Source organism: Styela clava, chromosome 5 (assembly GCF_964204865.1).
Source record: "Styela clava chromosome 5, kaStyClav1.hap1.2, whole genome shotgun sequence".
In the NCBI taxonomy this organism is placed as follows: Eukaryota; Metazoa; Chordata; class Ascidiacea; order Stolidobranchia; family Styelidae; genus Styela; species Styela clava.
In genome coordinates, this window is record NC_135254.1 from 21,870,427 (window position 1) to 21,942,515 (window position 72,089).

General features: G+C 35.0%; 1 protein-coding gene across 1 annotated transcript; it reads right to left on the reverse strand.

The window, feature by feature from the left end:
* Nucleotides 1-623: 623 nt before the first annotated feature.
* On the reverse strand, nt 624-37,304 carry LOC120344288 (DNA-directed RNA polymerase I subunit RPA1-like). Its single transcript, XM_039413424.2, has 34 exons — nt 37,149-37,304; nt 35,683-35,887; nt 28,477-28,626; nt 27,954-28,169; nt 19,852-20,083; nt 19,392-19,491; nt 18,138-18,204; nt 17,518-17,655; nt 16,633-16,819; nt 16,142-16,332; nt 13,177-13,350; nt 12,712-12,853; nt 12,262-12,427; nt 10,997-11,117; nt 10,325-10,471; nt 9,835-10,018; nt 8,866-8,994; nt 8,369-8,554; nt 7,996-8,158; nt 7,386-7,493; nt 6,473-6,638; nt 6,003-6,221; nt 5,420-5,646; nt 4,641-4,808; nt 4,269-4,398; nt 3,960-4,123; nt 3,525-3,669; nt 3,137-3,287; nt 2,765-2,809; nt 2,495-2,628; nt 2,146-2,340; nt 1,802-1,919; nt 1,494-1,658; nt 624-1,075 (listed from the first exon to the last, which is right to left on the reverse strand). The coding sequence occupies exons 1-34, from the start codon at nt 37,223-37,225 to the stop codon at nt 969-971; spliced, it is 5,217 nt and encodes a 1,738-aa protein (XP_039269358.2). The 5' UTR covers nt 37,226-37,304; the 3' UTR covers nt 624-968.
* Nucleotides 37,305-72,089: the final 34,785 nt, after the last annotated feature.

The following is a 72,089-nucleotide window of genomic DNA, read 5'->3' on the forward strand; positions in this document are numbered from 1 at the left end:
CAGTCCCATACTGATACTGCCTCAATTGATTTTAATTACTTGTACTGATGAATGTTTGATATAATCTGGATTCTAATTTGGCGAGTGGCTTGCTTGGTGTTTGTTTTTCGTTCCTATTCTGCAATTAGTTAGATTCATTGTTTTTATCAATTATTTTATATTCTTTTATGCTGATTAGGGAGTCAGGATTCTGCTTACTGCCGTTTTAAATGTTATGTAGACGCATTCGGCACAACACAATAACATGCAGACTGGTTTCCAGGTTGACATCCATCGTAAAATATTTGGGCTAGCTATCGATAATTCCATGGCATACAACAATCCACCAGGCATTAATCAAGTCAATTGATTCAAATTAACCAAATACTCCCTGTCTGTAGTCAAAAATCTCTTACTGATTAGGCTTCTGTGATCACAAACCGAAGCAAGCAGACCACGAACATTTGCATACTATCCAATAGCCGGGCTTAAAACCCAAGCACTGAAAATATATACATGAGTGACATGATGTGTAACAAAATTAGAATCTAGTTCTGGTGTGAATGAAATTGGTTCTAGGTTTCAATTTTTTTCACCCATGATTGTTATGCACAAAAAAATAAATTAGGCATAATCCAAGAGAATATCGTAAAGCAAAATTATTATATTGAACAAGAAATACATCACTGTTTTCAAAGTTTTAATGGATTGGCAGTAATCTTTTATTAATACCACACCACTGTACTGAAGTACACACCAGTGAACAGAGTCAAGAGAGAGAGTAATGAAAAAAGAATGATTTGTGGCACAAGTACAATAAATGAGCTACTTATTTTATAAAAAGCAAAGTGGATTGGCAGTGTTTGAACTTTGAATAAATAACCATGATTCAATTCACAAAAAATTGAAAAGCGAATATAACGGCCTTGGGTCAACATGTCCATCACAAAATAATAATGAAAAACAATCCTGATGAATACTAAACTAACTCAGAATCCCAGCAGTGGAATACGTAGATTGACACAACCAGTACCAGTTTTAACAATCTGTCCAGCTACGATTCTTGCAGAAGGTGATTGCAATGAATCCCATCGTCCTATAGTAAAAAACATTGCTAATTTTAGGTCAATTCCACAAGAAATTTCAAGTTGACAACTGGCCTCCCCACTACTTGACCACATCCAACGTATTCAAAACACAAATTTTACGGAAAGTAGTCCAAAAGGCTCAGGAAAGTGAACCAATCTTAGGTAAGTACAATTTTGTCACTAGTGAGGTAAATATGAACATTTTATCCTGATATAATAATATTATAAGGTCAGAATCATTGTCAGCGAAACAGTAAGTAAGACTATCAAGTAACTTTGTTGCGTTCCATAAATATGCCATATTATATCAGATGATCTCGACAAGTATATTCAATTATGTGATGCATTGTCTATCGTGAATAAAACTTGACCATGTTTTGTAATTTTTCCTCAGACAAAATAGACAAGGTAAAAAAAAACTCAAACCTGCTAATGCAGCATCTCTTAGAAAAGTAACTGTACTTTCATAAGTCATTTGTTGCAAGGGTGAAGCACAATTATCGATACCAGCTCGATTGAAACCATTGTATTTTCCCGAAAAACAAAGATAGTCAGCAACCAAGCTTAAATGTCGCTTGTTAACTTGAATACCTGAATGAAACAAGAAAAAAGAAATCTAATGCAGTTTTAGGAGAAAATGACATTGATATAGAATAAATTTATCATCGAAGTTATTGCATTCTCCAGTATAAGTTATACAATAAAACTACCATTGTCACAAGATCATGACTTACCATAGGCACCAAACACATTCGCAACTTCTGTTTGAATTACACGAACAGCAGCTTCAACTCCATATGTTACTTCAATCGAGTGAACACAGTTACATTGTAACCGTCTAAGGTCCAATATCTGTTAAGACAAATCAGAACATCATGTGTTAAGTGTTATCTATCTTTCCATGGTGAACACCTAGGGTTGATAAAATATATTGAAGCCTGATTTGCCCAAAAATCAAAGAAATGACAACACATAGATAAATTATAGATTTCAAAAATGTATACAATAGTACAGAATTGTTTTATTTCTACTACACACCAAATGAAATAAAAGCAGTAAACTCAAAATCATGACTTACATCCCCGTAATTAAAGAGTTTATAAAAGTTTATTCCTTCAGTGGCAATTCTCTTCTCCTCAGAATTCTGTGGATTTTGTTGGAGCACACAACGACTTATGCCACTGATCTTCCGAACATAACATGTCTTCGCTTCGTGCTCCACTATTGACACTATATTGAGTTGTGCAGCTTTCAGGGGCATATCAATGATTATCTAAGATTAAATATATAAGATTCACTTCCAGATGAATAATGCTCCACTATCTTCTATTTTAGATTCATTCTCGACTTGCTTAACTACTTGTTACGTAATGTGTCACATTGCACAATTTGTGAAAAATCTTAATAAGGTGATATGTATCACATACCTTGCACCATCCACTATTTTCAGCATCAAAACTATAATCCAGAACACAAACAGTTTGAACACTCATTTGTTTTACTTTTGATACTCTCTCCTGGTAATCTTGACAAACAGTTTTATCCAGAATACATTCCAAATCTGTATGAAATAGACACTTATCACAATACTTACAAAAACAACATGTTAATGGAATCACACAAAGTGCTCAACTCAAGAAGTATCACAGACAAATGAGACAATAAAGTGAACTTAAAACTGAAATAATTAGAATTACCCGAAAACTCTTGGGGTAATTCTTCCAGATCGACTTCTTGAGCATCTGAATAAGACAATGAACACGTTATATAAAAGCAAATAGAAAAAATAAAAAAATACATCTCAAATTAAATTACAACTCTTCTAAATTATGTTGGCTGCGACAATGTTAGTTTGCTTGGAAAATGAATGTATTAGAATGTATTAATTTTTTTGCGAGTTTTTGATCTTGAATTTCGTTTTTACAAAATTTCATTGAAAGTGCCCAATAGTAATGTGCAAGATTGCAATTACCAAAACTTAAAACTGCTCAATGCATGTTTCTCATTTAAAGCAACGAAATTTTATATTTTTGCTAGTACTAGATGAAATTTAACTGCATCGATTCAACCTGCTTCATCTTCCTCTTCTTCTTCTTCTTCTTCTTCAAAATCTTGTTTATTTTTTCCTTTCTTTGCATCATCTTGGTCAAAAGCTTCATCATCATCATCGTTGTCATCCTCATCATTTACTTTGTCTTTCGATTCAGGCTCAGTGGTTGGCTGAGAAAATAATCCGATATTTTTACAGGGTCATTAGCGGTTCATAAATAAGGTTACACTGGGAAAAATCTTTGTAAATATATTCAAATCGTCAAGCTTAAACATAATACTAAAATTTATGCTACCTAGAACGCATGTTTTAAACATTTTATTTATTGAAAAGTGCCATTTGCAGTAAATTGCAACTTTGTACTTCATACATTATTGCACTACACTATTTTATCATCTTGTAATAACCTCTTCTCCAATATCTTCATCCGGCTCAGCGTTAATAGAATCTTCATTGGAATTACTACGACCTTTTTTCTGACTGAAAACCATTTCCTCTTGTTCTCTGCGTTTAATTTGCTGATTTATGCTGCTTAAAAGAGCTGGAATAAATCTGAAAAGACATATAAACATCTAAAAACTATAGTTACACTGGTAAATTCAAGAAGTTTCTAAATTTGCATTATAATGAATATTCAGAATTAAAGTGGATATACAGTATGATGGGTTGGTGTAAACTCGCAATTATATCGAAAATGATCACTTTAAGCGGCTTAATCTTTGTATTGCAGGTCATTCAAAATATTGAATGAACATTCTTTCATATGTTTTGATTTGCCCGTTCTGATTATTTTTTTGAGTAGAAACAATCAAACAAAAAAGGGAGCATTACACTTCTCTTACGTTTTTTCTATGAAACCTAATATTGCGGGTCTTCTTATCGCAGTTTCTTTGGCAAATTGTTTTTCTGGTAGAAGTTCCAAAATAATTTTGCTCTGACGTGACCTATGACCAGCGGTTTTCGAATCAACATCCAAATGTTCTTGGACATGGATCTTGTTCAAAACCTAAATAAAAATATTTTAACTTGATTAATGAGGTCAGAAAAGTCAGCAAAATCAAAAAGGCTCTACACAGAAAAAGTAGATAATTATATGTAGAGATGTACTGCACTATTCCATCTTTGCACAAACACAAAAATAACATCCTCACCTGTTGCAGTTCTACACTGGACAGCATTTTTTGTAATTTTTTTGCATGTTTTTCTTTACCAGGTATAACAGGAACGATGACTTGTGGGGTTTTAATGTGTTTTGAAGCAGTCATTAATATTTCACGCAACCTGTTTTAATGAATTTACTGTGGATTATTGTACTTATCCAATACTGTATTATAATATATTGGAGAAAAGGGGGCACCTAGCATAATTCAAACAAATTTATCAGAAGTGGTAAAGAGATATTCACACACAAAAATGCATACTTGATGATATAAAGCCAATTGACAATTGGAATAATCAAAATTAACATGGTATTTGCAACTATATTTAGCATATGATGGTTGACAAATCAATTTATATTTTACCTTGGAATACCAAGTGTTACATTCATTTCACCTCTTCCAGCAAAATGGAAAGTATTCAGAGTCATCTGTGTAGATGGTTCTCCAATACTCTGAGCTGCTATCAAACCAACTGCTTCACCAGGTTGACAAAGTGACCGTTGATATTTGAGAGAAAGCATGGCTTTGACTCTAAAAAAGGTAATGATAAAATGGATATTCATCGATAGCAGGGTACATTACATTATGTTGTTGCTTGCTCATAGCCGTGTTTAAAGTCTATGCATGTAAACAGATTATATGAAATCGATAACTTTTTGTATCCAAAAGTTTCAGTAATCTAGGACGCTTTGCAAATAAGTTGTGTTTCACCAAGATGGCGCACAACCTGAACCCTAACCTGGTATGCATACTATTTTCAGGTTATGAGCCATCTTGGTGCACATACTTCTGGAGGTCCTACGAGACAACCCAGCACACATTGAATCATACCCTTGACTAGCTGAGAGAATGATTTCAAAAAAAAAAAAGATCCGCAGTCAGCAGTGACGTCAAATGAGCCCCTCATTCATCGGACTCAAACCCCAAGCACCCAACCCCAGTTTTGTAAAACTTGTTCAATTCCTGAAACTTACAATCATACACTAACAGAATTTAAGTCTTGACAGAATTAAATAAATTTACTCCATTTTTACAATAGTAATAAAAAAATTGGAGGATTCTGTTTTATGGAGTTACCCTGTACATATACTATTAAGTAATCTCACATTTCCAAATATATCATGCAAAAATCCATTACTCACTTCTCTAAAGTTGGCACTTTATTCTTTCTCTTCTTCTTTTCTGGTAAATTATCTGGATTTGTTTTCAAATATTCTTCAAGGTTTTTTCTGAAAGTTTCTGACATGGATCCATAGTTCATATCTGGTCTTATTATCGAAAAAATTGGATCTGGATTTTTAAAAATTTCAACTTTGTCTTCCAGCTGCTCTTTCTGCTCTGAAGTGAGATTTCTCCATTGTAGCATTATCTGAACAAGACAGTTTTCTGAGATAATACAAGAAAGGAAAACCAGTGATGACAGACTCAAGATATGGATGGTAGGTGAGTGCTAAAACAGTAGTTATATAGCTTACAGATGGGTGTTTAAAGTTCACAATAAAGCAGAATTATACAATAAAATCTATAATATTTATACCAAATATTGATTTTATCAGGTGAAAGGCAAATTGTTAATGGAATAGGAAATATAATCAAGCAGCGCCTCTATTTGAATGCATGAAACAAACAATGTTTCAACCAAGGTAAATTCAGGCACGATTAGTGAGCGTGTTAAGATGGACATAACAAATATGAAAATTAAAAATGAATAGAAGATGACTATACCTTGGATTTACTTAATTCAGGGTGTTCTAATGAATACTGCAAAAAAGGTGATTTTCTTGTGTCATCAACTCTTTCCCCTCTTTCTTTTCTGATTTTCTTTTCTGCCTTTTTCTTTCTTTTTATTTTTCTATTATATTTTCTCCACATTTTTTCCGCTTTAGTTGTGTCAATGCATGTTGATTCAATAGTTTCATATGATGGAAGTAACTTGCTCTCAGCCTGTGGATAAATATTCACCATGTAACGAAACCACTATATCATCAATGATTTCTGAAAGAAATGAATTTTTCTTGCTGCAGGTATACAATATACCGCAATTTAAATATGCCGGTTCTAAAAAGCATGAAATTTGAACCAATTATTATCTCATTGAAGGACTACCAGATGAAAACACCATAATATTAACAAAATAATAAGAAGAAAACAAGCCTTCTGAAAGTGTGTCTAAAACACCTTTCAACAAATAATACCTTGAAATTTTCTATTAAAAATTGATGTTGTTTTGTATTAAGGTACGATTGTTTTCCAATATCTAATCCATCTTCACCATAGAAAAATTGCATCACACTTCCATCACTGTCCCGTACAGTCAAATCATAAGCAAGAACTATTCCTTCCAAATGCTTGATCAAACATCTACAAGATATGAATCATTGATACATGATACAAAATATGGAAGGAATGTGAACCCTTATCTTAACAAGCCTATATAAACTTCGCTTTTTCTACAAATGACCACTTATGAATCTTATTTTCAATGAACTTCATTCAAAATTCAAATTATTCGAATAAACACAGGCCTTCAGTACAGAGATGTTTATACATTGAAATAGTACATTCATAAACGTCAGTTTCGTTTGTGAGCACAATCAGAGTAGACTTTTCCGACATGGCATTAACTTATGGATTGAAAAGGTCCACCAACTGCTGATCTTGTAGTGAAATCAATCCTCATACTACTCAGTATGAGGTAGTTCTCAGATTCCATTTGGGCTGTTAGTACATCAATAAATCTAAGTCCATTGTCTACCGCTTTAAATAGGGCAGGGAAGATTTCTCACATTGTTCTTAGCTTACCAGTGGTTGCTATTGACTATATGCCATTAATGTTGATGTTAGACTTTAATTGTACATTAGAATTGACTTGCTGAATTGTTGTTGTATTTCGTTGGGCCTAACTCTATTTTGTTCATAAAAATATGAAAAAAAATATTGGTATCAGCAGTCTATTTCAATTCACTTCTTCCATGACGAACATATTACTGGATTATTCATTATAAAATATTTTAACTTTACCTAGATATAAAATGGTAACAGCATTGAACAAGTATACACAACTATGCATGTTTGACCCAAAAATAATTAGATAGTAAAAGCACCTACCTTTGTAAATATCCAGATCTACTAGTTTTCACAGCAGTATCCACCAAGCCTTCTCTTCCCGCCATGCAATGATAAAAATATTCCTGAGGTCGAATTCCAGTCAAAAACCTATTCACCGAAACATATGAAAATAATATTAATCAATTCTGTTTTAATTTCATATAAAGAAGGAGATTTAATGTCTATTACCGATTTCATGTGGACAATGACAGTGTGTGCTTAGTTTGATTAGCTTGACAGTAAATAATGAACATGAATTATTAAAAATTTTAAAAAATGGCTTTGCTTTGAAAAGATGGAAGTACAATTCAATGAATTATAAAAGTTTTATATTACATATACACTGTACAAATGCCCCTTGTTTTTATTATTACCGCACTAATGTGTAGTTGCTATACTGCAGGCAACACACCTCACCATGTATAGAGTGAATATCCATTGTATTATTTTGCTGATGCATATGTATTTGTACTTTAAGTAAAATTGTTATAAAATATGTCAACTGATTATGTGTGCATTTGATATAGTTTTCAAACAATTATACGAATATTTCTGTTTTGACATTTTCGAAAATTGATCAGGTAAAAAAAGACAATAATCTAAATCTTACCTTTGAGAAATGAAACCTCCGGCTCGTAGTGTTATATTATATGGTCGAAAACTAGGAAGAGATCTTCCAGAGCACATCAGTGGTGGACGACGACCTTCTAATTCAATCTGTCCAAGCAAACATGATATCTGCATACAATTGACCGCACCACCCTTTGCACCAGCTAGAAAATTGCGAAAATTAATTCGAAATAGCCGATGGAGTTATAAGTAGCATAGGTAGAAATGAACTATTTCTATCTTTCAAAAAAAAATGTATTGCAATGCAATTATTAAGTCAGAACCACATTTAAATTCTATCAATTAATAAAGTTATAACACTTAGAAATATAACTACCATTTAATAATAGCATAATATTTAAGTAAGAACTTGCATAAAACCATGAGTTGTAAGTTGTTGTCAGGAAAAGTTTTATTTAGTCCATTCCCAGTACAATATTTTGCAATTCTATCATTCACATCATTGCTTGTTTTCTTGATTGCATGATCAAATACTGCGAGTCCATCTTCAACTTCAGTTATTTTTGAGATATGAGCATTCTGCATTTTTGATGCAATTGCTGAAAAAATAGATTAACAGACTCATAAAGGTTAAATGCTAAAAGTCGAGAACTAACAGATTTTTGATAAATTTGGATCACTATGAAATGTTCTGAATATTCAAGGAAGATTGCTTTATGCAAATTTGCCATTATGATGTGATAAAAGCTGATCAATGATTTAGAATTGCAAAACAAAAAAAAATTTATATCTTCAATCAACCTATTTTGCTATATGGTTCAGTTAATTTCATACAAATCCCAATCTCAAGAATATATTTTCATTTTATTATATTTTCAAATTATTTCACTATTACAAAATATAATCCCACCTTCAACATCATTTTCATCAGATAAACCAACAGCAGCAGCAAGATCACTCTGTCCACTGTTCAATGTTTTCTTTATAACTTTTTTTCTACCAGAATCTGCTGGAGCTGTTACGAGAATATCTTCCACACCTAATATCGATATAAAACTTATAAAGCCATAATATACCAACATCAATGAAGAATATGATGTTAGAATTAGTTCTAGGATAATTCGCCGCAGGAAAATTTGAGATAGGAAATTACACCGCAGAAAATTTCGACACATAGGAAAAATCGCCGCATGAAAAATCTCCGCAAGAGCATTTTGCTGTAAAACAAGTATTTGTGATATAAAAACAGTTAGGTTTTTGAAGTACCTTTTCATTTAGAAAAGAACCGTTATTTAAGAGCATACCATAACCCTATAAACCTATGGTAACTGTTTTTATCACAAATACTTGTTTTACAGCAAAATGTTCTTGCAGCATTTTTCATGCGGTGAAATATCCTGCGGCGAGATTTCATAGGACAATTTTTTCGGACACGATTGGAATTAAATTCACAACCAAACATGCACTAAGTTAGAAATGAACAAAACCAAATAGGGGCCTAACCCACTATTCCAAAATCATTCTGAAAACATTTCAATATAATATAACAGATACATTTATTAATTTATTGTAATCAATTTATCATTTAATCATTTATTAAGTCATATTCAACTGAAAAATATCAATGATATGAAGTAAAATTGTTCTGCTTGATTTCATATTTGTTACGGCTTTTAAATACTTGACCAAACATATTCTCATATAGAGTAAAATGTCTAGTGCCCATACAGAACATTATCTGCAAAAATGAAAATTGACTACATCAAATATATTCAATTTATTTATTCTGGACATTAGTGGCTTAGGTAAGTCCCCATAATCTAATCTAAAACAGAAATTCATAGAAAATTTTGAAGCATTTGTTATGCCTAACTCGAACCTAATGAAAATCCTCTATACTGCTGTAAAAATGCAGTGAATAATCTTGCGAGGCATGTTAATAATTCTCCACTGATTTTACATCCATAAAGCTCATACATTGCATGAACGAGTCCATATTCTGATGCGCCATAATGATTTTTATCCAACACTCCACAAAGAAGTTGACTTTCCCGGATAACAACCTAAAAATATATTTACTGGTATATTGTAGATACAAGACTAGAATGCAGAAATTACAGAATAGTTCAGAAATACAAACAAGAATCAGTGATTGTGGCTATTTTTATTTGAAACGAACAGTTGCCCTGGAATGAGTAAAATTCAGTAATCTTCACTGGAAAACAAGGAATAAACAAAATTTCAAGTCTTTTCTTATTAAGCAGAACAATTTATCCTCCAAGATCACTTTTGGCAATAAAATAGCCATAGTCTGTATAGTATTACATGCTAGGATAAACACAAAATAAGGGAAACTGGTTTAATCCAACCTCTGATTCACATAGTTCTTTTGGCTTTATGTAATGAGCTCTGGAATTCTCCTTTATCCAATCAGAATATCTAATCTTCGATGATCCTTGTAAATATAGCAATGGAGAACCAGTAGGCGTTATGTTGAGCAATATTGTACTGAAAATCTGAATACACAATAAAAAGAAATATTTACCATCCATACAACTTGGAGCAAAATGAAGGCAAAGTAAACATACAGGATACAGTGGTGAAATTTATTTGAACTAAGGTACTCCCATAGTGTGTGTATCAGGTTAGGGTTAGGCCATAATTTTTTTCTAATTTTCCTTATTTTAGTTATATTACAAGTTTGGGGATTGTCTGTGTTATCCAAGTGAATATACCCCCTGTTCATAGGTTTCAGTCCCTTTACACAACCTATTGTACAGTAGGCGAACAAAATTAGTTACCTCCATATTGGTACACACACTTCTAAAGAGGCTAAATGAATATAAAGGAGCATTCTTAATAAACCTAGATAGATCAATATTCTAGTTATTTTTTTGCAATTCACTTTAATACCCATCATTGGTCAGTTGCCCACAGTTTGGCTAACAACTGAACTAATATTATGAAAACAGTGAAAACATTCGATTATCTCTAACAGAGAAAATATTATATCATTATGAAACAACCAACAATCAACATACTTGCTTTCCTGTCCATAGTTTTTCGGGTTTCAAAATCGTTGGAGGTAGAAGTTTGATTTTTCTTGGAATATGCATTAATGCATTGTATGTAAGTTGATAGTATTGTTCTTTTGTAAAGTACCTATTTTAGTAAATCCATTGTTTAAATAAAGAAAGTTTTTGCAAGCTGACAAAATCGCAGGCTGAGAACAGAAGGGGCCTAAGTCACATTTTTGCAAAATTCACTTTTTTCAATATTTTGGGGTTTTGAGCCATGCTTTACAAGGTGGTGGTCTTGAAGTCCTGAATTTCTCAATAATAAAAATTTAAGCTGGACTTAGGCCTGTAGAAGTTAAGAACAGAATGGGCCTAAGTCCAGCTAAAATTTTTAATATTATGAAATTCAGAATTTCAAGACCACCACCTTGTAAAGCATGGCTCAAAACCCCAAAATACTGAAAAAAGATAGTCCCAAGTTCCAATATGATGGGCATGAACATCAAAAATGAAATGTCCGAAACTTACATCCCTAAAAATTTCTTCAGTGCAACCTAGGCCTAAGTCACCTTGTTTTACCTTGCATCCCATACAAAAAAATTCAGAATTTGTTGAGAACAGAATGGGCCAAAGTCCATTATGGGGTTAATAAAGCAGGAAGGAATTGAAGCTGAAGTGCCAAAAAATATTGATTACAAAGATATTCACATCCACATTAAAGTAACCAGAGCTCAGGTCTTTACTAAGTGTGAATATCTAGAAATTCAAAATTAAAAAAATTCCAAATTGTTTTTTGCGTTTTTCTCAAAACTCAAAATTGTGACTTAGGCCTGTTCTGTTCTCATCCGGCGAAATACTGTGAAATTATATTTTTGCATCCAAACTGTATCAAAATACGAATGCAATAATTCTGACATAGTGAATTTCTCAAATGAACTAGCCATATCAGTTTTTGTAACTTTGAACAATAATATTTCATTCAGTAATTCAAAAATGCCTATACCAAATTTTACTTCAAAAATTCCAGACTATAACTGAAAAAAGTAGGCATACCCTTCCCCTCTGTAAATTTGAGAGTGCTTGCAAAATGACTGGTAACTATTTTATTATTAAGAAATGGAATGTTCAAACTTTGAAGTCAACCATTAAAATTTATTATTGTCGATTAAACAGACATTTTGGTTAAAAAACAACAAAAAAGGACATTTAGACCTGGCTCGGTAGTTTATTGAAATTACTATATTTTCAAATATTCTTAACGTTTGACAAGCCCTAACCGCCATATTTACCTTCCTCTGATAGACATGTGAACACCAGCAACCATATGATCTTGGATCAATCCACTTAGAGGTTTCCCATCTTTGCCAGCAAGGTATTGAGAGTTGGTCGACATTAATTCGAAGGCTTCTGCTCTACATAGTTCGTTTTGAGGAAAATGTGCATTCATTTCATCACCTCAAATAAAAAAAAATATAAAGTATTGAATATTTCGAGCCCGCTATGCCAGTAGTAAATCATACCTTGTACTGGCAACAGTTCAGCTTGAACAGTTTTTAATGCTATGAGCTTGCTAATAGGCATGAAAAGCAGAAAAAAAAACATATTAGACCCATTTTCTCAAATGAAAAACCTAGTGAGAATTCGAAAATACCAGATCATTATATAACATATCTCCATCGGTGTCTCTGTCATTGATATCAATTGTTAGCAGTTGGCACTTCCAAAACAATCATAATTACCATCAAAATCTGCGTTGTAGGATTTACAATTAGCATAATGTAGCCTCAATGTTTTTTCCCCAGGCAATACACGAACTTTGTGAGCCATTATAGATCCTTTATGGAGAGTAGGTTGTCGATTCAATAGCATTACATCACCATTCTAAACATAGGATGAAAATATCATTTTCATGGTCCAAGTAGTAACTTTGAGAAGAGAGAAAAAGGGCTATAGATGGGTAAAATGAAAATATGAAGTGAAAAAAATAAAGTCTTGATACATTCGTGGGTGATGCATCCACAAATATAAATTCCTCATTCAACATAATCAAATGATGAAATTGATTTATTAGCTTACCGTAACTGAGACGAATGGGAAGATGGTGAACTAATTATTAGAATCTAAGCTGGAATATGTACTGCATTGAACAAATACACTATAATAAAAAACAAAACATATCTCAATAATTGACAAGAGATACTTACTTGCATATACCGCATCACAGTTTTAATTCCCTTCAATCCAGGTTTTCGCTTCTTTGTGTCACTTTGAGGAGCCATAAGTTGTTTTGCAATTGCGAGTCGTTGTCGAGGATTATCAGCTTTTAAAAGAATTTTTGACCCATCCTCCTGAACAACTATTGTTGCACCAGGGTAAGCCTAAAAATAATTATCAACTTCACCATGTTGTTTTTATGCTATAGTGTCTTGAGTAGCGATGTCACTTTTGGATTTACGAATCAGATCGATTTGCATCTTTTCCGAATCGATTCGAATCAGATTTACGCGATTTGGAAAAAGAGCGATTTACCAAAAAAACAAACATGAGCGCTTGTTAATCGTTGTTTTCGATGGCATCAAATCTGCTGAATACGTTTATGCGGCTCTCCAAATAACACCAAATTACGGGATGGAAATGAAAATGACTTGACTTTGTTACTGATCTGCCGTCATTAGTTTCAAGTTCAGCACAACACACTCTTTTTTGTATCACTTGAGATGATGTGTTGCATAATTTCCCCCTGACTGCAAGTTTAGTTTTCCACTGAATGGCCTAAGTTTCTATTATGCCCGAATTTAAATGGATCATATACCTGAAAATCCGTGACAATTTTGATGAACATTTTCAACAGCACACCTGCGCTGCGACTAAGTTATGGTACACCAGGCATGATTGGATAAAGAATCAGCTACAGACATCTAGATAATATTTAATTTTGATTAAAATTTAATTTAAACTTTGTTCTGAGTTAAATAATCATGTTTCTCATCCTAAAATATATATTTATTTTATTTGTGTTTGTCAGGCTTCCACTCGAGTGGCGGAAAACGAAATGAGATGAACATAATTTACATTTCTTTTTCCAGCTGTTCAATCAAAAGAAATGTATTTTCTTTTAATTTTGTTAACGCGATACAAGCGGGAATAAAACATTCCGGATTATTTCTAGCACACGTCATAACATGTGCCAGATTTTATACCCGATCAAGCATACTGTGCGAATGTCATCTTACTTTAGCTTCAGCGACCATGTTAGATCGAGATACAGTGTCGATCAATTATCGCTCGTCAGCGCCGCGTCTATTACTCACATTTGGACTTTCTGAATTACGAAATTAAAAATAGTCCACGATAATAAAAAAGCCAGAGTTTGCCAATAACGATGTGAGCCACAAAATATTCGTGTCCCTGATATTTATGAAAATTTTTATTCGCAGTCGTAATCGGTTGAACGATTATTTTTCTCAAAATTAATTTAATTTATTTGTGGTTAATTTTATCTCTTTAAGCATATTCTTGCGAGCATTTCCTATTCATAGTTATTCAGATGCGATTAGGATGTTTTTTGTCATATTACTCTATGCTACTAGCATAAATATTTGCAGCTTTTCTTCATGTATTTCCCCAACTCACAAATTATGTACAAAAAATAGTACTAATATATCAAATATAAAAAATTGGTACCGTAATAGGCCGGCCCTAATTCAAGAGGACAAGGACTAAAAAAACCACAGTCACATATACTGGTGTGGGACTAGGGAAAGCAGTGCTGTTACGATGTTTATGACATAACAGTACAATACAACTTTTCCCTGCTTATTTTCTCATATGAATTCCATCAAATTGCCTCAGTATTGATATTGCATGTGTAGAGCTCAAAGATACACAATTATAACTCAGTATTGTCAAGACTCACAGATAAATTGCAACAGCAAGTTTTTCATCTATGAAGATATTGGTGATATATGACCTACATATTTTTTATCATATTGGAAATGAGTGTGGCTCATTCCCTGAAAAAACCTTGCCATTCTTGCTATCTAGCATATTCCACTTTCAAGTTTTTTTCTTCTAGATTTGAGCTTTTTTGTGACTTTGGGCAAACATACGCATGCAATAAAAAAAAAAGCTTAATGGAATCAGATTCAAAAGATTCGACTTTCAAATATTTTAATTCGATATTCGATTAAAAAAAAAATGTAAACCCCCTATTACACAAATACCCAAGCAATGAATTAATGCTAAGGGGCCATTCCAAGCAAAAGTTGAATTCCATCAATTTTTCAAAATGTGTAGTGAAAGTAATTTTTTTTTATTTTTGATATCAAAAGACATTGGAATTTTATTGGACTGCATTCATTTCATCGAACAATTTAAAATTTCACCCAGGTTTTTGATGGGTAAAAAAAATTGCCTGAAATGTAGAAATTTTGGTATAATTGACATATTTTGTGATGATTCCTGACACAAAGTGTTTGATTGTGTGGTACAGTTATTTCATATGGAATTGACACACTGGATTTAAGTTAATAAAGTTTAAATGTTTGCAGTGCTGTAGGACATTTCTTCACCCATTTAACGATTTATTACCAGAATTTTGAGAGATGATAGAGGCCGCTATTCCGAAGTGGAAAAATGTCCTGTAGTGTCACGTCCTGTAGTGTCACATACAATATGCACATTATTGGCATGGATTTACAGTGTTACATTAAGTAACTTGAGCAACACATAGAGGGGTAGTTCAGCTACTGCACCAGAAAATACTATGGGCTCCTACTGTATCATCGCAAAAATTTACAGCACAACACAACGTACTGTTAGTGCATGGTGGATTTGCCGTCCTGTAGTGTCACGCTATATTTTACTACATTTTTTTATCTACTAAGTAAGTCTTGGGTGTAACTTTTGTGCAATTTTTTACATATTCAATAAAGCAACTGATTGGACAATGAAACAAAACATGTAGCTGAAAATGTGAAAATATATTGCATCCAACAAAATGCAAAATTTCTGGAATTGTCCTGTAGTGTCACTTGGAATAGCCCTAAGATGCCCATCTACAATCCTTTTAACATTAGACAAACAAGTGCATATATGATAGAAATTAAGTGAAAGCGAGTAATCCTCACTAGTAATCGAAAAAATAGAGTAAATAGTTTATTGTCTTACATCTGGTCCATTGATGACATGTTCCCGAAGTTGCCTGACATTCCATGGAGTGACTGGTGTGGGATAGGTTAGTTTGGAAGCAAAACATAAAGGGACTCCTATTTCGTGTGTAGCAATATAAGGATCCGGAGATATCACAGATCTTGCTGCATAATTAACTCTTTTTCCCATCATGTTTTTTCGAAAAAGTCCTGAATTTTTAATGAAAATAATAAATGAGGATAAAATTTAATAACTATTTCAAATAGAGGATATCCATAGAGATGGGCTGATAAAATACAACACTCCTTGACTCTTGCAATGATCATCTAGCAAGAGCATCTTAATAACAAAAAAACATCAGTTGGTCCCAACCAGAACCTACAAACTCAGTTTACCATTTTATTTTCCATTACATTTTAATTTATCTACTGAAACACGATATACCATGAAATCAAACACCATTCAGCAAACTTGATTGTAATGTTAAACACTGTCAAATAAAACTTGACCTGCTTTCTTTTCCAATTTTTGTTTGATTCCAGGACATTGCTCAGATGATGGCAATGAAGATCGACCCGATTCAGAATCGAATATCATATTAACATGCTGTTGCAAGCGATCCCAACAATTCTCCAGCTTTTCTGCTTTCGTTTTGCCTGGAATTGCTTTCAGCATGTCTAGACTTCTATCTGAAATCTTTGGAAATAACAAAGTTGATGAACTTTGCATTGGTATCTGATACCAACAGTCTGCTGACATCAATGAGCAAGCATATGATATGTGTTAGTATTGGGCAATATAAATCGTTGCCGGTTTGATTTCTCCAATAACAAAGGACATTGATTGTCTTATCGGATACAAGAACTTTAGGAAATATTCAGTCTTTTCAATGCATATTGTTAGTACAATGCATTTTTTATTTAAAAATTAGAATTTTAGGATCCTTCACAAATAATATTCAAATATCAAAAATCAAAGTTTGCTGCAAGCCTGCAACTGAGTAACTGTATAAACATATATTACCAGAGAAGTTGTAGTTATTGTTATCGATATGGTAGCTGAACAGAACAATACTGAAAGTGTGCTAGATTGATACTATCAGATTTGTTTCAGTGATTTTATTCTGAAATATACCAGCCATTGGCCCAATACTATGTTTGATGCGATCCACACTTATGTATGCCTCGCGACCAAAAACAGGGTCAAAACAGAGAATCTTGGCGGAGGGAATGTGGGCCATCAATTAAAAATGTGCACTCGAAATAGAAAAATCACAGCACAGTGTCAAAAAAGCTGTAAATTCGATCCCTAATCGGATCCTTGTGGATTAGAATATTTAGGATCAGGTAGGGTATTCTGAATTTTCCATCCCTACAAAATTGATTAAAATTAACCTTGACTTCTTCCACTGGTTCATCATTTCCCAGACTTCTGACATTTATTTTTTTATTTGAAACATCTTCTACAAGTCCAGGCTCTTCTTCATTTAAATTTACCATCAGCGTTCGAAGTAATATACAATCAAGTATGATCTAGGTGAGAAATAATGTAATAAACAGATGAATGATAGCAGTAGTTGGTGTCAGGTTCAACATGACTATGAGCATGTCCATGTTAGTACTCAGAAAATTTGGTACTCCGTAGTATGTGTACCAGGTTAGGGTCAGACCATAATTTTATTTCGATTTTTCCTTTTTTTAGTTCTATTACAAGTTCAGGGAGTGTCTGTGTTAGCCAAGTGAATACTCCCCTGCTCATAGGTTTCATGTCACTTTACCCAACTTAAAATTAGGCAAACCAAATTAATTATCTCCATATTGGTACAAATACTTCTGGAGCACCGGCGATTTTATACCTCTGCTAACTAAAAGGCCATTTCTATAAAAGTCATAAGAGTTATAGGACAGAATGGTTTATTGTTAACAGTATAGCATTATTATACATAAAGAAAATACGATAAATATTATCTTGTTTATTATTTAGAAGAAAAATCAAGAGAGCAAAATATATAAACCTTGGAATAAATTGCTGTCTGTGGATTTTCAAATTTTTTCCCATTCACGGCCATCACAGGTCGATATCTTAAAATACAGAAATACACTTATGAAGTAACACATCAAGTAAAATAAAGATATGATATTTTAAGCGTGCTGGCTGGTAAATGTGATGAATTTAAATATCTCTTCGATGTAAGGAAAAACGCTTAAAATTGAAAAATACCATAAACAATCAGATATGAATATTTTTGTTTTGTCTTTGCATTAATCGAACAAAGTTTGAAATATGCGACAGTACCTAGCCAGTGCAACTTAGTGAGAAAGATCTTTGGCCTGCGGCCCCTGTATGTTCATAGAACAGGGGTGGGCACACCGTGGCTCGCGAGACTTTTTGTGTGGCTCTTCTCGCCAACATAAATTGTTATCAAAATTTTAACTAAGAGAAAAACTTTAATGTAAACTTTTTAATTTATTAAAATTTGTAAACAAGTTTTCGTCAATGATTAAGACAAATTATGTTTTAGTATGAAAATCGCTGTAGCGTTGAATTTTGAATTTAAGTCAGTCAAGTTAGCAAATCTTTCGTCACAATGGTCTATGTTTATTGATGCGCCAGCGGTAATGCAGCTTGATTGCGGTTAGTTAGTCTAAGTTACTGTGCGATATGTCATCAATTAAGAAACGAAAGTACGAAGATAAAAGCAGAGTTGTCAATTCAGAATGGGAAGAAGAATACGCATTTACCAGTCAGGAGAATTAACCCTTGTGCTTAATCTGCCATAAGCTACTAAGTCAGAATAAAGTCAGCAATGTTAAATGGCACCATGGAACGAATCCAGAAAACTTCCTATGAGACTACCCTCGTAAATCAGCTATAAGAAAACACAAATTAAATGAGCTCATATTGTGCATATATTTGAGAATAGCTGCCATGTTTATCCATTTATTGTTAAAAGACTCTTGTGTGAATTTCTTTTCTGTTCATGGTATTTTAAATTTTTAATAAAAAGAAATTCACAAATTCTGCGGCTCTTTTAAAGTTCCGACTTGCAGCATGCCGCTCTTATACTAAAAAATTGTGCCCACTCCTGTCATAGAAGTTATGAATCATTGAATAAAAGAATTTGAAAGTAAAAAATTGGGTAGGCCTTGCTGAGCTAGCAAATTTGGGAACATTTCAAATTCCAGAATTTTTTTTTTAAATAGACGTCAGATTAAAAAAAATGAGAATACTCAATGGTAAATCAAAGCATCAGAAAACAACAACTCACTTGGAAGGGGGAACAGGTATAACAGTTAAAAAAAGTACATCTATAGCAGAAGATCTTTCAGGCGTCTTTAATAAATCACCGGATTCAGGATTTGTAAGATCTAAAGCAGATGTGCAACATTATGCAAAATAAAAACTTCTAGACCACTCAGTATAGGAATGCCTCCAGATATTTTTCGATACCACATTAGGTAAAACAATCAAAATAGCAAGAGAAACTTAAATCTAGTCAAAATTTATAAATGTATGTTACTTTGTAAACCTTTTATCAGATTATATGATTCATTTCAAATATATAATATGCAAGATTAAATCCACCAATAATACATTTATTTTTGGTTATATCATAAGATGGTATTAGGTTCTGCATATATAACACAAAATGAATGACTAGAAAAAAAAAAAGGTTCTTGATCAGCAGTTCAGTAAAGTAAATTGAAGAGTAACACGGAACTTTTTACCAGTAGCAGAATGCTTTTTATCAGAAAAGGAAGCATCATGAAAAGCTCCATAGATGTTTGCTAATAATTCTCTATCGTTATTCCATAATTCTGATATGTGTTCTCTCGCTACAATAGGAGTCATGTAGTACTGAGTTGTTTCCTTTGTTTTGTCTTTACTTGCAACAACAAATATTTTGCTATTTTCCGATCTGAATGCGGCACACACTGAAGCACATGCATCACATTTTTTCTAGGAAATATAATGAGAAACACATAATTTATCAGTGAACACCAGTGTTAACTCTAAGCGAATTATGAGTGCGAAAGTGCTTCGCAGTCGCAAAAAAAAGTGCGAAAGTGCTTTTGCCGATTTTAACAAGTTAGGTGCCCTAGCCTTTCATATAAATATAACCCATTTAAAACAGCATAGATACTCGAAAAAGCGCTACTCCGGTTAATATTATGAATTAAAGAGAAGCCTTTCCGTTAACGAGTTCCCTTTAAGCGAATTCATGTTTAATTAAAATAAGCGAATTCATCGGCAACGAAAGGACATCTGCTAACATCTGCGGCGGACAAAACTTTCATGCAATGTATCATGTGTCAGTTGCTTACTCGCGTGAACAAGAGGCTTTCACATTTGTTACTCCTTCCATCTAACAGACAACAATTGATACACGCAGGCTGGAAACCATATTAGTTACAGGGTGAATCATTTGTACAAATCCCGTGCAAAATAATCCCCCTGTTTTAGAAGATAGGTTGACCTACTTTCCTTTCAACTTTTTTTCTCCGAAATATTACACAATGTCACTTTGAAAATCCTCTGGTTTCGTGAGCTAAGCGTGACCTAATTTCTCATTTACATTTATATTATACTATTTCAGAGCTTACCGAAAGACAAGTAATTTTTAAATGTCGACATGCCTTGGTTTGCTTGCGAGTTAGTTTAAATCGGGCAGAAAACATCATATATTGGCAAAATGTTTAGTGATGCCATGTAATTTCAGCATTCATAAATAGCACTCTTTGTAATGCTGCTGACCTAGTATCAAATATTCGCATCACAACGCCACTTGCGAAGTTTCCATATATTTCAATTACACCAATAGGAACGATGACACCAAAGAGTTTTCTTTTGCGAAGGTACACGAAATATAACTAGGGTGAAATACCAATCCATTTGATAAATAATTTTTATTCGACCACATGAACGCTGATATCCTGAAAATTAATGTTGAAAGAGAAGTACGCATTCTCAGATATCGGACATCCAGTCGCGATATTCAATCGTTCATATGCACAAATCTCACATTAATATTAATTGCTACCCAAGTTTGTAAAGTTTAGAAACCAACAAACAGAAAATAACTTAGCCTAAAACACAATTAAAATTCAATCGGCAATAAATTGCCATATAAAACAAAAAAGATTTGGTCGCGAGAGTTACGTTAGATGACTGCAAAACGACGTTGTTTTTTAAGCAGAATGTAAAACAATCAAATTAAAAAATGGGAGTTACGACGCCCTTAATAACACATCGTGTGTATTAAACTTCCCTGGTAAGTACTTTGGCAAGTACTATTATTATTGTACTTATACACCTGTTGGAGTATTTCGGACAATTTCGAATTTAAAATAAATGAAAACCCGACATATAAATAAGACGCAAAAGTAAAAAGAACATTTTACATGAATATTTAAGAAAGACAACATGATCGTGCAATTCCGCCAAAACCTCGATGTTCGCAAGTGAGATGATAAATAAATACTTCCCTGTATTCGATCAATTATTAACTTTAGCATATCGTTGTTCTGCCAACAAACAGCCGGGTGCAAAATATTTCCGTCCTGTGATATGCTCGTAAATATTCTCGATATTAATATCATACCCTCGCGTATGTACTTTCTATTAGCTCTTTAGTGATCCCTTCCATCCTTGGCCAAGTCATGTTTCGAATATGTGAACATTTTATTCGACCATACATGGCCGGCGGGATGTTAAAATTGTAAACAAGAGAGAGGTAAAATCAATCGCGAATTTCGTTATAACGGCTCGTTTACGAATTGTTGCGCCTGTTATCGTCGAAAATGATTACATTTATTGTATTTTGAGCCATTTAAGCAGTAATAATTAGGGCATGACATCATCAAAATCGTCAAGTGAGATCTTGAAATTGCAAATTTCGTAAATAAAATTGTGAATTACTCGGTAACGAATTCAGCTTTAATGACCGTCGGGGTATTGTTTTGTTGAAAATTATTATTAATGTGAGAGCGCCAAAAACATACAGTCCATACCGATGCGACTGCAATTTATATGGCCGCAATTGGTGTGGCGCGTTTATTAATAGTGTAAAATAAATTAAACGAATATCAAATATAACCAAGCCTGTCAGCGTGTTTATTTTCTGTGGGCAAGAATCGTAAAATAACATCTTGAGACAAATTCACTTCTATTATAAAATCTTAATTTTCAGTTATTATCGTTATACAAATAACGTGTGGCAACTTTTTAATTTATCGTTGACCAAAAAACCGCCCCACACTCCTCCAAACGTGTGTCGAGCTTGAACGACAGGAACAGATTCATCGACGACTTTAATTAGGGAAAATATGTATTTTATTGGGAATGCAAAATAAATGTAACAAAACGTATTTTTTTGTGATATACCTTTGTATTTTCGGAAACGGGTTGCCGTGAAAGGTAAAATTTGATCTAAATTAATCGCAAAAATATTTTATTTTAAATGTAAAAAAACACATTTTCGCGATATAACTTTGTATTTTCGGAAACAGGTGTCGTGAAAAGTAAAATATGATCTAAATTAATCGCAAAAATGTATTATTTTAAATGTAACAAAACCCATTTTTCGCGATACAACTGTATTTTCAGATACCGGGTGTCATGAAGAGTAAAATATGATCTGAATTAACCGTAAATAATGTTTCATTCCAAATGTATCAAAACGCATTTTTTGCGATATAACTTTGTATTTTCGAAAACGGGGCGTCCTGAAAAGTATTAATCTAATGTTTTATCTATCGTCTAACTAACGCCTCGTACACATCATTTTCGGGGAGAACTCTAGCCCGCGAAACTTCATTTAATTTAAAATAGAGAATGTTTCACGCATTCCAAAACGGAAAATCACGAGTAAGTCGACAGGGATTCAACCCACCGGATTCAGTATTCTATATCCACCCCGTGTCAGAACTTTCCGAAGAATGGAACAAAGAACCCGTCAAACCGCCGCTGAAGAAGGGGGGTATTTTTTGCACTAATAATTAGGGCGTGACATTATCGAAATCGTCAAGAAACAGGTGAATTTGCAAATTCCATAAATAAAATTGTAAATTGCTGGGTAACATTTTAGCTATAATTATCGCGACAAAACACGTTGAAACTTGAGGGAATTAGTTACAATTAGCGCCTGACCTCTAAAAGGCACTCGAGCGCTCGAAAAAAAAGCACTCGAGCCCAATTTTTTTAGCATTAAGTCGCATACGCAAAATATCCTGTAAAAGAAGTGCTGTTCATTAACGTCATCTCGTCTTATGACCACGCAGAAATGCCTGTATTGCCAAATTATTAAATCACTATTTCAAATCAACATTCAGGATTGGCACAATTTCAGATTTGCGAAGTTTATCACCATAGAAAAACATGAGAAAGTTAATTAGCGTCTTAATAAATATCTGCATCACGGTATCGACAATAATATTACCATTCACATAAAATTGGGACGGTAAATTTACAAATCTTGATAGGTAATATTAAAGCCAACGCAAATGTTAATTTGATTCCTCAATGTCTTCAACAGCTGTTGCCGATGTGAACGAACGGGTAAACCCGAAATATAAAACTTCGATGTCAGCCGACCCGCAAGAATTCACATTTGTAAAAAAGAGAGGGCGGGAATATAGATTACCAAAACCTGGATATCGCCGCCAAAACGATCGGTGACAAGAACAATTAGCGATTACAACGGAATTAACCAGTAAAAACGCTTTGTTGCCGATTTTTTAATGTTTCCACCACGTTCCAAAAATATTTGTTATTCGGTACTCGTTAAAAATATCCGAGTAAAAAAAATATTGAATTTTGCCCACCCGTACTCGCATATCAATGAGAAATAGTTGTGTAAATATCGCAAAATTCCGGAAAATGCCACGTCCTTTCAACATTGTGATTACAATAAAATGGCACTTAATGGTATTTTGTGAATTTGGTGATTTTGCAAATCTGTGACATGCTGCTAAAAGTTTCGTCTGATTTGAAAATCGTGCACTTTGGTCACAATTCATCCAAAGTGACTATAACACTTTACTAACACTTTCATAGTCATTTTGAATTCATCGATATCATTGATAGTCACATGACCACTCTCGTTCAAAGAAAGGCACTGCGTAGAATTCCAACATCTGGTTTCTAAGACGAGGAAGCGTTTTTGCGGGAGAAGCGGAACCCGTGTGCTTGTATAATAATCATATTATAAACAAAAATTTTGCCGTTAATGCAAAAGCTTTATCTCCTATGTCTGCATCTAATAGGTTAGAATTCCGGTAAATATCATTATGATATGCAGAATTGAGTTAAAAAGTACTAGTATGTTACTTATTTGTCAACTTAATACTTGTTAATTAATATCTGTTAACTTTGAATTTTTATACCATTCAAAATCGGAAAAAAAATGCTATTTCTCTTCAAAATCGGAAAAAAGTGCTATTTCGCAGTCCCTAAAAAAAGTTGCGAAAGTGCTTCGCAATTTTCGCAAAAAAGTGCGCTAATAGTGAACACTGGTGAACACACAAACTAAATTTTTATATTTTAAAAAAGCGAATTGAGGTACCGAATTCGCTGTCATAACCAGAGCTGGGGAGTCGGAGCCGGAGCCATGGAGCTGTGACATTTTGATGGAGCCGGAGTTGGAGCTGAACTGGCAATGATAGGTGGAGCTGGAGCCAGAGCTGAAGCTACCAGAAATTTCAGTGGCTCCAGCTCCTGACAATGGATTTCTTTTTATTTTCTGATTTTTTAAAAATTCTTGGGGTTGAAAAAGGATTGTGTGCATTACTTATGTCGATTTTAATTCTATAGATTTTGGCGTTTCTAATCACTTATTAATAGAACTAAATGGTTGGCGGTCGCGGTACAGGGTCAAATATCAGATATCCAGGGATGGCCTATACCGAATGATTGACTATTTCAATATACATTATAAATTCAAATTGGCAGGATTCAGATGGCATGGCAGATGGTATAAATACAAATCAAATTAAATATTGGGCAGTTTTCCACACATTTTACGTCGTTAGATTGCCATAGTAATGATTTTATTATTTCGTAAGTCCACGAAACAGTGAATTACATTGAACAGAATTAAAACAATAAGGCAAAGCATTTTAAGTTTCGGTCATGGATGAAATCTTTAGCGCAATAGGAAATCATTTTCTAACATAGTGAATTTTTTTGAATATTATTATCAAAATTATTTGACAAAGCGCGGGAAAAAGTAAAAATTATTCTTCACTAACCTTCCCAATTAATCAACTTGTTTTTTTTCCGACTTACGAAAGAATATAACTTATTTACTATTTGACCTTTGCATTGTTATGTCCCATTTTGACATTCTGAGAAAATGGCCTTTAAAGTTTTTTTCCAGGGTTTATTTTTGATAGCGAATTTATCTTTGCATATCTGTATAAAATTTTTCGTTCAGTTTGGTTGTTGCATTTTTCTAGAATATTTTTCCTCTTTTCTTGCATTTATTTTTTTATTTTATCAACATTGTTTTGGACATAAGTCTCTTTTGCACTAAATTATTCTTTTTTATCTTTGCCGCTGGTGTGACTTAAGGCAACCTCATCATACTCATCGATTGCTTAAAACCTAGTAACACTATTTTATGAAGCATTCTATTATATAAATGATAACAATTGCATATGAGTAGCCAAAACGAACTGTATCAACTATTCTGAGCTCTCTCATTCCACAAGGTATCTTTTTTCCTATTGTCGTCATTGGTAAAAAGCGATTAGTTCTCCATTTAATTAATGAAACTTACTGCGTTACAGGAAGCTAATTAACTAGATAAAAAAATATGAACTATAAATATTTAATCTCACATATTGGTTAAAAAAATCTCAAATTCGACTGATATAAGTAGACTACATGACCCACAACAGATCTTACTAAGTATGTGCAGTCATGCATGAAGACTTATGTCCAGAATATATTTGAAATTTGTTATGGGGAGTTTAGAGCTTATGTCCGCTTTTGTAGACATAAGCTACTTTTGCATAAAAAAAAAAACAGCGAACCAAGACGTATGTCCGCTTTTTTAAGACATAAGTCAGTGTTGTACTCCAGCATAGGGACATAAGTTAAGGCTATCTTCCAAACCATACTGGGTCAAGCTCATGTGCATCTGAAAGAGCATAGTTTAAAACATCAGAAAATTGAAAAACTCAGAAAGTGAAAATCTCAAAAAGTGGACATAAGTTTTGCTCTACAGCAGCGATATAGTGTAAGATTTCAAATTCTTCATAATGGAAAAAGCACTTCTGCAAATGTAAGTGCTTTCGAACATCAATAAGATTTTTGAAGCAAAATCTTAACTCTGGAAAATGCACTTGCTCACAAGCTTCCAGAATGTCTTTTATAATTCAATTCTTTTATCACTGACACAACTTGCAGACATATCAAGCAAGCATTGTGGTATTTTCCATCCCACATCCAGTTGAAAATCTGATTGAATTTATCAGCTTTCTTTTTAAACTCATGTTTACAAAATAACTTACAAATAACTGCAGAGTGATTATTTACCAAATGTGAGGCACAGGAGGGTAATTACTAAATTTTCTGACATAGAGGCAGCATTTTTTCCTATACTGTTTAGACTGGTTGCAAAAAACACCAGACATGAATTATATATTGTTAGGCCGTAACATTAATATTTCATTATCAGTCATAGCCGATCGAGGCTAATAGAATCTGCATTTGATTTATAGTTTTATATGATGTCAAAATTGTTAGCATATATTCCTGACCAAAAACGATGGAAAGCCAGATAACAATTTAGACTGCCAAGCACATCATTCAACTAGTTGCCTTAGTTAGCCATAACAATAATCAATACAGTGACACTAGTGATGTAACAATATGTCAAAAGAGTTTTCTGGTTAATTTTATGACAAAACAACATAAAATGCGATTTTAAAATGTGACGTGAGCCATAGATAATAAGCGACAGGCCACATGTGGCCCGCGGGCCTGGGTTTGGACCACCCTGATTTAGAACAATAATTAATATATAGCGATTACATAAATTTCGGCAAATCAAATAAAAAAAATATTGCCAAAATCTTGACATTTCACTACAATGAGAGATGCCTGACTTGCATTAAATAAAATTCAGTCCTGACTCAGTAATATAGTGTGTGCTAGAGAATGCAGTACTGTATATACTCGCCGATAGGCCGCGCCACCGTATAGATCGCATTATTAGTTTTGTCTTAAAAAAGTTTAATTTAGAGTTGACTTGCACATAAGTCGCACTGAAAATCTAGGAATTTAAAAGGCCCTTTCCCTAGCTTTTCTGCATAGATAACTTTCAATTTTTTTTTGTAGGGCATATAATCAAAATATGTTTATCAACACCTGTGAGCGATAATAAGTGCATGTACACAAGGGCAGACCATACGATTTCCATGAATAACCAACTTGCTGTTCCGACTTGGTGGCGATTTGCACTTATGTCGAGCGGATTGGTCGCACCTATATTTAATTGCGACCGATCTGCGAGTATATACGGTAATTCAGTGTAATATTCTGTACTCAGTGTAGTATATAAGTTATCGATTTGATTACGGAGTTTTGTGTTTACCTAATTTTCTTCATTTCAGTTTCAGATAATATCGTTCTCTTACCAATGTGTAACAAAATCATTCAATAAAATATAAACAGTGAGGCCTTGCCTCTTTGCAGATGATAAGCATTTTATTTGCTGTATTGCAAATACAATGAATATCAAAAATTCAATGATTGACTAACAACTTGAGAACGAGCCTGTTTCAATTTGTAAGTTTGATATTTTGGGTAAGACAACATAACTAACCTTGCTATGTGTTTGTGTAAAAAAATCTTTGACAATATTTCTTCTGCATTCATTTGCATTTCTTGAAAAATAAGTCTGACCATGATTATTTGGTTTATTGTTATCTTCGCAGGCTGAAGAATCAATGCAGTCTGAAGAATACACTTTTTCCAACTCATCAGCGAGTGTTTCAAAGTCTACACCCTCTATTCCTTGTTCAATAAAATCTTGTGATGCCTGAATATTGCATATTGAACATAAAAATTATGGCAAATTGGAACTTATTGATAAGTAGTGGAAAATCAAAAGCTATGAAATATAATCTTGGTCTGACATCGATGGCAATATCAGCTTAGAAATGATTGAATATATACCGGTATCATATTTAACAAACAAATATATCAATTCTCATTTGTACTTTAGATTGTTTTTTGACGAAATATCATGAAAAAAAAAACACTTATAGCAGGCTTTACATAGCATGAACTATTGCGCCATGTTCAACTAGTTGGCACATCGGCTCTACATGAATCTAATAAATCACCTTATAAAAAGTTTCTTCCAGTTCATTAACAAGTTGAAGCATTCCTTTGTTGATAGCTCTCAATTTATAAATAAGGAGAAGTCGCTTTGATCTATCAACTAGGAATCGATGGCATTTCAAACACATTGCACGTAAGAGGTCAAGCAATGTCTGAAAAAAAGCAAGAGTATTTCACATATATTAAGGATACTAATTTTGCCAGTTATCATTTTATTTTATTACATATGCATACAGTGGCACAGCTAGTTTTTTTTTTTGGAGAGTCGAACTCTCCCCCCCCCCTCATGAAGTAAGCCATAAACGCCTTTACATTGATGTTTATTCTCTCTAAATTTGTGCCCTGATAACGATGATAATTATTTCATTTTTGTACTTGTACGGAATTGTGAATTCAGTGAGAGTTATTATACATTCATTGGCGGTGAGATTCTTAAGAAAAAAAACGAAGGAGTAAATCCGCAATCAAAATTTTTTGAATGAAAAGCGGAATATAGAATACTGAAAATAAAGCGTTTTTCTAGGCATTGATAATCTCAAAAATTTGTGGGCCTACGGCACACATTATGTTTAGTCGGCGTTTGCCTTTCTATCCATTACTTTAAATTGCCGTCGAAAATTTTTGTGTTAACATTATTATTGGGATATGCCATTTCTGCCATCCTGTTTCTATGCCATTTCTCTCTACCTGTATCATACATGTGTATGTTATTTTCTATTTAACTGATTGGAGTATTTGGTTGTATTAAGATCTTTGTTAACAGTTAGACTTACATTAGGTTAAATGTGTTATGCTTCATTCACAAACATTGGATTTATACAAAGACACTCAAGTTGGTAATCTGTAAAGAATCTGCTCATCAGACTTCCCAACATGGCGCTGCGACTAACAGATGCTACCAGCTGGAGTACTTTTTTCAAATATCTCGGCATCCCCGATGAGAGATCCGATGAATATGGAAATACATTTCATGCTAATGAGCTCACTGAGACTGAATTACCACAGCTGGACAAAAATACTCTTAAAAGTGATTTGGGTATAACAATCTTAGCACATCAAATTAAAATATTGAATCATTCTCAGCAAAACATATCCAACTCTTCTCAGCCCACCAAACTAAATCTGCCCGTAAAGTTACCTGAATTCTCGACTAGAATGTCTAGTTCTGATTTTCGCACTGCTTTATCCGTGTGGACAACATTCAAGAACCTTCAACCACATGCAAGTGTTCATGCCAATGATTTACTTTACTCTGCATGTGATCAGGCAGTTCAAAAAATCATCAACAACACATGTTCAGAGTTCAGAGACTTAACCGAAAAGGAATTCCTATCTAAAATCAGGAACATTGTCACACTAGAACTAAATCCTCTTACGCACAGAACAAAATTCATGGACATGCAGCAACATACTGGGGAAACAGTCACACAGTTTGTAGCCAGACTGCTTTCTGTGGCACACGACTGCGAACACATATGCCCAAGCGAAGCATGCAAGTTTGATCAAACCGACTGGCACGTTCGGGATCAGCTCATCAAGGGCATCTGCAACACAACCCTTTAGGCTGACATACTGTCCAAATGCGCAGACAAAAAGGCCCTCATTACCTTAGAGGAAGTTGTTAAGTATGCCACTGCTTACGAATCGGCTATTCGAAATCAAGAAACAATACACAGCCACACACAATCATATTCTGTTATCACACTTTGCCACACAAAGACAACGTCAAAAGAGAAGCCCTAGTAAGAAGTCATCTTCAGGACGTATTGCATGTAGGGGATGTGGCAGTCTTAATCATGGATCCACAGAAATGGACAGGAAGAATCGATGCCCAGCATGGGGAAAAACTTGTTCTCACTGTCGAAAGGATAATCATTACAAGAAAGTATGCTTCTCCGCAAAAAGCAATGCAATACAAGCACAGTCCATGACATCATCCGAGTCCCAGTCAGACTCAGATTCTGTGGATGAAAAAGCCAATCTGAGCGTAATTTCACTTTATATCGTTGGAGATCCACACTCCTCATTAGCTGAAATCAAAATTCAGATCTCTCATACTTCGTCTACAGCAAACAGCATCTGCTCCAAACCTGTGACAGCACTACCGGACAGTGGAGCATCAATATGTGTCGCTGAACATCCATATATTTCATATTTGCACATATCGAAGAGAGTTCTACAAAAATGTAACAAAAGCATTCGCATTGTAGGAGGTAGTACTATCAAAGCTTACTGCTATGCCAACGTAAACATAAATATTATTGGATATGGTAAACAAACAAAACAACTATACTTTACTGAACCTGGGATAAAGCTACGCCATCTATATTTAAGTAAAGATGCATGTATAGCATTGGACATCCTACCGAAGAGTTTTCCACTGCCATCACCTAATGCCAGCTCAATAAACTCTCTTACGAGCACAAGGTCTCCCACAAAACCCTTAATCACAAATCAACGGGTTCAATCACTACCGATCAGACCTATGTCTATTCCTTTTCCTCCAACTGAGGACAACATAACTAGACTGAAACAGTACATTTTGGATAGTTTCAAGGCTTCTGCCTTTGACCGATCTCCACCATTCCCCATAATGCAGGGACCACCTGCACACATCTACCTCAAACCGAAGGCTATCCCATATGCACGCCACACACCGATTCCAATACCCATACATATGGAGAAACCAGCAAAGCAAAAACTACTGGACGATGTCGAAAAAGGCATAGTAAAGCCCGTACCTCCAGGCATGATCACACCATGGTGTTCACCCATGGTCACACTCTTGAAGAAAAATGGATCTATCCGGCGAACTATTGATTTACAGAAATTGAACGCCCAGTGCATACGAGAAGCTCACTATAATCCATCTCCATTCAAAGCTGCCTGCAAAATTCCTCCTAACACGAAAAAGTCTATTTTGGACATCACTGATGGCTATCATAGCGTTCCACTAGATGAGGAAAGTCAACCACTGACTACGTTCATCACACCATGGGGAAGATTTATGAGCACGCGCCTTATTCAAGGTTTTAAATCTGCAGGAGATATTTTCAATCGCAACCTTGATCTTATTCTAGAAGAGTCAAACATTAAAAAAGTACAGCATGTAGTGGATGACCTATGCCTATATGAGAGTGACATTCAATCATCCTTCTATCAAGTTTGGGATTTTCTCACACTAAGCGTTCAAAAGGGGATAGTATTCAATCCTGATAAATTCAAATTCTGTCAGGATACCATCATATTTGCTGGCCTTAAAATAACCCCTGCTGGGATTGCACCTGCCCCAGCGCTTCTTGACTCCTTAAAAAACTTTCCACCTCCGACAAACATTCACGACGCTCAAAGTTGGCACGGCTTGGTAAACCAAATATCATGGGCTTACGCCATCTCCCCCATTATGCTCCCATTTCGCGACCTAATAAAAAAGGGATCCAAATTCATATGGGACGACACTCTTCAATCTATATTTGAGAAATCGAAACTTATCTCCCTATGTGAAGAAGGGATCAAATCATTTGATCTTCATCGACCATCTTTGATTCAATGCGACTGGAGCAAGGACGGCATTGGCTACCTACTTCTACAGAAATATTGTACCTGCGGTACAAATGAAGCCCCAAATTGTTGCCCTGATGGTTGGCATCTCGTATACGCCGGCTCTCGGCACACTTCACAAGCTGAAAGAAACTATGCACCCACCGAAGGCGAAGCGCTTGCGGTTGCTTGGAGCTTAGACCATGCCAAGTCTTTCATCCTCGGCTGCAAAGATCTCATTGTAGTAACCGACCACAAACCCCTCATCCCATTGTTCAGCAACCGACAACTATCTGACATCAGCAACCCACGCGTGCTGAGATTCAGATCAAAAGTTTCTCAATACGATTTCTCCATACACCACTGTTGTGGAAAATGGCACAGAGGGCCAGATGCCCTTTCAAGAAATCCAGTACTTTCTGCCTCTAATTCAACTGATGAAGACCTCTTTGCTGCTGAACTAGAGGACGACACCACTTGGTCTCTCATGCACGAGACAATACAAGCCTTAAATTGTTACATTGAAAACGAGAATGGACCTCTTACAAATCGGGCAATAACTATCGATAGGCTTCAAAACGCTTGTCAAACTGACAAATCACATCAGCTGTTACATGAAACTATTTCTTCTGGATTCCCATCCACAAGAAGTGCCACTTCACCAGAGGTTCGCTCCTATTGGGAACTACGTAACAGACTATCTTGTTTCGACAACAAGATCATTGTTTTAGATAACAAAAGATTCGTTATCCCTCGACAGCTCAGATCATCTGTGCTTCATACACTACACAGTGCCCACCAGGGCTGCACAAATATGGTCGCTAGGGCAAAAGTTTGTGTATACTGGCCGGGAATGAACAAATGCATTCTCAACTTCAAATCTTCTTGCTCCACTTGCTCCTATATTGCACCATCTCAAGTTCAAGAAACTATCATACCAACACCTCCACCCCAATGGCCTTTTCAACAAATCTGTGCTGACCTATTTTATCTAAATGGTAACGATTACTTAGCAATCACAGACAGATTCAGTGGATGGATTGAAATTGCCCACTTTCATCGATCACCTTCCACAAACCGCATCATTCCTGTTTTCGAACAACTTTTCACGCGCTTCGGCTGTGCTGAAGAACTCAGTACTGATGGTGGCCCTCAGTTTGCTTCAGAGGAATTCAAGAAATTTGGGGTGTGAAAGGTCGAATCTCGTCAGCACACTATCCCCAATCAAATGGGCAAGCTGAACTTGCCGTAAAAACAGCCAAACGACTCATCCGGGACAATTTACTGCCAGACGGTTCCCCAAAAAGTCGTTCATTCGGCAAAGCACTTCTTCAATATCGAAACACCCCTCTCCATGATATTGGACTCAGTCCAGCACAACTTTTGTTTTCTCGGCATCTGAAGGACTTCTTACCTATTCACCCATCAAACCTACGGCTCAATCCACTGTGGACACAAGCAGCCAAAGCTAGAGAAAAAACTCTTTCTCAGGAATATATTGACCTACAAACTGAATACAACAAACATGCACACGATCTACCATTCTTAGAAGAAGGAACAAACGTTTCAATCCAAAATCCCATCAACAAAAGATGGGACAGGTCAGGAAAAGTTGTGAAATGCTTCAAACACCGTAAATACTTGATTAGAATGGATGGATCTGGGAGAACAGTCACACGAAACCGGAGATTCCTCAAGCCTATTTCGTTCGAACCCCAAGCCACAATTCCCATATCACTCAACCTGCCACATTCTAGCCATATCTCCAGAGCTAACCACCCTCCAAATTCGGGGCCCCCACCTATTTGCCCTTTGTCAAACCAAACTAGTCCCTCAGCTATTTCCCGTCCAGCCACGCACCCACCAAGATTACCTCTGGCATTGAGACGCCTACAGCCTTACAACAAGCCAGGGCTGTCTGAATGAACATGACTATACTGACTGTTCTATGTGATAAAATAAGACATTTGATAATGAATACTGAACAATTTTTATTTCTTTGTTTATTGCTTGCTGTTCAAATGTTTCTTCACCTGTTGCTATTTCGTTATTTATTCACTCTGTCATTTTGTGATATTTTGAAAAACAAATATCTTTTTCCTTTACGAAGGGGAGATATTGGGATATGCGGCGGTGTGGCTCAACGGGCTAAGCGTTTGGAATACGCTCGCCACCGCACCTCTAATTACTCTGCGTGGGTTCGCAGGTTCGAATCCCATGCAGGGATGGTTATGTGCGAGAGGATTGCTGGACTCCTCGCCATCGTTGGGTGGTTCACGTAACCGCTGGTCGGTTACGGCTTCCTCCACCAACAAGTCCATGCTTCCGAGAACAAGCAATATAACTAATCCCATACCCGACTTGGAATGGTAACCGGACGAGAAGCCGTGGTTCGCCATATGGATAAGTCGTCTTATCGGCTTTCCTCTCCCCCGGGATAAATATGTAAATCCTATCCTATCCATTTCTCTCTACCTGTATCATACATGTGTATGTTATTTTCTATTTAACTGCTTGGAGTATTTGGTTGTATTAAGATCTTTGTTAACAGTTAGACTTACATTAGGTTAAATGTGTTATGCTTCATTCACAAACATTGGATTTATACAAAGACACTCAAGTTGGTAATCTGTAAAGAATCTGCTCATCAGACTTCTCAACAATTATTTATGGTTGGGAACGCGACTTTTTCCCGGTTTGTGATAATATATAAGATAATTAATCTTAATAAGTATGTTCGATCAAATTTTATTTTACTGAAATAAATTTTACGCGGAGTGGCAGCATTGCAATAGAGCGGAGTCCGTGTCACAAGTACATCTCAAGTTTGTCAAATGTGCAAAATAGCAGAAATACGGATCAAAATAATATATAATCGGGCAGTTTACCACTAATTTTTATGTCCGTGGATTGCCGTGGTATTTTAGAGTAGTCATTGTTTTGTCGACGCAATCGCAGGTTAAATTAAAGACAAAAAAATTATTATTAAAGCAAGACATTTTAAATATGCCAGTGTTAATCATGGATTAATTACTTTTCACGAGAGAAAAATCTTTTTCGTTGAAAAAATCGGCTCTTTTAACAAGAGGCGTAATCGCGGCGACTGTTCGACGTGAATTTCGAGGCCGTGAATTTGTATTTTTGATTTACTGGTATACTTTATACATATTTTCATTGTATGAAATTAAATTGTACTAAACAGGATTTTATATTAGATATCGAGATTTTACGAACGACGACAACGGGTACGCAAGATTGCAAAAATATGTATCAAAATTGAATACATCAGGCAGCTTACCTCATATTTTTATGTCCACAGATCGCTGTGGTATTTTAGTGTAGTAATGTATTTATTTTGACAAAAAAAGTCGCAACCGCGAGTTACGTTGGACACAATTAAATTAATATATAAGGACATTTTAGAAACTAGTAGTTGTCATGGATTGAATATTTTACGCGACAGAAAAATCATTATACGCTGGAAAGGCGCATTTTTTATTGAGCGCGTAATCACGGTGATAGTTACAGACGGCACAGAGAATTCCTGATTTCGAACCCAACCCCCTTTTGAAAATCCGGGCTACGCGCCTGTATGCATACAACCATTTGGATAACTTCTACGTAGTTTACAAAATTTATTATTCTTTATTTCATTTGACACAAGTTACCTTGAAAAATACTGGTTGGTAGATGGGTATAGGTAATTCAATATGTCCCAGATGGCCAGGACATCCACTCGATCCCAATCCACATGTTTTACAGTCATCAAGTCTGGTGGGTGGACCAAATACAGGATCATAGAGACCATTTTCTGTTGGATGTAGCAAGAAGTTCAAGCTTTGTGGGTTTGTGACTTCTTTCACGCTCAAAGCCCTAAAAATATTCATGTTTTCATAAACCAAAACTGATAATTAAATTAGATGCCTGTACTAAACAAAGAACGTGAACATTTCATATCTTTCTTGAAGACAAGAAAACTGATGTCAATCCTTATTATCTGTGGGTCATGTTGGTTGCCGGGCTGATGTAATCAACAGTCACGCACTAATCCCAATTTACCACACTTCACAATAAAATTACCGAACTTGCCTGTTACAGGATTTATTGTTAATGTATGGGTTTTGAAAATCTAAGATTTATTGCGAGGCGCAGTTCTTACCACTTCATTGCAGCTCCTGCCACGAACGAACTGCTGCAGCTCTTGCCAGGGTTTTATAGCGCTATTCAGTATTCAGTATTAACGGTATATTCACAAATTAATGTACCAGATTTTAATTGATCATGCGGAATTATATCTACTCAAACCCTAACCGCAAATCCATCAAAACTGTATTCATAAGAAAAACATTCCAACCCAATATTTGTTACCATACTGCCATAGGGGACAGCCCTGTCTTTACGGCCCACCTGCCGTGGTTATGGAAGCAAAATTTTTACCTGCCATTGGTTTTCAATTTGCTGCCGCTGTAACGACAGCTCGTCATTGGTTTGTGGCAGCTAAAAAGTCAGTCGCCATAGGTTTGGCCGTAGCGGCCATGGTATGGAAATACCGCCATGGTTTTGCGGCAGATGCAGACGACACAGAATACTTAAAACTGCACTTGTCTAATGCAGCAGTCAGAACAGTCAGCTATGCTTCATTCATATAAATGTATAAACTGCTGCGACGTGTGGAACATTACCTGACTACTGTACTACGCGTTCGGATCTCGTTCGCCATCGCATACCCTATGTGAATTTGCAGGTTCGAATCCTGTGGAGGAAAATTATGTGCATGGTTGCTGGACTTCTTCCCGCCATACTGCCATACAGCCATAGCGTGTATCCCGTACAGACTTAACCGCTGGTTAGGTATGGCTCCCTCTAATTATAAGTCCACACATCTAGAACAAATAAGGGGCTACATTATCCCACAAGTGACATGGACTGGTAACCAGACAAAAAGTTTTGGTGGTTCGCCATATGATAATTCTCATCGGCTTCACTTTCTCCATGCATGTAAAATGTTATTTCAGTATTATCAAAGGTATAAGGGTCATAAGAGGCAATTTTGATTAGTAGACTACCACAAATTGTGTGATACCAGTACCGGTAATAAGTTTCAGCTGAATTTAGGAATTCTTGAATAACATACCTTATTTCATCAGAACTATAGCATGTAAATTTCATTCCATCAAGAACCTTGGATGGTATTTCCCATCTGGAAACCATTGCCCAATTTCTGTATATCAAGATTTCCCACCTTTTTTCCGATTTCAGGATTTAGACTACCCACCCGTATTCTTTTCTCCTAATGCAGTAATGGAATATTACAGTATTATACCTATATACAGAATAAATACCTACAGATCTAAGACTTTAACAGTATACTGACTTATCCAATTGTCATACTTTACAGGTACGGCAATGACACTTCTTTTAACTATTACCGTACCGTCCTACTAATCATGACCAGTACGGTATCTCTTGCTACTGGCTGACTGGCTACAGCACCAACCCCAAACGCGGACACGTGCCCACCTCCCAAGATCATATTACTGTTTACATACTTTTTTTGTTTTTTTTTATTTGCCAATTGATCGAATTAATAGTTGATTAGTTCCCATCCAAATTTGATTTGATCCCATTCCCAGAAATAAACGTTTGCATAGAAAAATACCACTGTGAAGCTAGTAGCAATTTGACCTTTGTGGGCGGCGAAGCGGAAAGGTGAATATTGACAGCAGAAATAGAGGCGTGTCATAATCTACATCCGAAAAAATGTAGAAAAACGAAACTAGCATACGATCAATGGAAAGATACTAATCATTTAGGATAAATTACCATCTACAAAGTAAAAACTAACAATAATTACTCGATAAACAATGAAAAAAAAAAAAAAGAATGACATGAATTTTATATTACTTCCTTCGAAATAGCAGATGAGCAATTCCTAAATTAAAGATTTGATTATTTATTATTAAAGATGTCTATCTGAAGTTTTTCACACTATTCGAACCCAAGCCTTGTTTTTTTTAGAATCTAGGGTATTCTCGAAGCGAAAATGGCCTTATTTGGAAAAATTACTTATAGCGAAAAAAGCAGATTTAGCCAAATTTCAAAGCCTAGCAGCACACCCTTCCGCTCAAGAGGCATCCGATTTGATTATTTATTAATAAAAAGGTTTATCTAAAGTTTATCACAACACTCAAACCTAAGCCTTGTTTTTATTAGAAGCTAGGGTATTTTTGAAGTGAAAAAGGCCTATTTTAAAAAAATTACTCATAGCGAAAAGAGCTGATTTAGCCAAATTTTAAAGCCTAGCAGCACACCCTTCCGCCCAAGAGGCATCCGATTTGATTATTTATTATTAAAGATGTTTATCTGAAGTTTTTCACACAACTCGAACCTAAGCCTTGTTTTATAGGAATCTAGGATATTTTCGAAGCGGGAATGGCCTTATTTAGAAAAATTACGTTTAGCGAAAAAAGCTGATTTAGCCAAATTTCAAAGCCTAGCAGCACACTCTTCCGCCCAAGACGCATCCGATTTGATTATTTATTATTAAAGATGTTTATCTGAAGTTTTTCACACAACTCGAACCTAAGCCTTGTTTTAATTAGAATCTAGGGTATTTTCGAAGCGAAAATGGCCTTATTTAGAAAAATTACGTTTAGCGAAAAAAGCTGATTTAGTCAAATTTCAAAGCCTAGCAGCACACCCTTCCGCCCAAGAGGCAACCGATTTGATTATTTATTATTAAAGATGTTTATCTGAAGTTTTCCACACAACTCGAACCTAAGCCTTGTTTTTATTAGAATCTAGGGTATTCTCGAAGCGAAAATAGCCTTATTTAGAAAAATTACGTTTAGCGAAAAAAGCTGATTTAGCCAAATTTCGAAGCCTAGCAGCACACTCCTCCGCCCAAGACGCATCCGATTTGATTATTTATTATTAAAGATGTTTATCTGAAGTTTTTCACACAACTCGAACCTAAGCCTTGTTTTTATTAGAATCTAGGATATTTTCGAAGCGAAAATGGCCTTATTTAGAAAAATTACGTTTAGCGAAAAAAGCTGATTTAGTCAAATTTCAAAGCCTAGCAGCACACCCTTCCGACCAAGAGGCAACCGATTTGATTATTCAGTATTAAAGATGTTTATCTGAAGTTTTTCACACAACTCGAACCTAAGCCTTGTTTTTATTAGAATCTAGGGTATTCTCGTAGCGAAAATGGCCTTATTTAGAAAAATTACTCATAGCGAAAAATGCTGATTTAGTCAAATTTCAAAGCCTAGCAGCACACCCTTCCGCCCAAGAGGCAACCGAGCTGATTATTTATTATTAAAGATGTTTATCTGAAGTTTTTCACACAACTCGAACCTAAGCCTTGTTTTTATTAGAATCTAAGGTATTCTCGTAGCGAAAATGGCCCTATTTAGAAAAATTACTCATAGCGAAAAAGGCTGATTTAGTCAAATTTCAAAGCCTAGCAGCACACCTTTCCGCCCAAGAGGCAACCGATTTGATTGTTTATTATTAAAGATGTTTATCTGAAGTTTTTCACACAACTCGAACCTAATCCTTGTTTTTATAGGAATCTAGGGTATTTTCGAAGCGAAAATGGCCTTATTTAGAAAAATTACGTTTAGCGAAATAAACTGATTTAGTCAAATTTCAAAGCCTAGCAGCACACCCTTCCGCCCAAGAGGCAACCGATTTGATTATTTATTATTAAAGATGTTTATCTGAAGTTTTTCACACAACTCGAACCTAAGCCTTGTTTTTATTAGAATCTAGGGTATTCTCGTAGCGAAAATGGCCTTATTTAGAAAAATTACTCATAGCGAAAAATGCTGATTTAGACAAATTTCAAAGCCTAGCAGCACACCCTTCCGCCCAAGAGGCAACCGAGCTGATTATTTATTATTAAAGATGTTTATCTGAAGTTTTTCACACAACTCGAACCTAAGCCTTGGTTTTATTAGAATCTAAGGTATTCTCGTAGCGAAAATGGCCTTATTTAGAAAAATTACTCATAGCGAAAAAGGCTGATTTAGTCAAATTTCAAAGCCTAGCAGCACACCCTTCCGCCCAAGAGGCAACCGATTTGATCGTTTATTATTAAAGATGTTTATCTGAAGTTTTTCACACAACTCGAACCTAAGCCTTGTTTTTATTAGAATCTAGGGTATTCCCGTAGCGAAAATGGCCTTATTTAGAAAAATTACTCATAGCGAAAAAAGCTGATTTAGTCAAATTTCAAAGCCTAGTAGCACACCCTTCAGCCCAAGAATCAACCGATTTGATTATTTATTATTAAAGATGTTCATCTGAAGTTTTTCACACAACTCGAACCTAAGCCTTGTTTTTATTAGAATCTAGGGTATTCTCGTAGCGAAAATGGCCTTATTTAGAAAAATTACTCATAGCGAAAAATGCTGATTTAGTCAAATTTCAAAGCCTAGCAGCACACCCTTCCGCCCAAGAGGCAACCGAGCTGATTATTTATTATTAAAGATGTTTATCTGAAGTTTTTCACACAACTCGAACCTAAGCCTTGTTTTTATTAGAATCTAAGGTATTCTCGTAGCGAAAATGGCCTTATTTAGAAAAATTACTCATAGCGAAAAAGGCTGATTTAGTCAAATTTCAAAGCCTAGCAGCACACCCTTCCGCCCAAGAGGCAACCGATTTGATTGTTTATTATTAAAGATGTTTATCTGAAGTTTTTCACACAACTCGAACCTAAGCCTTGTTTTTATAGGAATCTAGGGTATTTTCGAAGCGAAAATGGCCTTATTTAGAAAAATTACGTTTAGCGAAATAAACTGATTTAGTCAAATTTCAAAGCCTAGCAGCACACCCTTCCGCCCAAGAGGCAACCGATTTGATTATTTATTATTAAAGATGTTTATCTGAAGTTTTTCACACAACTCGAACCTAAGCCTTTTTTTTATTAGAATCTAGGGTATTCTCGTAGCGAAAATGGCCTTATTTAGAAAAATTACTCATAGCGAAAAATGCTGATTTAGTCAAATTTCAAAGCCTAGCAGCACACCCTTCCGCCCAAGAGGCAACCGAGCTGATTATTTATTATTAAAGATGTTTATCTGAAGTTTTTCACACAACTCGAACCTAAGCCTTGTTTTTATTAGAATCTAAGGTATTCTCGTAGCGAAAATGGCCTTATTTAGAAAAATTACTCATAGCGAAAAAGGCTGATTTAGTCAAATTTCAAAGCCTAGCAGCACACCCTTCCGCCCAAGAGGCAACCGATTTGATCGTTTATTATTAAAGATGTTTATCTGAAGTTTTCACACAACTCTAACCTAAGTCTTGTTTTCAAAGGAATCTAGTGTATTTTCGAAGCGAAAATGGCCTTATTTAGAAAAATTACGTTTAGCGAAATAAGCTGATTTAGTCAAATTTCAAAGCCTAGCAGCACACCCTTCCGCCCAAGAGGCAACCGATTTGATTATTTATTATTAAAGATGTTTATCTGAAGTTTTTCACACAACTCGAACCTAAGCCTTGTTTTTATTAGAATCTAGGGTATTCTCGTAGCGAAAATGGCCTTATTTAGAAAAATTACTCATAGCGAAAAAAGCTGATTTAGTCAAATTTCAAAGCCTAGTAGCACACCCTTCAGCCCAAGAATCAACCGATTTGATTATTTATTATTAAAGATGTTCATCTGAAGTTTTTCACACAACTCGAACCTAAGCCTTGTTTTTATTAGAATCTAGGGTATTCTCGTAGCGAAAATGGCCTTATTTAGAAAAATTACTCATAGCGAAAAATGCTGATTTAGTCAAATTTCAAAGCCTAGCAGCACACCCTTCCGCCCAAGAGGCAACCGAGCTGATTATTTATTATTAAAGATGTTTATCTGAAGTTTTTCACACAACTCGAACCTAAGCCTTGTTTTTATTAGAATCTAAGGTATTCTCGTAGCGAAAATGGCCTTATTTAGAAAAATTACTCATAGCGAAAAAGGCTGATTTAGTCAAATTTCAAAGCCTAGCAGCACACCCTTCCGCCCAAGAGGCAACCGATTTGATTGTTTATTATTAAAGATGTTTTTCTGAAGTTTTCACACAACTCGAACCTAAGCCTTGTTTTTATAGGAATCTAGGGTATTTTCGAAGCGAAAATGGCCTTATTTAGAAAAATTACGTTTAGCGAAATAAACTGATTTAGTCAAATTTCAAAGCCTAGCAGCACACCCTTCCGCCCAAGAGGCAACCGATTTGATTATTTATTATTAAAGATGTTTATCTGAAGTTTTTCACACAACTCGAACCTAAGCCTTGTTTTTATTAGAATCTAGGGTATTCTCGTAGCGAAAATGGCCTTATTTAGAAAAATTACTCATAGCGAAAAATGCTGATTTAGTCAAATTTCAAAGCCTAGCAGCACACCCTTCCGCCCAAGAGGCAACCGAGCTGATTATTTATTAATAAAGCTGTTTATCTGAAGTTTTTCACACAACTCGAACCTAAGCCTTGTTTTTATTAGAATCTAAGGTATTCTCGTAGCGAAAATGGCCTTATTTAGAAAAATTACTCATAGCGAAAAAGGCTGATTTAGTCAAATTTCAAAGCCTAGCAGCACACCCTTCCGCCCAAGAGGCAACCGATTTGATTGTTTATTATTAAAGATGTTTATCTGAAGTTTTCACACAACTCGAACCTAAGCCTTGTTTTTATAGGAATCTAGTGTATTTTCGAAGCGAAAATGGCCTTATTTAGAAAAATTACGTTTAGCGAAATAAGCTGATTTAGTCAAATTTCAAAGCCTAGCAGCACACCCTTCCGCCCAAGAGGCAACCGATTTGATTATTTATTATTAAAGATGTTTATCTGAAGTTTTTCACACAACTCGAACCTAAGCCTTGATTTTATTAGAATCTAGGGTATTCTCGTAGCGAAAATGGCCTTATTTAGAAAAATTACTCATAGCGAAAAAAGCTGATTTAGTCAAATTTCAAAGCCTAGTAGCACACCCTTCAGCCCAAGAAGCAACCGATTTGATTATTTATTATTAAAGATGTTCATCTGAAGTTTTTCACACAACTCGAACCTAAGCCTTGTTTTTTTAGAATCTAGGGTATTCTCGAAGCGAAAATGGCCTTATTTAGAAAAATTACTCATAGCGAAAAAAGGTGATTTAGTCAAATTTCAAAGCCTAGTTACACACCCTTCCGCCCAAGAGGCAACCGATTTGATTATTTATTATTAAAGATGTTTATCTGAAGTTTTTCACACATCTCAAACCTAAGCCTTGTTTTTTTTAGAATCTAGGGTATTCTCGAAGCGAAAATGGCCTTATTTAGAAAAATTACGTTTAGCGAAAGAAGCTGATTTAGCCAAATTTCAAAGCCTAGCAGCACACTCTTCCGCCCAAGACGCATCCGATTTGATTATTTATTATTAAAGATGTTTATCTGAAGTTTTTCACACAACTCGAACCTAAGCCTTGTTTTTATTAGAATCTAGGGTATTCTCGAAGCGAAAATGGCCTTATTTAGAAAAATTACTCATAGCGAAAAAAGCTGATTTAGTCAAATTTCAAAGCCTAGTAGCACACCCTTCCGCCCAAGAGGCAACCGATTTGATTATTTATTATTAAAGATGTTTATCTGAAGTTTTTCACACAACTCGAACCTAAGCCTTGTTTTTATTAGAATCTAGGGTATTCTCGAAGCGAAAATGGCCTTATTTAGAAAAATTACGTTTAGCGAAAAAAGCTGATTTAGCCAAATTTCAAAGCCTAGCAGCATACTCTTCCGCCCAAGACGCATCCGATTTGATTATTTATTATTAAAGATGTTTATCTGAAGTTTTTCACACAACTCGAACCTAAGCCTTGTTTTTATAAGAATCTAGGGTATTCTCGAAGCGAAAATGGCCTTATTTAGAAAAATTACGTTTAGCGAAAAAAGCTGATTTAGTCAAATTTCAAAGCCTAGCAGCACACCTTTCCGCCCAAGAAGCAATCGATTTGATTATTTATTATTAAAGATGTTTATCTGAAGTTTTTCACACAACTCGAACCTAAGCCTTGTTTTCATTAGAATCTAGGGTATTCTCGTAGCGAAAATGGCCTTATTTAGAAAAATTTCTCATAGCGAAAAAAGCTGATTTAGTCAAATTTCAAAGCCTAGCAGCACACCCTTCCGCCCAAGAGGCAACCGATTTGATTATTTATTATTAAAGATGTTTATCTGAAGTTTTTCACACAACTCGAACCGAAGCCTTGTTTTTATTAGAATCTAGGGTATTCTCGTAGCGAAAATGGCCTTATTTAGAAAAATTACTCATAGCGAAAAAAGCTGATTTAGTCAAATTTCAAAGCCTAGCAGCACACCCTTCCGCCCAAGAGGCAACCGAGCTGATTATTTATTATTAAAGATGTTTATCTGAAGTTTTTCACACAATTCGAACCTAAGCCTTGTTTTTATTAGAATCTAAGGTATTCTCGTAGCGAAAATGGCCTTATTTAGAAAAATTACTCATAGCGAAAAAGGCTGATTTAGTCAAATTTCAAAGCCTAGCAGCACACCCTTCCGCCCAAGAGGCAACCGATTTGATTGTTTATTATTAAAGATGTTTATCTGAAGTTTTTCACACAACTCGAACCTAAGCCTTGTTTTTATAGGAATCTTTGGTATTTTCGAAGCGAAAATGGCCTTATTTAGAAAAATTACGTTTAGCGAAATAAACTGATTTAGTCAAATTTCAAAGCCTAGCAGCACACCCTTCCGCCCAAGAGGCAACCGATTTGATTATTTATTATTAAAGATGTTTATCTGAAGTTTTTCACACAACTCGAACCTAAGCCTTGTTTTTATTAGAATCTAGGGTATTCTCGTAGCGAAAATGGCCTTATTTAGAAAAATTACTCATAGCGAAAAATGCTGATTTAGTCAAATTTCAAAGCCTAGCAGCACACCCTTCCGCCCAAGAGGCAACCGAGCTGATTATTTATTAATAAAGATGTTTATCTGAAGTTTTTCACACAACTCGAACCTAAGCCTTGTTTTTATTAGAATCTAAGGTATTCTCGTAGCGAAAATGGCCTTATTTAGAAAAATTACTCATAGCGAAAAAGGCTGATTTAGTCAAATTTCAAAGCCTAGCAGCACACCCTTCCGCCCAAGAGGCAACCGATTTGATTGTTTATTATTAAAGATGTTTATCTGAAGTTTTCACACAACTCGAACCTAAGCCTTGTTTTTATAGGAATCTAGTGTATTTTCGAAGCGAAAATGGCCTTATTTAGAAAAATTACGTTTAGCGAAATAAGCTGATTTAGTCAAATTTCAAAGCCTAGCAGCACACCCTTCCGCCCAAGAGGCAACCGATTTGATTATTTATTATTAAAGATGTTTATCTGAAGTTTTTCACACAACTCGAACCTAAGCCTTGTTTTTATTAGAATCTAGGGTATTCTCGTAGCGAAAATGGCCTTATTTAGAAAAATTACTCATAGCGAAAAAAGCTGATTTAGTCAAATTTCAAAGCCTAGTAGCACACCCTTCAGCCCAAGAAGCAACCGATTTGATTATTTATTATTAAAGATGTTTATCTGAAGTTTTTCACACAACTCGAACCTAAGCCTTGTTTTTTTAGAATCTAGGGTATTCTCGAAGCGAAAATGGCCTTATTTAGAAAAATTACTCATAGCGAAAAAAGGTGATTTAGTCAAATTTCAAAGCCTAGTTACACACCCTTCCGCCCAAGAGGCAACCGATTTGATTATTTATTATTAAAGATGTTTATCTGAAGTTTTTCACACATCCCAAACCTAAGCCTTGTTTTTTTTAGAATCTAGGGTATTCTCGAAGCGAAAATGGCCTTATTTAGAAAAATTACGTTTAGCGAAAGAAGCTGATTTAGCCAAATTTCAAAGCCTAGCAGCACACTCTTCCGCCCAAGACGCATCCGATTTGATTATTTATTATTAAAGATGTTTATCTGAAGTTTTTCATACAACTCGAACCTAAGCCTTGTTTTTATTAGAATCTAGGGTATTCTCGAAGCGAAAATGGCCTTATTTAGAAAAATTACTCATAGCGAAAAAAGCTGATTTAGTCAAATTTCAAAGCCTAGTAGCACACCCTTCCGCCCAAGAGGCAACCGATTTGATTATTTATTATTAAAGATGTTTATCTGAAGTTTTTCACACAACTCGAACCTAAGCCTTGTTTTTATTAGAATCTAGGGTATTCTCGAAGCGAAAATGGCCTTATTTAGAAAAATTACGTTTAGCGAAAAAAGCTGATTTAGCCAAATTTCAAAGCCTAGCAGCACACTCTTCCGCCCAAGACGCATCCGATTTGATTATTTATTATTAAAGATGTTTATCTGAAGTTTTTCACACAACTCGAACCTAAGCCTTGTTTTTATGAGAATCTAGGGTATTCTCGAAGCGAAAATGGCCTTATTTAGAAAAATTACGTTTAGCGAAAAAAGCTGATTTAGTCAAATTTCAAAGCCTAGCAGCACACCTTTCCGCCCAAGAAGCAACCGATTTGATTATTTATTATTAAAGATGTTTATCTGAAGTTTTTCACACAACTCGAACCTAAGCCTTGTTTTTATTAGAATCTAGGGTATTCTCGTAGCGAAAATGGCCTTATTTAGAAAAATTTCTCATAGCGAAAAAAGCTGATTTAGTCAAATTTCAAAGCCTAGCAGCACACCCTTCCGCCCAAGAGGCAACCGATTTGATTATTTATTATTAAAGATGTTTATCTGAAGTTTTTCACACAACTCGAACCTAAGCCTTGTTTTTATTAGAATCTAGGGTATTCTCGAAGCGAAAATGGCCTTATTAAGAAAAATTACGTTTAGCGAAAAAAGCTGATTTAGCCAAATTTCAAAGCCTAGCAGCACACTCCTCCGCCCAAGATGCATCCAATTTGATTATTTATTATTAAAGATGTTTATCTGAAGTTTTTCACACAACTCGAACCTAAGCCTCGTTTTCATTAGAATCTAGGGTATTTTCGAAGCGAAAATGGCCTTATTTAGAAAAATTACGTTTAGCGAAAAAAGCTGATTTAGTCAAATTTCAAAGCCTAGCAGCACACCCTTCCGCCTAAGAGGCAACCGATTTGATTATTTAGTATTAAAGATGTTTATCTGAAGTTTTTCACACAACTCGAACCTAAGCCTTGTTTTTTTAGAATCTAGGGTATTCTCGTAGCGAAAATGGCCTTATTTAGAAAAATTACTCATAGCGAAAAAAGCTGATTTAGTCAAATTTCGAAGCCTAGCAGCACACCCTTCCGCCCAAGAGGCAACCGAGTTGATTATTTATTATTAAAAATGTTTATCTGAAGTTTTTCACACAACTCGAACCTAATCCTTGTTTTTATTAGAATCTAAGGTATTCTCGTAGCGAAAATGGCCTTATTTAGAAAAATTACTCATAGCGAAAAAAGCTGATTTAGTCAAATTTCAAAGCCTAGTAGCACACCCTTCCGCCCAAGAGGCAACCGATTTGATTATTTATTATTAAAGATGTTTATCTGAAGTTTTTCACACAACTCGAACCTAAGCCTTGTTTTTATAGGAATCTAGGGTATTTTCGAAGCGAAAATGGCCTTATTTAGAAAAATTACGTTTAGCAAAAAAAGCTGATTTAGCCAAATTTCAAAGCCTAGCAGCACACTCTTCCGCCCAAGACGCATCCGATGTGATTATTTATTATTAAAGATGTTTATCTGAAGTTTTTCACACAACTCGAACCTAAGCCTTGTTCTAATTAGAATCTAGGGTATTTTCGAAGCGAAAATGGCCTTATTTAGAAAAATTACGTTTAGCGAAAAAAGCTGATTTAGTCAAATTTCAAAGCCTTGCAGCACACCCTTCCGCCCAAGAGGCAACCGATTTGATTATTTATTATTAAAGATGTTTATCTGAAGTTTTTCACACAACTCGAACCGAAGCCTTGTTTTTATTAGAATCTAGGGTATTCTCGTAGCGAAAATGGCCTTATTTAGAAAAAGTACTCATAGCGAAAAATGCTGATTTAGTAAAATTTCAAAGCCTAGCAGCACACCCTTCCGCCCAAGAGGCAACCGAGCTGATTATTTATTATTAAAGATGTTTATCTGAAGTTTTTCACACAACTCGAACCTAAGCCTTGTTTTTATTAGAATCTAGGGTATTCTCGTAGCGAAAATGGCCTTATTTAGAAAAATTTCTCATAGCGAAAAAAGCTGATTTAGTCAAATTTCAAAGCCTAGCAGCACACCCTTCCGCCCAAGAGGCAACCGATTTGATTATTTATTATTAAAGATGTTTATCTGAAGTTTTTCACACAACTCGAACCTAAGCCTTGTTTTTATTAGAATCTAGGGTATTCTCGAAGCGAAAATGGCCTTATTAAGAAAAATTACGTTTAGCGAAAAAAGCTGATTTAGCCAAATTTCAAAGCCTAGCAGCACACTCCTCCGCCCAAGATGCATCCAATTTGATTATTTATTATTAAAGATGTTTATCTGAAGTTTTTCACACAACTCGAACCTAAGCCTCGTTTTCATTAGAATCTAGGGTATTCTCGTAGCGAAAATGGCCTTATTTAGAAAAATTACTCATAGCGAAAAAAGCTGATTTAGTCAAATTTCAAAGCCTAGCAGCACACTCTTCCGCCCAAGACGCATCCGATGTGATTATTTATTATTAAAGATGTTTATCTGAAGTTTTTCACACAACTCGAACCTAAGCCTTGTTCTAATTAGAATCTAGGGTATTTTCGAAGCGAAAATGGCCTTATTTAGAAAAATTACGTTTAGCGAAAAAAGCTGATTTAGTCAAATTTCAAAGCCTAGCAGCACACCCTTCCGCCCAAGAGGCAACCGATTTGATTATTTATTATTAAAGATGTTTATCTGAAGTTTTTCACACAACTCGAACCGAAGCCTTGTTTTTATTAGAATCTAGGGTATTCTCGTAGCGAAAATGGCCTTATTTAGAAAAAGTACTCATAGCGAAAAATGCTGATTTAGTCAAATTTCAAAGCCTAGCAGCACACCCTTCCGCCCAAGAGGCAACCGAGCTGATTATTTATTATTAAAGATGTTTATCTGAAGTTTTTCACACAACTCGAACCTAAGCCTTGTTTTTATGGAATCTAAGGTATTCTCGTAGCGAAAATGGCCTTATTTAGAAAAATTACTCATAGCGAAAAAGGCTGATTTAGTCAAATTTCAAAGCCTAGCAGCACACCCTTCCGCCCAAGAGGCAACCGATTTGATTGTTTATTATTAAAGATGTTTATCAGAAGTTTTCACACAACTCGAACCTAAGCCTTGTTTTTATAGGAATCTAGGGTATTTTCGAAGCGAAAATGGCCTTATTTAGAAAAATTACGTTTAGCGAAATAAGCTGATTTAGTCAAATTTCAAAGCCTAGCAGCACACCCTTCCGCCCAAGAGGCAACCGATTTGATTATTTATTATTAAAGATGTTCATCTGAAGTTTTTCACACAACTGGAACCTAAGCCTTGTTTTTATTAGAATCTAGGATATTCTCGTAGCGAAAATGGCCTTATTAAGAAAAATTACTCATAGCGAAAAAAGCTGAATTAGTCAAATTTCAAAGCCTAGTAGCACACCCTTCAGCCCAAGAAGCAACCGATTTGATTATTTATTATTAAAGATGTTCATCTGAAGTTTTTCACACATCTCGAACCTAAGCCTTGTTTTTATTAGAATCTAGGGTATTCTCGAAGCGAAAATGGCCTTATTTAGAAAAATTACTCATAGCGAAAAAAGGTGATTTAGTCAAATTTCAAAGCCTAGTTACACACCCTTCCGCCCAAGAGGCAACCGATTTGATTATTTATTATTAAAGATGTTTATCTGAAGTTTTTCACACATCTCAAACCTTAGCCTTGTTTTTATTAGAATCTAGGGTATTCTCGAAGCGAAAATGGCCTTATTTAGAAAAATTACGTTTAGCGAAAGAAGCTGATTTAGCCAAATTTCAAAGCCTAGCAGCACACTCTTCCGCCCAAGACGCATCCGATTTGATTATTTATTATTAAAGATGTTTATCTGAAGTTTTTCACACAACTCGAACCTAAGCCTTGTTTTTATTAGAATCTAGGGTATTCTCGAAGCGAAAATGGCCTTATTTAGAAAAATTACTCATAGCGAAAAAAGCTGATTTAGCCAAATTTCAAAGCCTAGTAGCACACCCTTCCGCCCAAGAGGCAACCGATTTGATTATTTATTATTAAAGATGATTATCTGAAGTTTTTCACACAACTCGAACCTAAGCCTTGTTTTTATTAGAATCTAGGGTATTCTCGAAGCGAAAATGGCCTTATGAAGAAAAATTACGTTTAGCGAAAAAAGCTGATTTAGCCAAATTTCAAAGCCTAGCAGCACACTCCTCCGCCCAAGATGCATCCAATTTGATTATTTATTATTAAAGATGTTTATCGGAAGTTTTTCACACAACTCGAACCTAAGCCTCGTTTTTATTAGAATCTAGGGTATTTTCGAAGCGAAAATGGCCTTATTTAGAAAAATTACGTTTAGCGAAAAAAGCTGATTTAGTCAAATTTCAAAGCCTAGCAGCACACCCTTCCGCCTAAGAGGCAACCGATTTGATTAGTTAGTATTAAAGATGTTTATCTGAAGTTTTTCACACAACTCGAACCTAAGCCTTGTTTTTATTAGAATCTAGGGTATTCTCGTAGCGAAAATGGCCTTATTTAGAAAAATTACTCATAGCGAAAAAGGCTGATTTAGTCAAATTTCGAAGCCTAGCAGCACACCCTTCCGCCCAAGAGGCAACCGAGTTGATTATTTATTAATAAAGATGTTTATCTGAAGTTTTTCACACAACTCGAACCTAACCCTTGTTTTTATTAGAATCTAAGGTATTCTCGTAGCGAAAATGGCCGTATTTAGAAAAATTACTCATAGCGAAAAAAGCTGATTTAGTCAAATTTCAAAGCCTAGTAGCACAACCTTCCGCCCAAGAGACAACCGATTTGATTATTTATTATTAAAGATGTTTATCTGAAGTTTTTCACACAACTCGAACCTAAGCCTTGTTTTTATAGGAATCTAGGGTATTTTCGAAGCGAAAATGGCCTTATTTAGAAAAATTACGTTTAGCAAAAAAAGCTGATTTAGCCAAATTTCAAAGCCTAGCAGCACACTCTTCCGCCCAAGACGCATCCAATGTGATTATTTATTATTAAAGATGTTTATCTGAAGTTTTTCACACAACTCGAACCTAAGCCTTGTTCTAATTAGAATCTAGGGTATTTTTGAAGCGAAAATGGCCTTATTTAGAAAAATTACGTTTAGCGAAAAAAGCTGATTTAGTCAAATTTCAAAGCCTAGCAGCACACCCTTCCGCCCAAGAGTCAACCGATTTGATTATTTATTATTAAAGATGTTCATCTGAAGTTTTTCACACAACTCGAATCTAAGCCTTGTTTTAATTAGAATCTAGGGTATTTTCGAAGCGAAAATGGCCTTATTTAGAAAAATTACTCATAGCGAAAAAAGCTGATTTAGTCAAATTTCGAAGCCTAGCAGCACACCCTTCCGCCCAAGAGGCAACCGAGTTGATTATTTATTATTAAAGATGTTTATCTGAAGTTTTTCACACAACTCGAACCTAACCTTTGTTTTTATTAGAATCTAAGGTATTCTCGTAGCGAAAATGGCCTTATTTAGAAAAATTACTCATAGCGAAAAAAGCTGATTTAGTCAAATTTCAAAGCCTAGCAGCACACCCTTCCGCCCAAGAGGCAACCGATTTGATTATTTATTATTAAAGATGTTTATCTGAAGTTTTTCACACAACTCGAACCTAAGCCTTGTTTTTATAGGAATCTAGGGTATTTTCGAAGCGAAAATGGCCTTATTTAGAAAAATTACGTTTAGCGAAAAAAGCTGATTTAGCCAAATTTCAAAGCCTAGCAGCACACTCTTCCGCCCAAGACGCATCCGATTTGATTATTTATTATTAAAGATGTTTATCTGAAGTTTTTCACACAACTCGAACCTAAGCCTTGTTCTAATTAGAATCTAGGGTATTTTCGAAGCGAAAATGGCCTTATTTAGAAAAATTACGTTTAGCGAGAAAAGCTGATTTAGTCAAATTTCAAAGCCTAGCAGCACACCCTTCCGCCCAAGAGGCAACTGATTTGATTATTTATTATTAAAGATGTTTATCAGAAGTTTTTCACACAACTCGAACCTAAGCCTTGTTTTTATTAGAATCTAGGGTATTCTCGTAGCGAAAATGGCCTTATTTAGAAAAATTACTCATAGCAAAAAAAGCTGATTTAGTCAAATTTCAAAGCCTAGTAGCACACCCTTCCGCCCAAGAGGCAACCGAGTTGATTATTTATTATTAAAGATGTTTATCTGAAGTTTTTCACACAACTCGAACCTAAGCCTTGTTTTTATTAGAATCTAAGTTATTCTCGTAGCGAAAATGGCCTTATTTAGAAAAATTACTCATAGCGAAAAAAGCTGATTTAGCCAAATTTCAAAGCCTAGCAGCACACTCTTCCGCCCAAGACGCATCCGATTTGATTATTTATTATTAAAGATGTTTATCTGAAGTTTTTCACACAACTCGAACCTAAGCCTTGTTTTTATTAGAATCTAGGTTATTCTCGTAGCGAAAATGGCCTTATTTAGAAAAATTACTCATAGCGAAAAAAGCTGATTTAGTCAAATTTCAAAGCCTAGCAGCACACCCTTCCGCCCAAGAGGCAACCGATTTGATTATTTATTATTAAAGATGTTTATCTGAAGTTTTTCACACAACTCGAACCTAAGCCTTGTTTTTATTAGAATCTAGGGTATTCTCGAAGCGAAAATGGCCTTATTTAGAAAAATTACGTTTAGCGAAAAAAGCTGATTTAGCCAAATTTCAAAGCCTAGCAGCACACTCCTCCGCCCAAGATGCATCCGATTTGATTATTTATTAATAAAGATGTTTATCTGAAGTTTTTCACACAACTCGAACCTAAGCCTTGTTTTTATTAGAATCTAGGGTATTTTCGAAGCGAAAATGGCCTTATTTAGAAAAATTACGTTAAGCGAAAAAAGCTGATTTAGTCAAATTTCAAAGCCTAGCAGCACACCCTTCCGCCCAAGAGGCAACCGATTTGATTATTTAGTATTAAAGATGTTTATCTGAAGTTTTTCACACAACTCGAACCTAAGCCTTGTTTTTATTAGAATCTAGGGTATTCTCGTAGCGAAAATGGCCTTATTTAGAAAAATTACTCATATTGAAAAAAGCTGATTTAGTCAAATTTCAAAGCCTAGCAGCACACCCTTCCGCCCAAGAGGCAACCGAGTTGATTATTTATTATTAAAGATGTTTATCTGAAGTTTTTCACACAACTCGAACCTAAGCCTTGTTTTTATTAGAATCTAGGGTATTCTCGTAGCGAAAATGGCCTTATTTAGAAAAATTACTCATAGCAAAAAAAGCTGATTTAGTCAAATTTCAAAGCCTAGCAGCACACCCTTCCACCCAAGAGGCAACCGATTTGATTATTTATTATTAAAGATGTTCATCTGAAGTTTTTCACACAACTCGAACCTAAGCCTTGTTTTTATTAGAATCTAGGGTATTCTCGAAGCGAAAATGGCCTTATTTAGAAAAATTACGTTTAGCGAAAAAAGCTGATTTACCCAAATTTCAAAGCCTAGCAGCACACTCCTCCGCCCAAGACGCATTCGATTTGATTATTTATTAATAAAGATGTTTATCTGAAGTTTTTCACACAACTCGAACCTAAGCCTTGTTTTTATTAGAATCTAGGGTATTTTCGAAGCGAAAATGGCCTTATTTAGAAAAATTACGTTTAGCGAAAAAAGCTGATTTAGTCAAATTTCAAAGCCTAGCAGCTCACCCTTCCGCCCAAGAGGCAACCGATTTGATTATTTAGTATTAAAGATGTTTATCTGAAGTTTTTCACACAACTCGAACCTAAGCTTTGTTTTTATTAGAATCTAGGGTATTCTCGTAGCGAAAATGGCCTTATTTAGAAAAATTACTCATAGCGAAAAAAGCTGATTTAGTCAAATTTCAAAGCCTAGCAGCACACCCTTCCGCCCAAGAGGCAACCGAGTTGATTATTTATTATTAAAGATGTTTATCTGAAGTTTTTCACACAACTCGAACCTAAGCCTTGTTTTTATTAGAATCTAAGGTATTCTCGTAGCGAAAATGGCCTTATTTAGAAAAATTACTCATAGCGAAAAAAGCTGATTTAGTCAAATTTCAAAGCCTAGCAGCACACCCTTCCGCCCAAGAGGCAACCGATTTGATTATTTATTATTAAAGATGTTTATCTGAAGTTTTTCACACAACTCGAACCTAAGCCTTGTTTTTATTAGAATCTAGGGTATTCTCGTAGCGAAAATGGCCTTATTTAGAAAAATTACTCATAGCGAAAAAAGCTGATTTAGTCAAATTTCAAAGCCTAGCAGCACACCCTTCCGCCCAAGAGGCAACCGATTTGATTATTTATTATTAAAGATGTTTATCTGAAGTTTTTCACACAACTCGAACCTAAGCCTTGTTTTTATTAGAATCTAGGGCAGTGATTCTCAAACCCAGAGTGGAGGCGTTTTGATTCTGCGAACGAGCGATTCATCAATTCCTTCAAACTTGTACATATTGATTCTAATTTCGAATTTTCAATAGAATTCCAAAATTTATCTTCAATTTCATAATCAAGACTGATTTTTTTTCTTTTACTGCAAACTTTTGGTAAATTTGCCAAAAAAGGTGTTACTAACTTACGTTTTCGTTTGACAATTTTCATGTGAACAGGTGCATGGGAATTTGTTTGCTCCTTGGCACTACTATATGAAACCTTGGCATACAATAAAAGAACACAGTTTTCACTAATTAATTTGCTGCACTTATCACGAGAAATTACCTCTATCCTTGAATCATCAAATAAAATAGCAGAAGAATTGGGTATGAATGTGTAGGCCACAAAATGGCCACTTTCGAATCTGGGACCCAAATGAACAACACAACTGGTTAATTCATATTTATAAGTGATATCCAATGATTTATCGTATAGGGTCATATGTTCATCTAAAACAATAGGTTGCATTGATTTATTTGACTCTGTATTTCTAATGACATTAAAAATCAGCAGCTGTGGAGTAAATACAAGTTCGCTCTGATACTGAATTGTGCCACAGCAGGTTCTGCATTCATGGTTTTGGGGTTTCATTTGGTCATTTAGGATGTCTTGCAAAGAAATATTATTTCCCTGCTGAACTGAAATTTGGAAAAAAAATTTGTCATTGTTTAATTGCCCAGAATGGTCACAAATGTTACACTTAGATGATGTAGAATAAACACAACTTGTTGTTATCCCAAACTTTTCTAATATACCTCGCTGTACAAGTAATATTGCAAACTCTGCTGCATCTTGATGCTCGCCTAATATCAAATTAAATTCCGCACACACAATATTCAACACCAAATACAAAAAGTCTTTTTCCAAGTTTTTATGGTCAGTCAAAATTCCCAAAATGTCACAGATATGTTTAGTAAACCAGTTTCTGCTAGAATTTCCTTCAACGTCTAAATTTAGTTTACGTACAATTGATGAGAATGCCTGCAATACGGAGTTGAACCAACAGTTGTTCCAACTATTAGCCATTTTGCTGTATTCATTTTGGTTAGAAATATCAACGGATGGAGGTATTATGTTGGATTTCTCACAGTGAACGGAAATGAGCAATCGGTATGTTAGCCAATGCCTATAGGGATAAATTACTGCCGGATCAAAATTGGGCGGAATTTGAAAAGAGCACAATATATCAGAAGCAATACATACACATACTCCACAGCTACTGCTATCTTTTTGGAGAATTAGACATTTTTTGTTGCATTCGAGTTTTGCTTTGTTACAAATATTTTGTTCTAAAAATGGTATAAAGAGATTACGTATAATTTTTTCCAAGCTTTTGTTTACGATACCCAAGGAATCAATGATAGTGAGACGATTAAGTTTTAATTCCAAACTCATGAGAACAAAATGATTACCCCAGCGCATAGGAAAAAGTATAAGCTCAATTGAATCAATATTTTCTATAAAATTCATTGCTTTTCTAGGGTCTTTGAATTGTTTACCATTTATTATCTGCCTTACAAAAATAGTGTCCGTGCAACCAATCAAAGTACTTCCGAACAAATTGTTGTGGTAAGACACAGTGCTAGAAATATACGCACTAACAACATTCTCAGTTAACTGTCCTGGCTCATAGTTTAAATGCCTTGCCTTGTTTTTCAAATTTGATATTATAATTTCATTATCAGGTGGGCAAGTCGAACATACATCGGTCCAAGAAAGTGGTCCAAATTTAGTGCCAAAAGCTAGCTCGGACATGTCATCCAATTTCATTATGTTTTTCCACACATTTTCAGAGAATGTTATAATGTTTTGCATATCTAAAATACTTAAATTCCAAACATAATCATCAGATTCAAACCTATGAATCATTTTGTGACCTTGGTTTGAAACAGTCATACCACCAACATTACAGGACACTACTTTAGTGAAGTTTACAAAATTATACGGTAGACTTGAAAAATTGTCAATTTTAATTCCTTCTGCAGTTTGTGGCTTACATTTCAATTCATTTGGCGTGCATTTGTTTGAGGAACTATAGCGTTTGAAAGTTTTTGCCAGAAGATTGTCATTATAGGCTCCCTTTCCACGACATTTACCACGCTTTTTGTATTTTGATTCAACCATTGGACTTGTAGTTTTTGAAATGTGTTTTCGTTTTCTTTGATTAAACCCCTTATGTTTCACCAAATCATCAAACTGTTTTTCGATAATTTTCAACTGGTCAATATATCTATCAACAAAATCATCGAGGCCAGAAGCTCTGGTATTATTGAAAAAAGTTTTTTTCATATAACCGAAATGTTGTTCAATAGGGCCCTGTGTCCGATTGTCCAGAGTAATGTTTTGCACAGGGCACTCCTTCAGCTCTGTGTAAAATTTAGCAAATTCACTAAAATATGCATTTTGATTACCATTGGAAGATTTTTTTATATGAAGTGAAAGGTCACCAATCATTAGAGCGGAAGTGGATGAAACTCGGCTCAGCACATATTTAATGACAACTTGGCAAAAATTTTCATTATAAAGGGGATTAATTTCATGAATATCATCACATTTTTTATGACTGTGATATGTTGATGAAGAATGAAAATCATTGAACATATCAGAATATCTGACATAAAATGGTGATCGTTCCTCTTGTTTTATATCAACGTCTTTTGTCGCAATAAAAAATTCATCACAAGAGTCAGCAGCCACATTGTCTAAGATTTCATCAACTTCAATATTGTATTCCCCAACAAGAAAGTTTGAAATCGCATTTTTAACGCACTCAGTATTTTTATAACAATTGGTTATAATAAAAACATTTTGAACTAATTTATCGAGCTCACCCAGTGTTTGACAATTAAAAAATTTTGACATCCAGGCCATGGCAATTGTGGGGTGAACAGGAAAGTGTTTTGAGCACATAATTTTAGCAGCATGCATGGCATGACTATAACAATTCTGAACAACAGGAAGGTCAAAATCTTGTTTATTCGGGTTGCCAGACACAATGCGGAAGCATCTATTGTAATAATCTACTCTTGTCTCTCCGCAATATGACCTTAAAACTGCATTCCACATTGCCATAGATCCGTCTATCATTATTTGGCGAGGATTTTTACAATGGCCGAATTCAGAGGCTTGAAGAGCTTGTACTTGATCTAGAAAAGAACTAATATCTATAGCTCGATGCCGCGATGTCACATACGAAGCCACGGCCCAGGAAATATTGCCACGGTACGGATTTCTAACAAGTAAAGTGTAAATTTGGAAATCTCTGCTTTGAGTATCGCGCTTGATGATGCTGCCTGTAGCATCAAAATAAACAATGTCCTCTTGTGATCTCATGGAATAGTATTTTAATTGAGCTCTACTCACAATTGTTACACTGGGTGGTTCAGTTCCAATAAATCTGATATACTTATTATGTCCCTCCCTTTCCATCATTTTTTTTAAATTTATGGATATGTATTTAGTTTATCTGAAATCCCTTTTCCCACTTTTTATTTTTCTCAAAACGTCAGCTGAAGGGGCATTTGTGTGGGAACCGTAATCTATTTCTGCTTGGGAAAGTTTGTTGTAAGATTCATTAAATTGTACAGATGGGGGAATGAAACGCATTTTTTCTTTTAAAGTTTTTCTGGCTTCGCCACGGATATAAAGACTGCGCTTACAACCAATAAGGTGTTTTCGTTGACCAATTAGTTCGATATGAGCCTCAAAACATTGTAAAATTTTATAGAAATTTACCAAAAAATTAACATCACAACCACAGCAATTGCGATGAGCACACTGAAATTTTATATACCCCAAATGTGTTGAAACAACCTCTGCAGATTCAGAACTAAATTCAGTTTTGTATAAATAATGATAACGGGTGGAAGGTATGCAACTCTTATAAATTTTTTGTAAACCATCAAGAATATGATCTCTAATTTGGCGACAACCCCCGGGACTAAAACGATGATCTGTCCGATCAGCCACAACTTGATTCCAAATTTCCGAAGGTATTTCAAATACACTGTGCAAATTGACCTCTGTACATGTGCTAAAAGGTCCTATTTGATTTTCACTGTTGGAGACATATTTATTATTTTTTTTCTGATTTTTCAATGACATGTCTAGAGCTTCAGTTACGTTATTAATATTTTCACATTCATTCAAATGAAAGTTTTGGGGCAAACAACCTGTTGCTTGGTTGTTGGTTGCACTATTCAATGTTTTATCACTACTGGATGTTTTACAAGGTGTTGTCTGGGTGTGCTTGGTTTCAACTTTTTGGTCATTTTTTTCACAATTTGCAAATTCATATTCATGTTCAGTGTGCCCTTCCTTTTCTTTGGTAATATAACCCTTGGACCCCTTATCGTGAAAAGCCACCTTCGTTTTAGCACAAACAAGTAAAACACTTTTTCAATCTTTCTCACTAATATATTTTAAATGGTCTTTTTGAATTACGCATTTGGGGTGATACCAATTTTTACATTTTTCACATTCAACCATCATGTCATACCCAGTCCATTCACTCTTACATTCACAAAACTTTTGACCCTCATAGTCCGAAACATTAAATGACTCTGTCTTATCATGAATGGGACTATTACAAAGTAGCGCAGGTGTAGAGTGTTTATTATCTTTTGATTCAAAATCAGTATTTGCGCTGGGACACTGTACATTTTTTACCATTCGACGAATATTATATTCAGTTAGAGATTTATGCAACGACTTGAGTTTTTGTATCGTCATTTCACGTTTCACATTGTATTCCAAATCGGTTATCTCAGAATTCTTTCCAGAAAGACTTTGTACCGCAGCATGAAAAAGAGTCATTTTTTTTCAAAAAAGTTGACAATTTCAATTTTCTGTCACTTAACTTGCTTTTACCCCAAAATGAACTTGAGATTAAAAAATCGGTCTGATGTTTTATACTGGCCGAATTATATATGCCATGATTGACGAGATATTGTGCAAACGCATTGAATATTTTTGATAAAAATTTTGCATTTCCTGAATTATGTTTGACCCTTTGGTTTTCACTGCTATAACTTGAAGAATTTGGAAAATACTTAGCTTTATTTTTTAAATCTTCATTTGCCTTGTTACTCTTGTCTCCTGATGCATTTTCTGTTTGAGTAAAAATAATGTACCACAAATCAGATACATTAAATTACTATACAACTATACATTCTTACCATGTGTAAATATAAAACAGCAAAATAGTAACATGAAATTTCACTTTTGCTTTGCCTATACTGTCATGAATAATGAACAATGGATACATTGATGAGTTCGATTCGTGACAACTGTCAAATCCCTGTAAAACTGACAAGATACTCTACATATGACTGCTGTGGGGTATATGCAACACTTACATAATTCAGATTCAGCAACAATACATAATTCAGAATAAATCTTACCGGCGGCCATCAGTTTCTTTGCTCCTCCACAAACGTTCTGTTTCCATAATAAAATACCTGTTAACAAAAATATACCTATCATTCACAACCGGAAAAACCGTATAGGACATGGCGCGACGGAGTGGCTCGTCATGTTAGGCTTTGGGAATACCCACCGCGCCTCGGATTACTGTGTATTCCAGAGTTAGATCAATTACATGAATTCAGTTCAATTACAATTGCAATGACTCCCTTTAATATTTCAATTACATTACAATTACTAATATATCAAATTACAATTACGAGGTGTGGCTGAAATGAAACGGGACTGACGTCACAATTTGCGCAACACGATTAACCATCGGCAATCAACAATTTTACAGTGTGACGTAATACGTGTTCTTTGTTTAACAGCTGTTTGGACACAATATTGCAATTATTTTTGCTTTTTAGAAGCCACAAGTGAATGTGATTAATTGCTTGTTGAAAAACATTGCTGTGCGAGATCTGATTGAGTTTTTTGGCGATAGGGGTTTTAATTGCAGAATGACGATTGAGCAAAGAATTAACATTAAATTTTGTGTTTCGCGTAGCAAGAATTTACAGAATCAAACCAGACAGCCAGTGTTCCCATGGATTCAGCCTATTTTATCACAGCTATTTCTAGGCTAACTTTTGATTACTACTATCAAACTACAACTCCTAAGAAGGCAATATGATTATTCACCTATTTGATTAAAACATAAATTTCCGAAACACGATTAAATACTAACGAATGGCATCCAAAATCGCAAAATGACGTATTGTTTACAACCACGACTGAAAATCTGTCTGAGTGTCTTAGCGGATGCGAAAAGGTATATTCTTACGACACTTTTTTGCATCTTGCTGATTGGCTAATGTTACGAAATAAAAAAGGAAGGTGATTCTCCGAAAACGCCCTTCGGAAAAATATTTCGCCCTTTTTCGTGTTACTGCGGGCCAGAGGAAAGGACGCCGTAGTTTGGTGACCCCTTGTGTAATTGAAAATGTAATTTAGCCAAAATTTTAGCAAATTACACTTAAAATTACTCAGAATGAAAATGTCTCAATCACATTACAATTACATGAAAAACTGTAATTAATTACATCAATTACAAATTACAATTGATCCAACTCTGATGTATTCATCCCATGCGGGGTTGGGTAAGTGCGAGATGAGGACTCCTCGCCGCCGAAGAGTGATTCACTTAACCGCTGGTTGGTTACGGCTTCCACCACCATCAAGTCAATGATTCCAAAAACAAGTAACCAACTAATCCCATACCCGACATGTAATGGTAACCGGACGAGAGGCCGTAGTTCGTCATACGGTTAAGCTGTCATATTAACTTTCCTCTCCCCGGGGTGAGTATGTAAATCGTAACCTATCCTAATTTGAAGATGAATGATATGAAAATCTATTTATTATCAATGGATTTGCAAATACTATCAATTTTTATATATATTTTCATTGGTGTTTCATTATTGTTATTTGATAATTCAGGAAGATTTCTTTCTGATGTATCGCTCACTACTAATGAGGAAATGATTGGAAATCCTATTACATATGAGATTAATTTAAACACAATGTAGCTTTAAAATTATAAAAAGACATAAACTCGGTGTGAATTATAAATCATAAATAGTTTATTACTCATTTATGACAACTGTTTTTGGATTGAAAAAAATTAGGGCCTTCCCTTGCTTTAAATACAACTAAAATACAAAATAAGTAATACCTCATTAAATCAATAATGTAAACATTTTTTACAACAAATCATAGACTTCTCTTACTGTTTGTTTGGATATATATCGGAAGCAAGGGTGCTCCGATCAGGAATAACAAAGTTACAGTGTCATAAGTGCCAATAAATTAAAATTCAATGCAATGAAACCTAGTTTTTAATGAGAAGTCAAAATATATTCCCCATATTCCAAACAATATAGCTAATTTTTGTAAACCACATTAACATTCAGGGCAATTAGTAAATAAATCAACCCTCCTACTCCTCCTATGTTATTAGTGTTTTAGTGATAAACTAAATTATATTATACTAGCATTGGGCCACTCTGTATATCCGATAGACAATAAAAATCAAAGGTGAATAAAATTACAAATGAATATCAAAAGTAACTACTAACTACCTATCGATATTCAAATCTAAATCAATATATTATACTCAAAGATGACAAACAAACCTTTGTTCTCATTGGATCCATTTTTGTTCATCGAGTTTGAAACAAGGTTTATTCTATGCCCAGGAACAGGAGTAAATGACAGTTTCGTCGGTTTATTATTTTCTAAAAAAAACAGGTTGTTACTATATATATATATATATTCAATATAAGACACAAATTACTTTACATCGTGGGTCATTAATGACATGCAACCTGCTGCGATCCGTTTATCGACAAGGCAGGCGAACCACATACCAAACTTTATATTTATATAAACATGACAAAGTATAGGGAGATATATTCCATAGAATTTCAACTAAAATGCAATAAAATACCACGCAGTTTTTTATTAGAAGTCAAAAATATTCCCAATATTCCGAAAAATATTGCTAATTTTTGTAAACCACATTAACATTAGGGCAATTAGTAAATAAATCAACCCTCCTATTCGAAACTCGAATTATTGCATGCCTCGGTAAGTAGGAGATAGGATACATACCACTCTTTGGTCTTGGTTCATGTTTTCTGCAGTGTCTTCCTTGATGCTTGTCTAGTGGAGACGACAAGACGACCGATGAAAATGTTTTACGAAAGCTCGCAATCGGTTTCGCATTCAGTGACGGCAGACGTCTTTGCAGTATTGGGAAGTCTACGTGAAATTATTAATTAAATAGGTAACTATAATGCTTTAAAGTACACTAAACTATAATCAAAATGCAAAATAAAGAAAACTCATAATTTACTAAAGATAAAACCAACCCTTAGTATCGTTCATCCTCAGAATATTCGGAGCATAGTTAGTATGTTCTACTTCGTGTTTTTTCCGCTGTTTAGTAAGTGACGCGGTCACGGATGCAAACGTGGTATGCTGATTTTCGGGATAGGTGGCAATTTCTGAAAAGAATTTTTATTGGTGTTTTGGTGATAAACTAAATTATATTATACTAGCATTGGGCCACTCTGTATATCCGATAGACGATAAAAATCAAAGGTGAATAAAATTACAAATGAATATCAAAAGTAACTACTAACTACCTATCGATATTCAAATCTAAATCAATATATTATACTCAAAGATGACAAACAAACCTTTGTTCTCATTGGATCCATTTTTGTTCATCGAGTTTGAAACAAGGTTTATTCTATGCCCAGGAACAGGAGTAAATGACAGTTTCGTCGGTTTATTATTTTCTAAAAAAACAGGTTGTTACTTTATATTAAATATAAGACACAAATTACTTTACATCGTGAGTCATTAATAACATGCAACCTGCTGCGATCCGTTTATCGACAAGGCAAGCAAACCACATACCAAACTTTATATTTAAATAAACATGACCAAGTATAGGGAGATAAATTCCATAGAATTTCAACTAAAATGCAATAAAATACCACGCAGTTTTTCATTAGAAGTCAAAAATATTCCTAATATTCCAAAACATATTGCTAATTGAAAGTGCAATTAGTAAATAAATCAACCCTCCTATTCGAAACTCGAATTATTGCATGCCTCGGTAAGTAGGAGATAGGATACATACCACTCTTTGGTCTTGGTTCATGTTTTCTGCAGTGTCTTCCTTGATGCTTGTCTAGTGGAGACGACAAGACGACCGATGAAAATGTTTTACGAAAGCTCGCAATCGGTTTCGCATTCAGTGACGGCAGACGTCTTTGCAGTATTGGGAAGTCTACGTGAAATTATTAATTAAATAGGTAACTATAATGCTTTAAATTACACTAAACTATAATCAAAATGCAAAATAAAGAAAACTCATAATTTACTAAAGATAAAACCAACCCTTAGTATCGTTCATCCTCAGAATATTCGGAGCATAGTTAGTATGTTCTACTTCGTGTTTTTTCCGCTGTTTAGTAAGTGACGCGGTCACGGATGCAAACGTGGTATGCTGATTTTTGGGATAGGTGGCAATTTCTGAAAAGAATTTTTATTAGTGTTTTAGTGATGAACTAAATTATATTATATTAGCATTGGGCCACTCTGTATATCCGATAGACGATAAAAATCAAAGGTGAATAAAATTACAAATGAATATCAAAAGTAACTACTAACTACCTATCGATATTCAAATCTAAATCAATATATTATACTCAAAGATGACAAACAAACCTTTGTTCTCATTGGATCCATTTTTGTTCATCAAGTTTGAAACAAGGTTTGTTCTATGCCCAGGAACAGGAGTGAATGACAGTTTCGTCGGTTTATTATTTTCTAGAAAAACAGGTTGTTACTATATATTAAATATAAGACACAAATCACTAAATATACATCAAGAATTGACATTGACATGCAACCTGTTGAGATCGTTTTGACATCATTTTTCAATTATGTAAGTCGAACTTCGCTACTTGTATACTATCATTTAAATCCCAAAAGAACAACTAAGTATACGGAAATGAAGTCCATAGTAGTTGTACATCGAAGTTGACAATAGAATAGTATAAAGTATAAACTATAAAAAAAAAAAAAATTGTACCCAAATAGTAGAAAGTTCTCTTTTTAGCACTAGATTCTATTTCAGGGATGGCGAACCACTGACCCCACAAAGTGACCCACCGCGTTTTTTCGTGACCCGCCAAGGCACGAATAAAAAAAATTAAAAGTACTAACATATCAGTGATAAAATTGATAAAACCAGCAATAAATTAATCTATCAATAACTAAATTATTATAATGAATCGTCAGTTGGGCAGTCAGGGCTGCCCAAATATTCGAGTTGTTAATTTCCTTGCCGGTATAGTAATTTTCAAAACCCCTAATCCTGGATCATGTCTGACATAACAATGCAATTAATGTCCATTTCTCGCAACGTCTTGTCTCTTTCGGAAGTGCAGACTGTTTTAGGGGTTATACGAGAACTAGAGGCTACTTTTACACTTTATTAGTTTCTCGCCTACAATGCCGTTAGGAGAAAAAAAAATATTTCAGACCTAATAAAAACCTAGAAATCTGAAATAGCAATAGGGCAGTGTAAAAGTGCCTTAATGTGGTTGAAAGCTGATCGAAAAATATAACACTATCAGAGTGGAATTCCCTCCAAACTCTTTGTAGGGAATTCGCCGCAAAATAATTTGATGTATAATCCGAAACGATTTTGGTAATTAATATGCGTGTTTTTTTACTCTAATTTCATAAAATTGAGAGTGCCTTAAAAATCCCTGATAGAAGTGCTGCATACGTAAAGACCCAAAACTACACCAACAGAAGCTTATAAGATTTGTTTCCGAAGTTTCTTATAGATATAAACATGTATTAAATATCTGTGACCCACTATCTTCTGTTCCGCGATAAAAATATAATTTTTGACCCATTCATTGAGAAAGGTTCGCCATCCCTGTTCTCTTTAATTCAATACAAAGGAAAGTACCGGTATACGCATATTTATTACTATGAAGTATCTGTGAATAAAAGTTGTCTATCACGAACCTCTATTGAGAATGGCCTCCACCTTACATTCCAAGATCGATAAATATTTTGTTAGACCCAGGTCAGACAGATGGACATCGTCATTAGCCCAATTGTCCCAATTGGCGTCTAATATATCAAAGCAGACGGTGTCCAGCTTGTTGGATTTTGCAATTTGACCTATTGCTTGGTTGGCACGTGCCACGCAGCCAGAATGTGTTCCTGTTTGCGGCAGAATCATGGATAAAACAACCTGTAAAGAATTTTCTTTTAAATTGGCATCGTAAAATCACAACTCAGGCTGGCTAGGGTGATCTCTGTCACAAGCGACATTCGACTTTAGGCGACATTCGATAGGATTTATTGGACGCGAAATGGACCTATGGATTGTTTTGTAATTATGTTGCTGTTGGTATTCTTCTTGTTGTTGTTATTCTTGTCGTGAAAAAACTGCCGAACCATTGTGCATTTTTGTGTAAATAAGTCATCGAAATAAAAAATTCCGCACTTTGTTTGGTTTTGTGCTCTGGTGGCCAGTCGAAGCCTGGAAGACTACAGTACCGGTACTGTAATATATTGCATACTCGTACTACTTTGTTTTGGCCTTGGTGTCCAATAATTTGAGAATTTCTCCCTTGTTTTTCGTAATGTAATATTCAGAATGCAAGTTACTCTTAAACAGAATATCGAATTGCTTCGCACAGGCCACTATTTATATATGCACTGTGCATTGAACTAAAGTACCTTGGTTCATTCACAGTTTTGGTCAGGTTCCTCGTTAACTTTTAATATTTTTCACCAATAGTCAACATGTCTAGCAGTTGGATTCAGACGTAAGACCCGTTGACATCAAAGAGTCGGGACTTGAGTTAGAATTCACAATAGCAAATAAAAGGAGCTTGCAACTATTACATATTTGGAAGTTCGTTGACATTGACACCGCAAATTTTGCTACAAATGTTAATAACAAACAAATCATCACCTTTGCTTTTGTATATTCTTGGCCCACGACATTTATAAGTGAAAGAAGGTCATCTTCTATAATTCTTGCATGTGAACCGCACGATCCCCTCAGATCGTTGGTGCCAAGGGCCAAAATAATTAGACATTTTTAAACTTTGTGCCACTTGAAATTTCAGATATTCCGTGAGAAATTCTCCCCCCGGGGATCGTGCATGCAGAAAAATTGAATTCAGACTTATTTGAAATACTAACTTTCTGAAGAAAAAAAAACAATAATCAAGGATAATAATGTTGAACAGCAATATTACTGAGATGCAAATAAATATTCACCTTCAATGGTAATATCAACTATGACATTTTACCCAATGTTTGTATTTGTTACTTATCGATCTTAAGAACGGTAAGTATGTTGATAGGTATTTGTCTGTTTGTGTGTTTGTCTGTTAGATGGACGCGATATCTCACGAAGGCGAGGTTGAATCTGCTCCAAATTTTGCATGTGCATTCATCATATCTCGGACCATTTGGGTTAATTATGTTGTATAATTAGCGAGTTATTAATTAATTAGCGATCTTCAATCGATAAGTCTTCGGTCTCCGAGCGATATTCTCGTTTTAGTATTTGGTAAATACAGTGTGATCAGACCACGCGTAAAAAAAATTAAACTTGAAAAAAAAACAAAAAAAACAGGACAGTTCCTACTATGTGCATGTATTTAGTTCATTGTGGCATCTCTAGCGCAGCGATTCAGAAACTGTTTGAATCGTAAAATACCCCAAATCAAATTTGCAAGCTTTGAAGTGTGGAGCAAGCAGATTTGGTGTATAAAAAAACAGTTTTCATTCTGGAGTATTCTGGAGAGTAAAGCCTGCTCTTTCAACCACATAAGTGTCAACTGTCAAGGCTTGTTTGAGGTAGAATTAAAGAAAAACACACATGCGTCGTGCAGTCAAGTTTCAAACAGACGTGTTGTGAAGGGAAAGGGAGGATATAACGAAAAATAGAAACGATTTCTATTTTTTACCTTTATAATGTTATATACTACAAAATATATTTTTTTTTCATTTTAGTTTTTATTTTGGATATTTCAATAAACGTTCGTCCACACTTGGGTCTGATTACCCTGTAACGTTATATTAAAAAAAAATTAAAAGTGATCCATTGCTTTTTGTGACTGACAATGTGACTAATAGATTACAATGCCAGTGCTATTTTATATTTATATGCCTGCCGGAGACAACGTTTCACCATCAACGATCACATCCGGCTAATAATATATATATTGAATAAGACTAAATAATATAATTGCATTGATAATTGAGTATTCACATCTTCCAAGCTAATATAATACCAACGAATCTGAGTTTCCGAATGAAATCCGAAAATAGATTTCTCAGGACAAGTCAGAAATCCTCCACTAATTGGTTAAATTTTGCGAAATCCTAGTTTCATGCCAAAAATATGTTTCAGGGAGGGGGTAATTCTGTCGTGTTATGATATTCACAAACCCGTTATATTTTAATATGGTATTGCTAAAAACTCTTCTTTCCAGCCAGTGGTCGGTAGTGGAAATTTCAAAATCATGAAATATATAACATTATAAACTGAAGTGCCTACTATTATTGAAATAAACAACTAATGATTTCTTACCTTGGGTTTCACCAAATTACGGCCATTGCTATCGGTTAGAAGTAAGACGTGCGGAAGATCGTTTGAACATGAAGCATGAAGATATGATGTAGGCTTCCCACTGATGCCATTGGGATAGAATACAGGCCTGGTTCGAAACCCGGGTCGCATATTCTGTAATATGTTTTGTAATGCGTAATGGGAAATTCTAAATAAAACTCCAAACGCATAAATTGCTTACCCTCAAACTCGTTTTTCCACCAGCCGATAACAATTCCTCAACTTTGTAAATACTCGCAAAATCCGACAATGATTGAGCAAAGAGCTTTAATTATTAGATATTCGAGCAGGGTTTTGAATGAATTCAAGTCGCACAAACGGATAAGTACGCAATCTCTAGCAGATTCTAAACTTAAATGATCACGTCGTTAATATTTCTTCTCGCCGTGTCAATTTTAAATTTGAAATTGCTTTTTCGATTCTTACATCAGACGCCAACGTTACTTATTGGCCATGAGTCATACGCGTGATTCAAAATTCTTCCAACGACTGCATGTCATCTGGCAATAAATATGCAGATGACATCAAATTAAATATAAGTTATTGCAGATCAATGACTACTTTAGCCAATAAACCAGTCTGAACTTCATATTAAAGACGTAATTCCAGTATTCTCAAAACATTTATGAACTACTTACGCGACGACAGACAACTTCAATCAACGTCTTCATACATATCTTTTGGGTTTCGAAATAAACCGCAAACGATGGATCTTACGCCATCGAAAGGGTAATTCTCGCTTACTCCCATACGTGAAAACGGGAATGAATTATCCGAAACAAGCCGCCGCACCGGCATGGTTTGCTTAACTCTCACTGGTAGAACGCACTTTCTCCAGAATCCCAGTCCCTATAAGATTGGATAACCTGGTCAGCTTTTATAATATATGACCAGTGGTAGGATTCAAATTTTTGTCAGCCGGTTCCATCACAAAAGTCATATTTTTTTTAGCCAGTTCTGTTACAAAAAGTCATGGACAATAACCAGTAATGCTAACCAGTTCGCTGATATCGAAAAATTCCGTGAGACGGTTTTATAGAACCGGTGCGAATCGGCGGAATGCCATCACTGTATATGACCTATATTGGAAATCGGATATGAGCCGATGTACATTTAGCCGATTTTGATACGAATACCGCCGATATTGACGGTACCGACATATAGATACATCCAAATATAGTTCAAAATTACTTTTCTTTCCTATACGTAATTTCCTGATAAATGGCCTTTTTGGTTTGGTTTCGAGAATATCTTAGATTCTAAAATAAAAAAAGCCTCGGGTTCGAGTTGTATGAAAAACTTCAGGTAAACCTCTTTAATAATAAATAATCAAATCGGATGCCTCTTGGGCAGAAGGATGTGCTGCTAGGCTTTAAAATTTGGCTAAATCAGCTCTTTTTGCTATAAGTAATTTTTTTTAAATAGACCTTTTTCACTTCGAGAATACCCTAGATTCTAATAAAAACAAGGATTAGGTTCGAGTTGTGTGAAAAACTTTAGATAAACTTTTACAATAATAAATAGTCAAATCGGATGCCTCTTGGGCGGAAGGGTGTGCTGCTAGGCTTTGAAATTTGGCTAAATCAGCATTTTTCGCTATGAGTAATTTTTCTAAATAAGGCCATTTTCGCTATGAGAATACCCTAGATTCTAATAAAAACAAGGCTTAGGTTCGAGTTGTGTGAAAAATTTTAGATAAACTTTTATAATAATAAATAATCAAATCGGATGCCTCTTGGGCGGGAGTATGTGCTGCTAGGCTTTGAAATTTGGCTGAATCAGCTTTTTTCGTTATACGTAATTTTTCTAAATAAGGCCATTTTCGCTTCGAGAATACCCTAGATTCTAATAAAAACAAGGCTTAGGTTCGAGTTGTGTGAAAAACTTTAGATAAACTTTTATAATAATAAATAGTCAAATCGGATGCGTCTTGGGCGGAAGAGTGTGCTGCTAGGCTTTAAAATTTGGCTAAATCAGGTTTTTTCGCTATAAGTAATTTTTTAAAAATAGACCTTTTTCACTTCGAGAATACCCTAAATTCTAATAAAAATAAGGCTTAGGTTCGAGTTGTGTGAAAAACTTTAGATAAACTTTCACAATAATAAATGATAAAATCGGATGCCTCTTGGGCGGAAGGATGTGTTGATAGGCTTTAAAATTTGGCTAAATCAGCTTTTTTCGCTATACGTAATTTTTCTAAATAAGGCCATTTTCGCTTCGAGAATACCCTAGATCAGTGGTTCTTAAACTTTTTCGAGCGCGACCCAAATCTGAGTTTTATGAATACTCGCGACCCAATCCTAAATAACGCAAAATGTGTTAGTGCAGTTTGACTCAAATACAGACAACTATTTATTAGAAACAGTCCATTGACTCAGTGAGATTGATGAAACTGAAATTTCCTTTTCATTATATCTTCAATACACAGCTCTATTTTACTTAACGCAATACGCAAGTTGTCACGGGTATCGAGGCGATTGCGAGCTTAGTTTTGTTAACCGTCAGTGCCAAATATCCTCGCTCGCACAAGTGCCTTGTCGCGAATTGTAGCAGAAAAGGCGCCCGCTGTCCGTCGCAAACACGACATCCTAGCTGGCCTTCGGTATCTCTCGCAATATACAACTTTTTACTCATCAAATGTGCACGCACTGCTTCGTTCGCGGTAAATGGTGCCTCGAGATGAAGTCACATTTTCTCTAGATATTGAATAATCTAATGTCGAGAAGCGAGCTTTTTTTCATTGCGTCGTCTATTACAATTTACATTACCAAAAAGACACCCATTTTTGGTTATTTTAATCCACTAAGACGACATTCCACGCGGTCAACACAACGACAAGCGACGTGCATGGTTATTGGTTACCGATACCATAAAAATAATACACGTGACTGGCATATCAGAATTGTGATGTAACAATGAGCTCAAGACAGTTCTTTCCGTGAATGAAATTTTATATTTCATTATTTTTTAATACCAGAGTTTAGAAGCTGAATTGAAACATTGGGAAAGCTGAAAATTCGTCCTTCTCCTCTTAGATTGCCCTTGCATTGACGACCATGTCGCGACCCATTTTTAAACCTTCCGCGACCCATGTTTGGGTCGCGACCCATACTTTAAGAACCACTGCCCTAGATTCTAATAAAAACAAGGCTTAGGTTCAAATTATGTGAAAAACTTCGGATGAACATCTTTAATAATAAATAATCAAATCGGATGCGTCTTGGGCGGAAGGGTGTGCTGCTAAGCTTTGAAATTTGACTAAATTAGCTTTTTTTCGCCAAACGTAATATTTACGAATAAGGCTATTATCACTTCGAGAATACCCTAGATTCTGATAAAAACAAGGCTTAGGTTCGAATTATGTGAAAAACTTCGGATAAACATCTTTAATAATAAATATTCAAATCGATGCTTCTTGGGCGGAAGGATGTGTTGCTAGGCTTTGAAATTTGGCTGAATCAGCTTTTCTCGCTATGAGTCATTTTTTCAAATAAGGCCATTTTCGCTTCGAGAATACCCTAGATTCTAATAAAAACGAGGCTTAGGTTCGAGTTGTGTGAAAAACTTTAGATAAACTTTTATAATAATAAATAGTCAAATCGGATGCGTCTTGGGCGGAAGAGTGTGCTGCTAGGCTTTAAAATTTGGCTAAATCAGGTTTTTTCGCTATAAGTAATTTTTTTAAAATAGACCTTTTTCACTTCGAGAATACCCTAAATTCTAATAAAAACAAGGCTTAGGTTCGAGTTGTGTGAAAAACTTTAGAT

What these genes read in the sequence shown, in the direction of transcription:
- LOC120344288 (XM_039413424.2), bottom strand. Translation starts at nt 37,225, where the DNA reads ATGGTTTCCAGATGGGAAATACCATCCAAGGTTCTTGATGGAATGAAA. An exon ending in TGGAAGAAACTTTTTATAAG is followed by an intron (nt 28,170 to 28,476) that starts GTGATTTATTAG and finishes TGCAATATTCAG; the next exon opens with GCATCACAAGATTTTATTGA. An exon ending in AACTCTTTAATTACGGGGAT is followed by an intron (nt 1,920 to 2,145) that starts GTAAGTCATGAT and finishes TTGTCTTAACAG; the next exon opens with ATATTGGACCTTAGACGGTT.